The sequence below is a fragment of the Salmo salar genome, chromosome ssa09 (assembly GCF_905237065.1).
Source record: "Salmo salar chromosome ssa09, Ssal_v3.1, whole genome shotgun sequence".
NCBI classification, from domain to species: domain Eukaryota; kingdom Metazoa; phylum Chordata; class Actinopteri; order Salmoniformes; family Salmonidae; genus Salmo; species Salmo salar.
Window position 1 is genome coordinate 135816617 of NC_059450.1, and position 68553 is coordinate 135885169.

Below are 68553 nucleotides of genomic sequence, written 5' to 3' on the forward strand. Positions count from 1 at the left end.
TTATTCCATTCCCATGTAGTTTATACAGGGATGAATCCCCTTGTGTTTTACTATTTTGAGTAAGTGTGTAAAGTGAACCGCACCTTGGTTCCCATGTGCAGTAAGGAAGAATGGCAGCCTTCTTTACACTTTTATACTCACACAGAGAAACATAAACACACAGGATAAGTACTATTTGATTACAAGTGGGATACACGTTTAAGGTGTGGTGAGACAATGGTAAGGCATGTAATCACCACACACACACACACACACCCTTTCAGTGATTTTCATTAAAAGCATACCAGAACATATTGTGTATAATGAGAGCATGTATTTTGTCTCGACACCAAAGCATCATAGGTCCTCTCCCAAAGTGCTGTCTGAAGGATAACCCTCTGGGCAGCAGCCAGCGAGGCCTTCATATAAAGGACTTCTCATTCCTCCATGAGGTCAAAGAGGGTGTATTATTGATACTCTCAGAGCGTGATGAGTGGCAACACATCAGGGATGCCATTACCTTCACAAATGTTTGCTTCATGAAAGAACTGCAGAGCTTTAATTTAATACTTCCCCCTGCAAATGATTATGACACAAGCGAGCGTGTCTCTGATTACACAGGGTGAGATTGATGGGGGCATTTTCCTCTCGTCGTCTATGAATTTATATTACATACCATGAATCTGGAGCATTGTTCTTCTAGACATTCATCTGTAACAGTCTTTTATGAAAAGAGGATTGATGAGACTTATATAGGCGTTGTAGTCTTCTCTACTCATAGTCTATAGGTTCCCCTCCACCCACTCCCTCCTTACCCCCCTCCTAGGACCAGAACTCTCTTCCCCAGAAGTCACGGTTTTAAAGTTTGGATCTTTGGGTTTAACTACGCTGCATCTGGGCTTGACGGGGGCTAGCGTGAAAAGATGTCAAATTCCGCCCTGCCTTGCCGTGCCTGGTGCCACACTCCAATTTTCTCTGCCCCTGAGGAGTTAGCTCCCATTGCAGCCCTGTTTCTATCTCAATATCCAGATGATCTCTCCTGGTAGCTCCTCCAACTAAATAAATAACGAATTACAGTTCAGAGTCAGTAAGGGGCTTCATTTACTCCAGTCGATGTAATCAGAGATGTCTGTACGACGTTGCTGCCACAAAGTCCGAAATACAACTGTTTTGGTGGAATCCCAGGAGAGGGTGTGGAACTCTGGAACAACCCATGATGTTAACACCAGTCAGAGGGCCTGCCAGTGGAATGGAGATGTGGCACAGACCTGAATGCATACATGTTTTTTATAGAGCAAGACAGAGAGAATGGCTAGAGCCAAGAGATACAAAGAGAAAGCTAAAGTCTAGCTACTGTAACAATTACAAATATGCAGATCATGTAACTGTAACACCAAAACTAGCTTACAAGTGAAAATCTAATCAATGGTACCTGTGATTTTTATTTTTTTTTTTAATTTTTTTTACTTTCTGAAGTTAGATTTGAAGGCAGATTGGATGGCATCTCTCTGATTCAGAATCAGATGAGCATACCTATAGGTCTTCTTTTTTGAGAACCATTGTTTTTACTGTGTCACAAAGGCAATGCAATCAATCCAAAACAACACAAATGTTCCCCCTTCTTTCACAACCCCATCCCAAACATACCCTTTGCGGCCCCACCCCATCCCCAACCTCGGTGTCACGTCTTGACCAGTAAAGGGGTTATTTGTTATATTAGTTTGTTATATTAGTATGTTCTAGTCTAGTCTTTCTAGTTCTATGTTTAGTTTATTGATTTGGCCTTCAATTGGAGGCAGCTGTTCCTCGTTGCCTCTGATTGAAGATCCTATGTATAGGGGTGTTTTGGTAATGGGAATTGTGGGTAGTTATTTCCTGGTTAGTGTATGTAGCACCTGACGGGACTGTTAAGTGTCGTTCGTTTTTGTATACGTGTTTCTTTTGACTACGGACAAGCACCAGAAGGCTACTGCGAGGAGCAGGAGCAGGACGAACAGGACTGGGCTGACGCACTGGAGGCCTGGTGCGTGGGGCTGGTAGTGGAGGTACCAGACTGGTGACACGCACCCCAAGGCTAGTGCGAGGAGCGGGAACAGGACATCCTGGACTGGGCTGACGCACTGGAGGCCTGGTGCGTGGTGCTGGCTTTAGAGGCGCCAGCCTAGAGACACGCACCTCAGGGCTAGTACGAGGAGCAGGAACTGGATACACCGGGCCATGGGTAAACACTGGAGGTCTGGAGCGGACCTCCTGCACAACCCGTCCTGGCTGGATGGTAATAGCAGCCCTGCACGAGCGGAGTGCTGGCACAGGGCGAACTGGGCTGTGCAGAGGCCTGATGGTTACCGTGCGTAGAGCAGGCGTAGGGTAGCCTGGGCCTAGGAGGTGCACCGGTGGCCAGATGCGCTGCGCAGGCATCCTCCTTCCAGGCTGGATGCCCACTCTAGCACGGCACTTGCGAGGGGCTGGGATCCCTCGCACCGGACTGTGCGTGCGCATGGGCGAGATCGTGCGCACTTCCGCATACTCCGGCGCTCTCCACTCCATATGCTCCCCATAATAAGCACGGGGAGTTGGCTTAGGGCTCACCCTTGGCCCGGCCAAACTACCCGTGTGCCCCCCCAAAAATAATTATTGGGGGTGCCTCTCGTGCTTCCCAATCGGCGTGTATAAAGCTTCATACCGGCGCCGCTGCACCTTGGCTGCCTCTATCTCCTCCGGTGGGCGATGGTATTCACCAGCCTGGTGCCATGGTCCAGCCCCATCCAGAATCTCCTCCCATGTCCACTATTCCCTGTAGTCCACATAATTCCTCTCCAGCTCCTTACCCCGCTGCTTGGTCCATTTGTGGTGGGTAGTTCTGTAACGGCCGTCGTATTGAGTAGACCAAGGTGCAGCGGGAAAATGTATACTCATCTTCTTATTTATTGTAAAAGAAGGAAAAACCAAAAGAAACACGTATACAAAAACGAACGAACGACACTAAACAGGAAATAACTACCCACAATTCCCGTTAACAAAACACCCCTATACATAGGACCTTCAATCAGAGGCAATGAGGAACAGCTGCCTCCAATTGAAGGCCAAATCAATAAACTAAACATAGAACTAGAAAGACTAGACTAGAACATAGAAATATACTAACATAGAACATAAACCAAAACCCCGGAACACTCTAAACAAACACCCCTCTAGATAACACATATCCCAACAAACCCCGAAACACTCTAAACAAATACCCCCTGCCACGTCCTGACCAAACTAATATAACAAATAACCCCTTTACTGGTCAGGACGTGACACTCGGTCAACACATGAACTCAGCAAAAAAAGAAACGTCCCTTTTTCAAGACCCTGTCTTTAAAAGATAATTCGTAAAAATCCAAATAACTTCAAGATCTTCATTGTAAAGGGTTTAAACACTGTTTCGCATGCTTGTTCAATGATTCATAAACAATTAATGAACATGCACTGGTGGAACGGACACTAACAGCTTACAGACGGTAGGCAATTCAGGTCACAGTTATGAAAAATTTGAACAATAAAGAGGCCTTTCTACTGACTCTGAAAAACACCATAAGAAAGATGCCCAGGGTCCCTGCTCATCTGAATGAACTTGCCTTAGGTATGCTGCAAGGAGGCATGAGGACTGCAGATATGGTCAGGGAAATAAATTGCAATGTCCGTACTGTGAGATGCCTAAGACAGCGCTACAGGGAGACAGGACGGACAGCTGATTGTCCTCACAGTGGCAGACCACGTGTAACAACACCTGCACAGGATTGGTACATCTGGACATCACACCTGCGGGACAGGTACAGGATGGCAACAACAACTGCTCGAATTACACCAGGAACGCACAATCCCTTCATCAGTGCTCAGACTGTCCGCAATAGGCTGAGAAAGGCTGGACTGAGGGCTTATAGGCCTGTTGTAATGCAGGTCCTCACCAGACATCACCGGCAACAACGTCGCCTATGGGTACAAACCCACCGTCGCTGGATCAGACAGGATTGGCAAAAAGTGCTCTTCACTGACGGGTCACGGTTTTGTCTCACCAGGGGTGATGGTCGGATTCGTGTTTATTGTCAAAGAAATGAGCGTTACACCGAGGCCTGTGCTCTGGAGCGGGATCGATTTGGAAGTGGAGGGTCCGTTATGGTCTGGGGCGGTGTGTCACAGCATCATCAGACTGAGCCTGTTGTCATTGCAGACAATCTCAACGCTGTGCGTTACAGGGAAGACATCCTCCTCCCTCATGTGGTACACTTCCTGCAGGCTCATCCTAACATGACCCTTCTGCATGACAATGCCACCAGCCATACTGCTCGTTCTGTGCGTGATTTCCTGCAAGACAGGAATGTCAGTGTTCTACCATGGCCAGCGAAGAGCCCAGATCTCAATCCCATTGAGCATGTCTGGGACCTGTTGGATCGGAGGGGAAGGGCTAGGGCCATTCCCCCCAGAAATGTCCGGGAACTTGCAGATGCTTTGGTGGAAGAGTGGGGTAACATCTCACAGCAAGAACTGGGAAATCTGGCGCAGTCCATGAGGAGGAGATGTACTGCAGTACTTAATGCAGCTGGTGGCCACACCAGATACTGACTGTTACATTTGATTTTGACCCCCCCTTTGTTCAGGGACACATTATTCCATTTCTGTTAGTCACATGTCTGTGGAACTTGTTCAGTTTATGTCTCAGTTGTTTGACACCTATGTTCATACAAATATTTACACATGTTAAGTTTGCTGAAAATAAACACAGTTGACAGTGAGAGGACATTTCTTTTTTTGCTGAGTTTAATATAGAAAACACACACAGAAGAAAATGAATTAAAAAAAAATAACAAACCAACACTACAATTAAATAAAAAGTACACACAGTAAGATTTATGACCAGTATAACAACATCAAGAAAGCAATTTTATCCCACACCTGCACCATCAAGGAATTCAGAGATTTCTGAAGCAGATACTTTCCACGTTTCCAGAGTAGTATGTTTGGCTTTACGCACGCGGGCAGTGGATAACTCCAACATAACCACGTCCTGAAAGTTTACAAACCATTTCCTTATATGAAGGTCATGTGGTGGCAACCAGCGCTGAACAACAGGTCTTTTGACAGCAATCAACCCAGCCAGGCAAACTTTCCATTGTTTCTCATTCAGATTCATACCTGAAACTACATCTCCAGCACCACCCCAACATTGTCACGTCCTGACCAGTATAAGGGTTATTTGTTATTGTAGTTTGGTCAGGACGTGGCAGAGGGTATTTTGTTTATGTGGTTCGGGGTGGTGTTTTATGTAGTAGGGTGTTTGATTTATTATTTCCGGGTTTTGGGGTTATGTTCTAGTTTTGTATTTCTATGTGGTCTCTAGTCTTTTGTATTTCTATGTCTAGTTTATTGGGGTTGGACTCTCAATTGGAGGCAGGTGTTTTCTAGTTGCCTCTGATTGAGAGTCCTATATATGGGTATGTGTTTGGTTAAGTGTTTGTGGGAGATTGTTTCTTGTTTTGCCTGTATGAGCCTGACAAGACTGTTTTGTTGTTCGTGAGTTCTTCGTTTTTGTTATTTTGGTGTTCTCTTTATTTAAAAAGAAATATCAAGATGAGCATCCACATTCCTACTGCGTTTTGGTCCTCTATTCCCGACGACAGCCGTTACAGAATCTCCCACCACAATAGGACCAAGCAGCGGAGAAGGGAGCGATGGGAATATGATATGGACTGTCGGGAAAAGGAGACATGGGCAGAGTTGAGGAGAGGCAATTCCAGGGCTGTGGAGGATTTAAGGGAACCCGAGAGGCAGCCCCAAGATTTTTTTTGGGGGGGGCACACGGGTAGTTTGGCTGGGCGAGGAGTGAGCCCCATGCCAAATCCCCATACCTTTTTTGGGCAACCAGTGACTGGACAGGTCCCGTGCTTCGGGGTAATGGGTACTGTGGCGAGGCCAAGTATTTTTAGGCCAGTACGCGCAGTACCAGCGCCCCGCATTTGCGAGGAGGAAGTGGGCATCCAGCCAGTAAGAGCGATACCAGTTCTGCGCTCGAGACGACCAGTACGCCTCTACGGTCCAGTGCGTCAGCCCAGTCCGACTCGTCCTGTTCCCGCTCCCCGCACTAGCTCTGAGGTGCGTGTTCCCAGGCTGATACCTCCAGTACCAGCACCACGCATCAGGCTTCCAGTGCGTCAACCCAGTCCGACTCGGCCTGTTCCCGCTCCCCGCACTAGCCCTGAGGTGCGTGTTCCCAGGCTGATACCTCCAGTACCAGCACCACGCATCAGGCTTCTAGTGCATCAACCCAGTCCGACTCGGCCTGTTTTACTGGATGTTCCCAGACTGGCACATCCAGTACCAGTACCACGCATCAGGCTTCCAGTGCGTCAGCCCAGCCTCGAGAGTTCGGCACCAGTGTGCAGTCCAGAGTATCCGGCACCAGTGTGCAGTCCAGAGTATCCGGCACCAGTGTGCAGTCCAGAGTATCCGGCACCAGTGTGCAGTCCAGAGTATCCGGCAACAGTGTCTAGTCCGGAACCGACGGGGTCTGCCTGCGACCCGGGACCGAGGGGGTCTGCCTGGGACCGGGGCCAAAGGGGTCTGCCTGCGACCCGGGACCGAAGGGGTCTGCCTGTGACCCGGAACCGGGTGAGTCGATCAGGAACCCGGAACTGAGTAAGTCTGTTGACGATCCGGAACTAAATATGATTAACTGTGTATCAAATGAGTCTGCCTACAGTGTGGAACGGAAGTGGTCTGCCTACGATCCGGAACGATGGGAGTCTGCCTACGGCCCGAAACTGAGCAAGTCTGTCTGCATTCTGGAGGACAGTAGGCCGGAGCCAGAACCACCTCCTGTATAGGTGGGTTGGGGGGGGTGTAGGCGCAAGTGCCGTCAGTGACGGCAGCCACCCTCCCTTCCCTCCCTTTAGTTTAGGGGGATTTTTGTTGTTGTTTTTTTTGTTTTTTGTTTTATTTATGAGGTGTATCCGGGGTCTGCACCTTTAGGGGGGGGTACTGTCACATCCTGACCAGTATAATGGTTATTTGTTATTGTAGTTTGGTCAGGACGTGGCAGAGGGTATTTTGTTTATGTGGTTCGGGGTGGTGTTTTATGTAGTAGGGTGTTTGATTGATTATTTCTGGGGTTTTGGGATTATGTTCTAGTTTTGTATTTCTATGTGGTCTCTAGTCTTTTGTATTTCTATGTCTAGTTTATTGGGGTTGGACTCTCAATTGGAGGCAGGTGTTTTCTAGTTGCCTCTGATTGTGAGTCCTATATATGGGTATGTGTTTGGTTAAGTGTTTGTGGGAGATTGTTTCTTGTTTTGCCTGTATGAGCCTGACAAGACTGTTTTGTTGTTTGTGAGTTCTTCGTTTTTGTTATTTTGGTGTTCTCTTTATTTGAAAAGAAATATCAAGATGAGCATCCACATTCCTGCTGCGTTTTGGTCCTCTATTCCCGACGACAGCCGTTACAAACATCAACATACACTGAGTATAACAAACATTACAAACACCTTCCTAATATTGAGTTGCAGGCTCAATTATTTGGGCCATGGACTCTACAAGGTGTCGAAAGCGTTCCACAGGGAAGCTTGCCCATGTTGACTCCAATGCCTCCCACAGTTGTATCAAGTTGGCTAGATGTCCTTTGGATGGTGGACAATTCTTGATACACACGGGAAACTGAGTATGAAAATCCTAGCAGCATTGCATTTCTTGACAGAAAATGGTGCACCTGGCACCTACTACCATACCCATTCAAAGGCACTTAAATATTTTGTTTTGCCCATTTACCTTCTGAATGCCACACATACGCAATCCATGTCTCAATATTCTCAGGGCATTAAAATCCTTATTTTACCTGTCTCCTCCCTTTCATCTACACTGATTGAAGTGAATTTAACAAGTGACATCAATAAGGGACCATCACTTTCACCTGGATTCACCTGGTCAGTCTATGTCATGGAAGAACAGGTGTTTTTGTATACTCAGTGTATGTGAAAATGTCGCGTTTCTATGTTTTGCAGTAAAAAAAAGAGAAGATAAGTGTTTCCAGTGACATCATCAACCAATTAGTTGGCAATGCCTACTAGTAACTGGTTAAAATCACATGATGCACACCGATGATGTCATTGGAAACACTTATCTTCCTCTATCTTTTTTACTACAAAACATAGAAACGCACAATTTTCACATATGTTGATGTTGGGGTGGTGCTGGACATGATGAATATGAAGTTGAAAATGTTTGAATTGTCCTTTAAAGTAACAGAGGAATTTTTCAAGGGTTTCTAATCCCAGAGGTGTAACATTGTGAGATTTCGGGGAACGCTTGTGAAACAGACCTTTGAGAAGTCAATGAGAGAAATTAAAATGTATTTCTTAGTTGTTAATTTTCTCTCCATCTAAAGGCAGAAACTACATTCGAGCCAGTGTCTTAAGTAGTTGAGCATGTTATTACTCCAACCTCGTGAAAGAGACAAACTGACACGTTTTCATTTTAGTCAAAAACAACTTTATATCGAAGTAGTACCTTCGATTTGACGGCCTGCCCATGTGCAGTCAGGCACGAAACGACCGTTACACCCGACGACGTGTTTCTATGCATGAGCTTAGCTAGCAAACTTTGCCATTACATCGCCCAGAAGTGTGACCTGGGATTTCTATAGACTAAAACTACTTCTCCAATCTTCATACTGTACTGACTTTGTTCATACTGTACTGTCTTTGGTTACAATTGTATCAATCATATCAGAGAGAATAGATAAACTTTTCCTCCAAAACTCATAAACCTCAGGACCATCCCAAATCATATGTTTATATGTGCCAAGTGTCCTATTGAGGGAACATAGGTCACAATTTGAGCTTGGAGCCTGTTTTGCATTAAATCTTACTGGTGGTGTCCATTACGACTTATGACAGAGCTTAAAATAAATTAATTGATGATTTGAGTTCTTTGATAAGTGAAATGTATTCTTCCAGACATTCTCTCAATCAATAGCCTCTTTATCAATAGCCAAATCCTTTACCCATGTTTTAACCATTGAAATATCTTTCTGCATTAGTAAATGAAGATGAGAGTAAATAACTGACACAAAACCTGTGGATGGAAATGTAAAAATCCACTCTATCACAGGGTACCCATTGGTCTTCTAAAAAGGAAAATAAAGTTACCCTATTGGCTATAAACTGTCCCGTTATAACAGTAGCATCTGTCATGAATGCCATTACCCATTTCTGGGATTAGGTTGATTTATATTGCAGATTTCAAAATGTCAAAGTTCCTCACCATTTTAACTGGAACTCCTGTAGGAAGACTAGTCAGTCCACTGTTTTCTTTTCCTGGTGTCCCGGTAGGAGGCTCTTGGATGTGCATGCGTCACAAACTTTACAATGTTGAAGTCATGTGTATGTTTTGTGGGCTTTGTTTTTTAATGATCCCCCACCTGTATCGTTCAACACTTCAGTTATCTGTTACAAAATCAACAGATGCTCAACAGATTGTCTTAAAAGAAGGCTACTGGAATATGACTGTAGGCTGTCATGGAACAGAAGGAAACAGTATTGAGAAGTTGAGAACATTGTCAGTTAACGGATGTTAGAATTTCCGGTCATTGTTCTGTAGAAGCACAATCATGTAGCAACTGATGTTATTTTTAATAGGAACACCTTGACCACATCAGTGCACACCAGCCATGGTAATACAATAATCTACCAGCTTTGACCCATAGGCCTAGGCTACAACATTTATCCATTACAGAGTATTGATGCATGGGTTAGGTTTTGTGCAAAGTGCCTATACCTAAGACTTAAGTAGATAACTGAAAGCTTCTCAATTTCACTTTGGTTGTCCTGCGTTAAATGATGACCTTAATGAGGCTGTAAAATCCTATGCTTGGGCAACTTTTCTCACTGTGAATTGCCCAACATCCTTTGAGGGACTCTTGGTTGGAGGATAAGGGCACTGTGTAGGAAATGAAGTTACTGAACTGAGTGGGGTCAACTGAACAGGAAAAACAAACTCACTGGAGACACGTGTCTCTGTCAGGAGGCCACGAAGCGCGGATCCTGCTATGGCTGCAATTATTCATGCGGGAATTATCACAAGAATATCTGCATTGTTGGAGACATTTCAAAGTAAAATAAGAGAAATTGTTATTGACATTTAATTCAATCGGACTGTACTGTTGTAAATACGTAAAGGGAAATATAACTTATTCCATCAGACATTATGTTATCACTTTCTGTGTTTGAAAAGAACACATTATGTTTAACAACAGAAACTGTTTCATATAGTTGATATCAATAAGATCTCATTTGTGGTTTCAAGGTTGGCATGATATTTCTTTTGATAAAGCATTTTCTTTAAGTTCTTTACAAAAGTTCACTCGATTGCCTGTTGTATTCATAACGTAAACATAGCCTACATGGACAGGTGTGTAGAAATGCCCATTTATTTTGTCCTAAAAACACTTGGTGGCCGTCAATATCCCACGAAAGGGCGGCGGAAGGACATTAGGCCCTATTATTTTTCCAATTTAAAAGTACCTCTCACTATTTGCCTTTTTTATGGTGCTGTTCCTATTTCCTATAAGATTTCCCTTATTTCATGGTTCATTTGACTTGCAACTCCGGCTCCCTCTCACACTAAACCCAAGGGGAGGTTTTTCACTCACTTCCCATTGGTTGCCGGCTGGCGGCTCTCTCATCACAGTAACATTCCCATTCATACACCCTGCGCTCCATACACCTTCTCAAAATAACTTACTGTCATCCATGGTAACGACTTTGAATAGACGGGACAAATTATTTAAATTGGGGAATAATTAAACTGAAATAATAGACGACTGACAACATAACGACAGGTGAGTGAGGAAATTACATTTGTAAGATTGCGACTCGTAGGCTATTCTAACCAGCCACAAACCTCTGTTTATGCTGTGTGTTTAGGGACCATAAATCAATTCCACTGTTTTGTTACTAATTCTGGATTAATGTAGCTTGCCTTTTCATAAAACTATCTAATTTATCAAGATTCAATGCCAGTCTGGTTTCCATTTAGATTAAACAAATGTTTCATGTGATAAAAATTACAAGTAGTTTATTTTTCGTTTACAAGTCATGTTTGTTTTCGAAATGTGTTTTAGTTTGTCCTAATTTAACTCGCTTTCATGGTTGCTTGATGAGTGAAAACTGTGGTTAGAAAAAAGTGCAAAGATTAGGGGAAATCAGTTCGTTCTCATGTATGATGGATAACAGCAAGCTCTCGTGCAAGGTAATATGCTTAAAATGTAACACTAGAGGCTTCCAGTCCACGGGCTGTCTCAGAGGAAAGTCACTGCAGTTATTCAACAATCCTCCTGAGCCGCGAGTCGGCTAATTGTCTACATATGCGGAATTCTATGCTCTTTTACCATTTAGAAATTGGATGCATTTGGGAAACTTTATGAGGCGAGCCTAACGTTTGCCTACAGGAGCTGAAAAGACGAAACATATTGGTCCCCTACAATTATAAATCGTGCCATGATCATAAGCCCCTTGGATAATGTTTCAGTAGCCGGTGCTGAGGCAGAAATTCAATAACCAAAACATTTCAGCCAAACGTGAAAGGATTCCATAAAATATGTGAATGTGGGCCTATAAAATATCTGATCAGACACTAGTCAGTCCGTGTGTTTTATATTTATTTATTTGTTTGGAGATTGCTATAACATGATTTCTGGATGTAAGAGTGGTCCATTTGTTTTCATCGTATTTCGAAAATGTGATTATTTTTAACATAATGCCGCTGTGGATTTGGGGGCCCTGCACAATGTATTGTAGGCCTATAGTGACAAGTGCTACTTTACCTTTCGGTATTCCCCGTTTTCACAATGACAGTGAATGTCTCCTGTCAGTGGATGTGAGTCGAAATTAATGAGTCTTTGGCCGCAGTCTTTGCACTGACAATAAAAAGTTAGTTTTCATTATCCACTCGTTCTGGAGACCAGTGTTTGTCTCAGTGTAATTTGCTTGATGTTAGGAATGTTAAATGCTGCATGTGCCAGCCTTCTTGGTAATTGCACACTGAAGGAACCGCTAAAGACACCGTCCTCGAGCTGCCCTTTCACCCAAGACTTTGTAAACTGCACTTATTAAAGCGAAAAGTGTTTCAATATGTGGTAAGCTTTAGGGAGAAACGTGATGGGGGTTGGGGTTGGGGCTCTGCTGCCCTGCTTTCTCCACATGAGTTGTCTATCGAGAAAGTTAAAGTCATTCAACCATGGTAGTGGTTCTGGTCATCATGAACAGTGGTATCATGCATGACAATATGTGATTGGTTGTTAGATTATCATTGCGCCAACAAATATGTGACGAAGGAAACAACACGGCAAGGACGGTCACATGTCTGAATGAATCAAGTCTGTGTTCGATAACTTACAGTGGGCCTATGAACCAAATCTGACCCTATTCCTTATTTCAGTGGAAGTGGTTGCACGGAATGGAACGCAATTCACAAAACCGCAAGGTGCTCGTGCGCGCTCCTGAGATCTCTCTCTAGCTGTGGTGGTTATTGATAATTTTTTCAATAATTTACCCTGATATCACAACAGCATGAACAATAGCAAAAGGCTTCCGAAAGTAAAAAGGTTTTCAAATTGTTTATTTAATTGAAACCACAATATGTGGTCTGAGGCTTGGAGACTTGGCTAAAAGTCTGTATATATAAAGAATTTTACTTGAGGGCGAATTGAAAAAATATCTAAACAAAACTCATTTGATAACAACTAGAGTGCAGAAAACTGGACTGTTAGCCTGAAGGGAATATTTTCAGGAGATCACAGCCATTGAAAATGCACAAAGTTTGCATATTTAATTTATCATTAAAAAATGAACTAACAAAAGAGTCAAAGAAGTATGAGTTAATGGATGAATGACGCTTGAATGCTGGCTGTGTGGATGCTAGTCCATTATGAAGAGAGGTTGTTGATGGTCGAATGCATTACTGAACGAGTGGGCAGGAAAGTTTGTTATCCCAGTGTTATGTCTAGCCTACTGTAGCTCTTTTACCAATAGGAAGCGGAGTCGTTCTTCCACCAATCAGACATAGCTATCATAGCTATTTAGATGTGACATATTGGCATGACATAACATGTATTATTCCCCACGCTATAGGCTTTATTTGTCATTACATTGTTATTACATAATGAATTATTTTCATATGCATTGAACCACAATTGATGATCAATATGCACATTATTATAAGTATTATTATACACAATATTAGCATATTATGAATATGTTTTACTAATCTATTTATTTGTGTTGTTATAATTCTTTTATTGCATTGTTATTTTAGAATATATTTCACTTTTTCAGTTTTTCCCTTTTTTTTGTGCTAATATTCCTCTACTTTCTCTAGGGCCCGTTGAACACTGCTGAACACCTCTCGGCCCTCTCGGTTCTATGAACATGTTTCAGACGGTGCCTGACACTTCGTCTTACGTCAAGGTAAGACAACATCGTCTCTTCGAGAAGGTAATTTTGGTGGACGTTCTGGGTCGTCCCTAATTTTATATTCATGGCGATACTTTGCTAATAATTTGCATCTGCTTGTCATTTTTACAATCTCTATCGGTTTGCCTACCCTACGCCTAATATGAGCGGTATATTGAATAGGTATCCTATCAATTAAATCTTGGCACAATTGCCTCTCTCTATTCCATTGTTGTTATCATGTTATAACCGTTCTGCAGAATAGTCCTGTATTCAAACATTGTATTGGTAGTCTACTGTATAAAGTGATTCTGTTCATCTGTCTGGACATCAAGATTGATTTAATTTCTTTGCCTTCAGTGCGGGACCGGTATAGCACATTATTATATTCGACATCATGCGGTTTTTGTTCTCTCTCCGCCACAGTCTCAAAGAATGTAAACAAAGCAAATAGTGGACATCTGGTTTTCACGTTTAAAACTCTGCATTGAATCACATGGTACAGCGCGTATTTCTTGCAAGCGGACAATGTATAGGCCTTGGGACGATTTGTTTGAAACGAAATATGCATTCCCATTGTTAATCTTATATCCTACATTAAACTGCACAATCCAGGACATGCCATAATCTGACTTTAGGAAACTATCAGTGTACGTTCAGTCGTCATGTGTTGTGTGAGTGAATATGCCTTGTCATTGTTCTGCCTGTTGAGTGCTCATCATAACACATGAACATTTCGGCAGGCTATTATGTGAGTCAGGCTGTTTTAAAATAATATTGGAAATGTGATGCCATATCTTTCATAGATCATTGGTTGAAGACCAATTGCATATAGGCGGAGCATGTATGCTTATGAAAATGAACAATTGTGCTTAGTCAAGCCATTCATAATATCTTTAGAATCAAAATATTCAAAGAGTGACTTGTTATGTTTTGGCGACTTATTTCCCTTTGCATATAAGGGCTCTTTTCATACAGTCATAACGTTTGTAGCGCTCTGCAGAAAGACTTAATTTTCACTGGCCACATTGCTTGAGTCCTCTGAACAATTCCCGATTTGTTTTGGGAGACTTGAACAGCAAGGAATGTTTGAGGAGAAAATGTGTTTTGAAGTTACCCTTTTTGCTCCCTAAATAAGACAAAAAGGCAATAACTAGGAAACCAATCCAAGAACCTGTGCAAAGTACTCTTTGGTTAACCACTGAATGCTTAAGATTCCTTAAGCAACGCACATTTCAGATAAAGTAGGTCAGGTCAATGAATATCGCATTGTCCTCGTTTTAATCGAAACCTTCATTTAATTATTTTGCATTTTGGGGCAAGATATTGGTTAGAATGTGAACCAGGCACGCCTCAAGGCAAATTTTAAATAAATATGCTGCTTCATTCAAGCGAATCCATGGCCTAGCATTTGTTTTGTTTGGTTAAGGCCAGGCGAGACTGAAGCTCTCCAATAAAAATAAATCTCAAATTAATTATGGCCCCGAGCAAGGGACCAGACAGTTAGGTCTTGTATGCTGCAGTCTCCGCTTTTTGCCCTGAGTATTTTTACTTGTTTTTTCTTTTTGCCGAGAGAGGGAAGGGGCTTACCAGAACTCTGAAGTCTAATGAACATTCTTAAATGGCCGATCCATATCTATGGCTATGTAGGCCTAGTGGTTAAAATAATAGGCCAAAAAGGTTTGTCACATAAACAAATTTATAGAAGTGGGTTTTAGTAGGCCTAAGGTTAGTTTGTTTGGTCTTTTACTAATTAATATTTGTTCACGAATAATATAAACATAGGCCTCTTTCAGTAGGCTAATAATCTTGACTAATAATTATGACGAAACCTTTAATAATACTGGCATAATCATCGCCGTTATAATTTACCATTAGATCATTTGGTTACATTATGGATATGTTTAGGCCCATATGGGCTATTCTTGCGCACTTGTAAGCAAGTGAAGTTGTGAAGTGCTGTAAATTCACGATGAGCAAAAGGGCAACAACTTAAAAACTGAAACTAACCTAAGTGGTATCCACCCACTTCTTGTATTGTCCAATGGAGGAGTTATGGCTTCCCACAGCTCGTGGTAAGAAATGTCTGGCTGTCAAGTTTCAGCGTCAAGCCAGATGTTCTGTGGTTCGCTGTATAAACCAACTTGCATCTGTTTATTGGCCTCCGAAAATGCTTGTTACCACTGTATTCATTATGGCCTTGGCGGATCCCGGGATAGCTTTTCTCTCTTTGCATAAACCTGCATGTTTCGTGCGTAATGGCGTGAGTAATTTGATAAGCGATAGACTAGCTCTTACTTAGTCTTTAGTTTTTTTAGTGATTTGCCTCGGTTACTGTGCTTCTATGGCCAACTCAATCAATATTGCCTGGTGATTTCAGAGTTTGGTCACATTATTCCTCAAGTAACCTCAGGTGTCAACAAATCACACAAGATTGTGTTAGCGTTCTACGGGTTATTATGAATATTTGAAATAGGCCTACTTATATGGCCCATAAAATGACAGTCGTTCACTATTAGGCATACTAGTCAATAGGCTATTTAAAATAATAAACATCTATTCTTTTCTAGAAGTTAAGCCACACCAATGCCCTCTGCTATTGCAAACGGGTCTTAAATGGATGGAATCTATAATGAATATTATACCATGACATCATTCGCCCTACTTTTATTTTGAACGAAAATGAACGAAATCCAATACATAACCAAAACAGTGGAATGTTGAATTAGAAAAAGTTACGGCCACTAAATAGTTAAACAAGGTGTCTCCCTTAATTACACGAAGCTAAACTGGCCTCAGGCAGGAGAAGCCTTGACCCCAAGCAGGATCCAGATGTGGTGGTCTCGAGGGGGCCTCTCCCGCAACAGACCCCCGAGTCGAGAGCAGACAGGCCGGCCGTCTGTCAGTCGCAGCGGCGCAGGATCGGTTTGGCCGCTCTGTGGCCTTGCCGCTCCCTCAGGCAGAGCCCTATTGGTCTGGTCACGTTCAGAGCTGGCTCCATGTCTAGCATCTGCGCTGAAATTGTGTCTGAATTGATGAGGGCAATTTCCAAAGGTAGAGGAAAAATGTTTGGGGGTGGGGACAGGAGATGTTTGTCCAAGGCTCCAGTAGCCTAAGGAAGAAAGTAGTTCAACTATAGCCTAGGCCTAATAATACAATTGTAATAATAATAATAGAAGCCTATAATAATGTAATAACATGTAATAGCAATGTAATAACATCTCACGGGAGTAGGTATACTTCATCATTACATTAATTAATAACACATTTATTCATGAACTAAACTCCAAACATATTAATATTAAGAGAGGGGGTTCCCCTTTGCAATATTTGGAAATATAGGCCTACAATCCATCATAATTCCCTACTGTGTTGGATTGCAGACGCACACGTGTAGAGCAGACCTTGATCTGGGGCGCTGCGTGCTTGGATTTTATTAATGGTGTTTCAGGAAAACGTCACTGAGGCTTGGAAGGCTATAACAAAGAGCATCAACCCTTGCCACAGGTAGTTCAAGTTCGTATTCCTCTTGGTTTGATTTACAGTTAATTTAATCAGCACTCTCGAGGAAAACATCTGTCTGCTTTGAAAGTGCAACTATTTTATATCTCCATCTTGCAGTGGAAACGCGAATATAAGATGTTAAAAGAGTAGGGGATGAAATAGGCTAAAGTAAAATCAAAATTGTGAAGAAAAAAAATGGACGCATTGCATTAAAAGCAATAAGGAGATTTTAAAACAATATGAAATCACATAACATTCTATACCAGTTTAAATTATTGCTTTTTCATTGGCAAATGAATTTAACATAATACATGTATATTGATGGAATTGATGAAACAAACTCGTTCGCCAGTGTCTGTGACGTTTGGATAAAAAAATGACACAAATGTAGCCTACAACAACATATGCATAACGCTGGCAACCATTCTGTAAATATTTCAGAGTAAAAACATTAACAGCGGGGGGAACACGCAATTGTTTTCCCTGCTTATCTCTTTGGGACAAGTATCCTGCTTTTTGGAGCTCCAATGAAGGCAGGGCTTGCAGTGACACACATAGCTTCCTTCTCAAAAGCGGTGACTTCACTTCCCAAATGTAGAGAAAAAAACTCCCGGTTAACTGTCTCTTTCTCTCTGCGACATATCGGGGGCTGGAATTAATTCAGGAGCGTGTCATGTTTGGAATATTGTTGGGGTTCGCTGAAAATTGCGCAAAATGGACGGAACTATTAAGGTAAGGGTGGAGGACTGTGTGTACGAATTTGTGAGAGCTTTGCTTTTCGGAGTTGCGCCTCCTTTTAGCATGAGTTGCTATGTTTCTGAGCAGTAGCCTACAATGTTGGGCAATGAACGGATTTTTATTTTGCTTTAACCAGATGTCCTTCTTTTTCCTCTTTATCCCGAAGTTTCCTTTTCCTTTAGGAAACTTTGAAAGGGAAAATAAGCTTTGGTTGGATAAGAAACGTTTAGACTCGATATATGCTTTCAATGTTGGAACGAGCGCGTAGATGCACATCTGCAACTAAACAAAGTGCTAATTTTATTCAGTGAAAAGTATGAATTATATAACAAAATGGAGAACAATTATTTGTCTCCAGTTGAAATAGTGTTGGCTAGGGATTAAGCAAAATGTAGGCGATATATGGCTGTGTGGTTATATGAACGTGCGTTTCTTTGTAAGGTATTGGTGTGTCAAAGATGTGGCTGCGCAATTGTGGTGGCACGGTGCCCGGGGATCCTCTCACAGTTCATGGTTCAAAACGTTACTGATGGTGTTTTGGTGGCGTTTATTATTCAGGCTGTACAAGGAAGTAGAATCCATGAGTAAAACCATAGCTTTTTAACGCATATTTTCGGTTGTAAAACGAGTGTTGAACACTTGCCATTTTTAGTAGCCTTATCAATAGCCAAAATGTCATTTGGAAATATCACGGAGTGATTTAGAAGCGAAAACTGCGCATCCCCTTCTTGTAATTCATGAATAACAAAAGACTCACAGTCTTACCTGGGTAGTTATACTTAAATTGAACACAAAAGGTCATTCATAATAGGGAGCGCGCATATCTTAGTCTTGAGGGACGGATATTCAAGCGCGGTCCTCCATGTATTGAAATTCCAGATGCAGATGTTTGATGGTTAGGTCACTGCATTTCGCACCACGGTATTGTGTCTTGACTTTGAGTAGACATAGCCGATAGTCAAATAAAATTAGTCTGCTCTTATTTCTAATTAACTGGACTTTTATAATACCCATGGAAACGTATTGTTCTGCCAATGTGTTTTCTTTTGATGTTGAAAGAAGCGGGTTTGTGTGGTTGAAGTGGCGGCTGGGTATGGTGTAAGTTTTGGAACAGTATAAGCGTTGACTGCACAGAAAACTTGAATTTATATTAAATCATTCTCACCCGACTGGTTTGTGATTGTTTAATACACAAACATGCACAATAGAAATATTTAGGCCTTGTGAAATGATTGTTAATATTCTGCTAAATTGTGATGATGACTATATAACAATAATTTAACAACAATAATGACTATATTATTATGAATGTATCAGGACTGTGCATGTATCCGTGTGTATATTTGATTGACTACAAACTGTATTCAGACTTTACTCATCAAAGGAGGGGAGGGGGGGGGGGGGGTTATCGAGCCATGAGAGCTTCCTGTTCTGCACAATCTGGTTTCCTGACAGGTTTCCCTTTCCTCCTCAAACAAAGGGCTGGAATGCCTCCTGAATCGCATGCTGATGGGTGTGTGTGGAGGACACAATAGACGTGTGCAGTCTGGATGGAAGTGGTGTACTGGGTACTGGCACTTGGTACTGGCACGCATCGTGAGGCATTTGTGAGCCAGGCCGTTTGGCTGTAAGGAATCTGTGGTGGCCCGGGCACGTGGCAACTTCCACTGTCACAGTTTCCCAAGAAGAGTTTAGAAAGACCTGTTAGTTTATGAATGAGGGTTGTGAACAACATTAACCTATGTTGAGTTGATAATGGCATCATATGGTACCATATAATTATTGATAAGTACTGTAAATCATTTAGCGAAAGCAAAACTTGGAGTGCCTTGCTTTTTGTTCCCAGTGAATGTTATTTTGTAGGCTACTTGAATAGCCTACACGGGAAGGGATGTTAGCACAAGATGCTCAGAAGAGAAGAATGTAGATCAATGAGTGTAGATAAATGAACTTTATCTCTGTTGCACCCTTACCATTGGCAGTGTGTGTGTTCCACATTGATACAGAATCAACATTTCAAATAGACTCAGACTGGTGTGTTAGATTGCCTGTTTGGAAGTGCATACACTCACATTATTTTTAAAACCTGTAATCTTGATAGGCACATGCTGATATGTCAGTGTAAATGTAACGTGCAACAGCCATAACAGCAGAGCTGCCCTTATCAGGAGACATTGAGACATTCCCTCACTGCTCTCAACATATCATCCACAGACCAGGCTAGCTTCTGTGTAGAGTATTCTGATAGGGCATATGTCTGCCAGACTGCTAGTGTGCAGCTATGATTGTTTGACTGATGAAATCACTGGCACGTCTGTCCAACTCTGAGGGCATTATCAGATGCTGCCACAAAGTATCATCCATCCAGCCCTCCCAATGAATGGCCTCAAAAGATGTCACCTTGGTCAGTTTGGAACCGTTGGCACATCACAGACACATACAGTCAGTGTTAGTGAATTTGTACATTGAAGCATTAGTTTGCTGGAATGCACTGTACTGTATGTGAATATGCTGTATTATTCTGATTAGCAGTGAAGATAGAAATCCCCATCCCAAGATTAGACATCTCAGGAGATGAGTACACGGGCTGTAAACAGCAGACTGGCCACTGCATGTATCACTGCAACTCCAGTCCACAGGGAAAACTCTGCTTCACTTTTTCACTTGTTAGGACTCATTGGCTCTGGTTAAGGGCTTGTAAGTGAGCATTTCACTGTAAGGTTTCACCTGTTGTGTTCAACAAATACAATTTGATTAGATTTTTGAAATCTAGCCCTTGTAGCCTTTTTGATCCATGTTTGCTATTTCGTGAACAGTCAGACATGTTTTGATGCGTACATACAGAACTTTGTTCTTCGACGGGGGAAGAACTGTGCTAATGGCACATCTTTGTCTTGATATAGGATGTTATCTTTGAAAATATCTGTAATCCCTCAGGATTACAGATATCTGTCTAATCGGTGACATCAGATGCTACCAGATCAGATGTGGTCAGACATGAGCCTAATCCTTGAAACAGCTTAACTGTAATGACTCTAGATCCGTTTGTCTCTGTTGCTGCTGCTTTGTTTCACTAAAATGTGTCATTGACAGAGCTGAGGCAAGGCAGGCCTCACCAGCTCATTCATTCATCGTAAACAGAGGTTTTAAAACTGATTTAGCTAAAAGGCTGCCACAGTCTATACATACCTGTATATCTCATAAATACTGTACATCTCTTTGGCTCTGTGTATAGGTTGTTGTATGTCAGATCATTGGAATAGCAAGTATTGTATTCCCATTAGCCCATATACATCTCTGGAAATGATAGATCTGATATGTATTCCATGCATCAGTTACCAGACATGAGACAGAACACGTGGACACAGACAGAGGAGAGTTCCAGTGGAGCCACTGCACTGGGGTCAATGTAGAACTGACCCCCTTGCTGTTCCTGTTGATTCTTCAGCTGCTGTTCCTTCTCTGTGGAAGGAAAACGCAGACTAGATCTTGTTGTGCGTAGTAGTCATCAGGATTTTAGTCATGTTTGAAGTCATGGTAACATCAACAGGAAGCTGTAGTTGCTACATAGGCCCAATCACTATATACACAAACCACTTAGGATGCCAGATTGCGATATGACACATAACTGCACATAATTACTGTAAACAAAATGTATCTACAACAAGTGAGAGATTGAAGTTGTGAGATCACAGGTTCTCTCTGTTGTTCTAGAGGTGCCCCCTCTATAATCTGTTCCTCCTCTGGCCTGCAGGAGGCACTGTCAGTGGTGAGTGAAGACCAGTCCTTGTTTGAGCCTCCTTACACTGCTGCTGCCCCTCTACCCAAGACAGACATGACTGCATCTGGCACACAGGACTACGTCCAGCCCCACAAAATCAACCCATTACCCCCTCAGCAAGAGTGGATTAACCAGCCAGTCCGAGTGAACGTCAAGAGAGAGTATGACCACATCAATGGATCCAGGTACGTTTGTCAGTATGCACAATCCATCTCACTAGACTCCAGCTCTTATGTCTTCGTCTCTGCTGATTTGAGTTGATGTTCCCTAGATTAGTCTATATTCAAAAGGATAGTTGTTCATAACAGTTGCTTGTGCACAGTTAAATATGATTTTTGTCCACCTTCTGCAGAAAGTGAGCTGTTCATCTACCATTCACTCACTCACCTGACACTTATATTTCATTGGGCTATCTCAAGCTCTGCTCCATTGGCCCTGTGGTTGGTCTATATTGCAAACGATTTTCATCTCACTTTAATACATGCTTAGAGCCAATATAAACATGTCTTGTCTCTCTCTGACACTGACACTGTGTGTCTGTGCAGCAGGGAGTCCCCAGTGGACTGCAGTGTGGGGGGTAAATGCAATAAGCTGGTGGTGGGCAATGACACATCTCAGATGAGTTACGGAAGCTACATGGACGAGAAGAACGCTCCGCCCCCCAACATGACCACCAATGAGAGGAGAGTCATCGTCCCCGCAGGTAACAATGACCTCTATAATATAAACCACATGGTATTTCTTTATAATGAATGAAAATCACATATTGTTTTTTCTTAATTTCCGATGTTATTAATTGCTCAATACCTAGACCTATTAGTACTATGACTCCACATTCCAGGCTGTGAGAAAGGTTTATTTATTTGTCATTTTTCTTCCTAGTCAAATAGAGGGCCTATAAACATGCTATTAATTGGCATACATTTTCTGATGTTGTAGAAATGTTTTTGTTAGCCCCGGATGTATTTAGCTGGGTCACGGGTGAAGGCTCTTTGATGCTTTTGTTAGTCATGTTTTAGTTTACTCATGGGAGTATGACTAAACACGTACAGGCAACAGAGGTCTGTTCAGTCAAAGAGCTCTTTACATTGGCTAATTGATTCACATATTACAGAGTATTATTTATGAGGGATAAATGCTTTGGGAAACACTCTCTGTCAGTCTTGGAAGAGATTGATGGTACATCAGATATACTGTAGAATAGATGCAGGTGTATGATTTCACTCCATCAAAGTATTACATAGGCTACACAATCTGGGAAAGGATGGGTCAGATACATTCATTGAAAGATGGATGAATGAATAGCTAGATAAATAAACAAGTGAAAATAACGAATGGATACATTAGCCATAATTTGAAAATAATTATGAGACCGAAACTTGAAATTCATTCTCAATCAATGTGAAAAGAGTGGATCGTCCCGTGCTGTGTACACTACCTCTGTCTTCTTGTATTTCTCCAGATCCGTCGCTGTGGTCTCAGGATCATGTCCGCCAGTGGCTAGAGTGGGCCATCAAGGAGTACGGCCTGCTGGAGATGGACACGGCCATGTTCCAGAACACAGATGGCAAGGAGCTGTGTAAGATGAGCAAGGACGACTTCCTCCGATTGACCACCATGTACAACGCTGAAGTCCTACTCTCTCATCTCAATTACCTCAGGGAAAGTAAGTTCTGGCAGCCATTTCAATTTATCTATACTGAACAAAAATATAAACACATCATGTGGAGTGTTGGTCCCATGTTTCAGGAGCTGAAATAAAAGATCAGAGAAATGTTCCATAAGCACAAAAAACTTATTTCTCAAAAATGTTGTGCACAAATTTGCTAACATCCCTGTTAGCGAGCATTTTTCCTTTGCCAAGATAATCCATCCACCTGACAGGTGTGGCATATCAAGAAGTTGATTAAACAGCATGGTCATTACACAGGTGCACCTTTTGCTGGGGACAATAACAGGTCACTCTAAAATGTGCAGTATTGTCACACAACACGATGCTAGAGATGTCACAAGTTTTGAGGGAACGTGCAATTGGCATGCTGACTGCAGAAATGTCCATCAGAGCTGTTGCCAGAGAATTGAATGTTCATTTCTCTACCATAAGCTGTCTCGTTTTAGAGAATTTAGCAGTATGTCCAATCGCCCTCACATTCGCAGACGTCGTGTGGGCGAGCGTTTTGCTGATGTCAACGTAATGAACAACGTCTTCTCCCGAGTGGCTCAGCGGTCTAAGGCACTGCATCTCAGTGCTAGAGGCGTCACTACAGACCCTGGTTCGATCCCGGGCTGTATCACAACTGGCCGTGATTGGGGGGGGTTTGGCTGGGGTAGGCTGATTATTAAAAAAATAATTTGTTCTTAACTGACTTGCCTAGTTAAATAAAGGTTATATGTATATATATGAACAGAGTGCCCCATGGTTGCGTTGGGGGTATGGGCAGGCATAAGCTACGGACAATTTACATTTTAGTCATTTAGCAGACGCTCTTATCCAGAGCGACTTACAGTAGTGAATACATACATTTCATATATATATATATTTTTTTGTACTGGCCCCCGTGGGAATCGAACCCACAACCCTGGCGTTGCACACACCATGCTGGCGTTGCAAACACCATGCTCTACCTACTGAGCCACAGGGAAGGCCAATGAACACAATTGTTTTTTATCAATGGCAATTTGCACGGCCCCCTGTATGTAATTCCTGAAAGCTTAAAATGTCCCAGTTCTTCCATGGCCTGCATACACACCAGACATGTCACCCATTGAGCATGTTTTGGATGTTCTGGATTGACGTGTACGACAGCATGTTCCATTTCCCGCCAATATCCAGCAACTTCGCACAGCCATTGAAGAGGAGTGGGATAACATTCCACAGGCCACAATCAACAGCCTGATCAACTCTATTCGAAGGAGATGTGTCGCGCTGCATGAGGCAAATGGTGGTCACACGAGATACTGACTGGTTTTCTGATCCACGCCCCTACCTTTTTTTAAGGTATTTACAGTATTTACATATGCATATCTGTATTCCCAGTCATGTGAAATCCATAGGTTACATTGACTGATTTCCTTATAGGAACTGTAACTTAGTAAAATCTTCGAAATTGTTGCATGTTGCGTTCATATATTTTTTCAGTATATGTCAGTGATCAATCATGGAGGTGTAGGACTCTAGTTTCTCAATGATATTTATTCTCAGTGTGGTAACAAACAATGACAGAACAGAAGTTCTCTGTCTCTTCCATTTGCCAGTTTGTACTGCATTCTGACATTGACATACGTCCAATCTCGTTCACCCGGCCATGTGAGAATGCCAGAAAACATGGTTTACCCGTTTTGAATGTTTTACATTGGTCTTTTGCCTGGATTGGTTTTTCATAAAGAGTAGAGGAGGCTTAAATAGCACAGACATTTCAGTCTCTGTTTCTCAGCGCATCGCCCCTGCTTTTGGATGTGAACAGAGTATGCCGAACCAAGGGGAATTTAATGACTCACTGTGTTTTGTCACCATAGTCATCATGTTACAGTCGCCAGACAATGATACAGCCTTACTGGAAAACTGGACCCCATTTCTCCAAAATGGCCACCCTGCGGGCCTTGGCACATACAGCTATTGCAGCCATGAGGACTTAAGAGTTTTTTCCCCTGTAGATAACCATCATCTCTGGACTGTAACCCGCTCTCCCTCCACTTAGGATTGCCTTATTCCACATAAGATGAAGCCCAGGTGCATTGCCTCAGGAATCACACGAGCGAGTGAGGCCTATGTGTTCAGCAGAACACAGGAAGTTTATCTGTAATATACAATGGAAGCTGCTTTGCTGATTAATTGGAAGGCCTTTTGTACATTACGGCCTAGCATGTTTTGGCAGCGAGACACGACTATAAAGAAACAAGGTTTCGCTGCACCAATAAGCAAATGCAATCTATAAGCAAGATACCAGGAGGACAGGCAGCATCTGGCATCTCGTACAGATTATCTGGACTGTGTACCGTTCTGTGCTGTAGAGTTCAGGTTCTATAGACATCAACTGCATTTAATGGAGTTGGTGGATGGCCATCACAAAACATACTAAGCCATAATATTGGAGGCCATCCATAACATCAGTTATTTCAGTAAACCAGTAAATATTTCCATGGATATCCCACCCTCTATGTATGACAGTTATTCTCTGCTGTTTGCACTGTGCTGTACAGCAAGAATAGCAGCTGCAAAATGTCATGACATGGAGCAGGGTGGAGCCATAATGGTTGACTAATTTTAAAGTTTCTCTTAAAAATCGTGATGGGTCTTGCTGTGATGTAATGGGAACTTTATTCTGTGGGTGTCAACAGTTTTCTCTGTGCTGTGCGTGGCGACTGGGCCCAGGGAATAGGGATGGCTGCTGTGAGTATAACAGCCCCATTGTGTTACAATGCAGCATGGACTGGAGGCTCTGTGTGTCTGACTGACCGCCGCTGGGCCCTCTTACTCTCCGCAGAGCAGTTTTCATTAGGAATGGTTGCCGCGGGACTTAGCCTGGCTTAGGCGTCCTGCACTGCGGCTCTACCCCCGCCACCATTCTTTTGATTTAGTTGTTGTGTGTTTTGGAAACAGAAGAGATGCTTCGGAATCCTCCGCTCGGGTATTGAAATTGCTTTGGACTCCTTCCCAAGCCAGGAGACAAATGCTCTCTCTTCGTCCCGTGCCTGGCTGACCAGTGGCAGGCCTTTTGAGAAATGAGCAGCATTAGGGCGTATATTGACGCGGGGCGGTGAGCTCGCGTTGAGGTGGGAGGAACTGTGTGAGTAAAGGCACGACGTCGGAAGAGGGTGGGGAGTTTCCAGGGTTTATCCTGACCTCAGGGCCTCAGATTTGAAACTGAAGCCGATCTCTTCCCCCTGCAGCACAAACAAACATAATCACAGACACGGAGCTAGCCCGTCCAGAACGCAGACCTCTGGCTTCACTCACGAGGAGAGGTGGAGCGGGGCTAAGCTCTCGGTTCCGACTCAGACACACATACACAAGGAGAGGGAGAAGCAGGCCCTGGAAGTTTTTAGTGATTACAGGCCGTCTGATGCCTCACCCTCTCCCGTCCTCCGCCTCTCCACTCTCCTCCCAACCCGACGACGGTCTGTCCTCGACGAGCTGGAATAATTTCATACACATCTGTGTACATCATGTGTGTTACTTTGGGGTCTGTTTATTGAAACTCTGATTAACATTCTTCAGTGTCATTAAGCTTATTCACTGTAGGCCCGAGCAGGGTAGGGACATTTCCCCTCCCTGCGGCTATACGCTAAAAGTAACAACACACGCCTGTCTGTTTTGTCTTAGTCATACACAGGGAGGAATATCATATAAATGCTCATGCCAGCAAGGCATTCTGCACATATCTGAATATCTGTCTCCAGCTGCGAACAGTAATAAGGGTGGTTGCCTGTGCATTATTTTGGCCCCATTGTTGGTCACTTATCCAGATTTTCTATGCGATGGCCTCCCATTCTCCAATGTGCTTTCAATTTAGGGCGCAATTTGAGAATTTGTTCAAATTAGTCTGTCAGGGAGGGACTGCTGACTGTTTGCTTTATTGCACCCATGTAGGTCGGTTTGATACCACATGTGCTGGAACGAACCAAGCACAGCGAAACCTCCAACAAGGAGAGACTGTATCCTCAGACACAGAGACAGGAGAAAGGTTGAGAGAGAGAAAAAGAGAGAATGAAAGAGTGGGAGTTTTTATTGAAGTGCGTGGAAATAGCCTGAAGTGGCTCTGATTAAGTGCCATAGGAGAATAGCTGCATTGCTTTCTTTCCCAGCTGTCCCGGCTCTGGTCTGGTCTGCTCTGTGTGGCTGACTGTGGCTGGAAGGATTTACAGAGTGATAAGTCTGGGCTCCCAGCCTCCCGGGCTGCCTCTGCTCCTGATCCTACTGCTGCTGATGGTGCAGCCCACTCGAGTGTGGGGACATTCTCAAGCCCTCAATAGTTTATGCAGACCATAAACATCTGGGCTGAAGGCTGCAGAGGAAAAGGAGATCTGGAGTTCTCTCCTTCGCAGCAAGTTACTCCCAATCTCTCTCTCTCTCTCTCTCTCTCTCTCTCTCTCTCTCTCTCTCTCTCTCTCTCGCTCTCTCTCTCCCCTTCTCTTTTTAGGTTTTTATGGAGCTCCTCCTGCATTAGTTATTTCTATTGGCAGATTAGCACTGCAGTGGAGGGGCTCAGAGGCCTGGCTAACTCTGTTGTTAGCTGTTAGGTACCATTACACAGCACCTCTGGTTGGTTTGGGTTGGTCAGGGAACTGGGCTAATGTAGCCTAATTACTGGGGTCTCCTAGGCCTCCTTTAAGGGGCAGTGGCCTCACCGCCTGGGTGGGTGCCCTTCAGATTGTTGATAGAGAGAAGGGTATGTACATGTTTGAGGGGGTGTGGGACTTGAGAGGGGTTTGTTGATGGAGAAAAGGGTATACATGTGTGAGGGGGTAGTATAGATTTTAGCTTGGTAGGATCAACATCAGGCCAGGGCTCAGCAAAGGTCAATGACGTCTAACCATCTCAGAAGGATGTCTGTCAATATTATGGTGTGTCAAGATGGAGGATGGAGGGTCAGGAAGCATTTTAGACTCATCATTTATAGAAAAGAAAGAAAACAAAACACTGCTATTGGAGGTATTATGTAATAGAAGTACAGACTTTGGCAGATGTGGCTCGGTTGGAGGAGGCTGAACATCAGCCAGTCATTCCACTGCGCAGTCAGATTACTGGGATGTGTTTTCGAGGGGGAAGAGCACGTCCAAATAAATAGGCGGTTTAGCCAAGCCTCCCTCGCCCAAAGTGTCAGTGTTGGCGCTCGCCATTTTCTCTTTCTCCCTCTCTCCCTCGCTCCCTCTCTCTCTCCCGTCCTTATAATAGCGGTCTCAGTGTTCTCTTTTGAATCTGTTTTCTCAGCAGCTCTGTCTGTCTGGGGTGGCCCCCATGTGGAACCCAGTAGGGCAGTAGTTAACCCTAACCCCGTCTCTCTCTCCCTACTACTTTTTACTATTCTCTCTCTCACCCTGGAGATGGGTCGGTGCCGTGCCTGCCCCGTGCGCTTACACTGAGAGTGTGGAATAATTTTTGTATGGGGAGCTGCGTTTGATTGCTGTGCAGGGACCCTGCCTCACACAATGCTTCCCCTGTTCACCAGCCCCAGGTCCAAACCAGGGCCAGAGTCTTGGGGGTGGCGTGGGCTGGGGTGGAGCGGGAGGGGTGGGGGTTAGAATATGTGTGTAGAGCCCCCCCCCCCCCCGCCTCCCTCCGCCAACCCGCTAAAAAACAGACCCCAGGTCTGCATTGCCATTCCCCTCACCCTCCAAAATGAGCAAAGGCATCCTGCATTCCCAAGCTGTAGCCTATACTGTTATTCATCTCTCCGTCTCCTGCCCATTCAGAAAAGCTCCTAGAGTTCCTTTCTAACCAGCAACTCCCAATAGTAGTAGTCTTTGTCTTAAATTTTACACTCCCCATAGTAGTACTAGTACTGGTATTTTCCCAGTGCATTTCTGGTCTGTTTCTCCACTCTGATTTATGCGTCGGGGCAGCTAAAGTTAAGAGAGCATTTTGGTGCCGCCCAGGGTGCCTGTGTAAGCAGAGGAATGCAGAGCACAGTTCTGCTCCATAAGGTAAAATGAAAAGCTAGCCATTATGCTATTATAAATAGTCTTGGTTTCTGGACTTTAATAGTCAGGAGGTTTGTGGTGGAATTGTTGACTCAGCACAGCATTCCGAGTTTAAAGGACTACATATAAAAATATTGCTGGGACGATTCTTTATTGGATAGAATCGATTGATTGTTTACAATGTACCATGGGCAGTTTTTAAGTATACTTTTAAGAGGCATCTCAAATTAAAGGAAATTGAGATCTACTTACACTAATCAAGGATCTTCTTACTGCCACCTACTGGGTATTGGCCAGTGTTACTACTCACAGCTAATATCATTGTACACTGTATACCAAACATTAGAAACACCTTCCTATTATTGAGTTGACTCCAATGCTTCCCATAGTCGTGTAAAGTTGGCTGGATATCCTTTGCGTGGTGGGCCATTCTTGATATACCTTTATTGGAAATTATTGAGCGTGAAAAGCCCTGCAGTGTTGCAGTTCTTGATGCACTCAAACCGGTGCGCCTGGCACCTACTGCCATACCCTGTCAGAAGGCACTTAAATCTTTTGTCTTGCCCATTCACCCTCTGAATGGCACATATACAATCCATGTCTCAATTGTCTCAAGGCTTAAAACCTTTCTTTAACCTGTCTCATCTACACTGATTGAAGTGGATTTAACAGGTGACATCAATAAGGGATCATAGCTTTTCACATGGATTCACCTGGTCAATCTATGTCAGGGAAACGTTTTGTACACTCGGTGTATAATGAATCATTAAAATTCATGACTTGAATTTCTATACTATATAACCTATTAGCCAGTATATTTTATTAATCTTGCCGTATGCACAGTTAACTGTAAACTTTGAGATCATACAGCTCTGACGTTGTGCCCATCTGGCGTGTTGCAGGTAGCTCATCATTATCCTACAACACTCCATCTCACACGGACCAGTCTCCACGCCTGGCTGCCAAAGAAGGTAGGACAGCATTATTTTTCAAAACCTTATTGCTAATGTTAAATATGGGCAACAGTTTTCTATTTCAGAGGTGTTTTTATAGGGGACTATGTTTCCTTTATTTAAGAGAGCCAGGTATATGCTGAAAGAGTGAGAGAGAGAGAGCGAAAGAGAGTGAATGTGAGAGAGGACAATAAAGTGTTCTCATTTAGCACGATCATTTAGCCAAAACAATAGAGCTGTAGCACGCTCCGCTCTGTCTGCCAGCCGCTCAGCGCACGGTGGTCTCAGTGTGAGTGCCAGTTCCCTCTCTGCTGCCACAGAGGAGAACAGGCCCAGGTCCTGGCAGCACCAAGCAGAGACACAGCTATTGACAGGTGTATCTTTTGTACAGGGGAATAATATCAGGCAGCGCTACCCCAGTCTGTGCTATTCATGGCCTACCTGTACATGGAGGAAAGTGAGGGCCACCTTACAATGGAAGGGAATTAGCAAAACAAAAGGCATGCTGTGGCTAACCTCCCCATCCACAGGGGGAGATAAAGGAGGATAGGGTGGGGGGTTCAACGAGATAGCACGTCTAAATAAGGTCATTTTTGTGGAGCGGTGTGCTTAAAGGACAGGTGGTTCAGCCACAATGTAAACAGAGAGAAGGAGACAGAAAGGGAGATGAGTTGTTTTTGTTGTCACAACTTTGACTCAATCTAAGAGGGAACACGTGGTAGGGAGGAAAGTTGTTTTGGCGGTTGATGTGTGTATTTGTGCAGGTTTTGGAGGGCAACTGTTACACTGAGCATTGTAGGGCTCTGTTCATTGTTTTAACATGTAGATTAGCATTCTGTGTTGCTTGGTGTTGATGAGACATGTTCATTCTCTCCGATCAGATACACTGATCAGTCTGGAAGACAGGGTTTTTTGCAGACAGCTAAAATGTGACTTTATGGTCCATAAATAACTCTGAATGTTTTTTATTTAACTAGGCAAGTCAGTTACGATCAAATTCTTATTTACAATGACGACCTACCCCGGCCAAACCCTAACCCAGACGACGCTGGGCCAATTGTGCACCGCCCTATGCGACTCCCAATCACAGCCGGTTGGGATACAGCTTGGAATCAAACCAGAGTCTGTAGTGACGCCTCTAGCACTGAGATGCAGTGCCTTAGACCGCTGTGCCACTCTGAGGAGACACTTTGTCAAATGAGCATTTGCACTGACATTTATCAAATCACATTTTATTTGTCACATGCTTCGTAAATGACAGATGTGGACTAACAGTGAAATGCTTACTTACAGCCCTTCCCAACAATGCAGAGGGAAAGAAAATTGAGAAATAATAGAAAAGTAAAACACATAATAATAATAAAAGTAATAATAGACACACAATGAGTAATCATAACATGGCTATATACAAGGGGTACCATTACCAAGTCAATGTGCAGGGTTATGAGGTAAGTGAGATAGATATGTACATGTACAGTGCATTTGGAAAGTATTCAGACCCCTTGATTTTTCAACATTTTGTTATGTTACAGCCTTATTATAAAATGTATTAAATAAAAACATGTCCTAATCAATCTACACACAATAGCCCATAATGACAAAGCGAAAACAGGTTTTTAGAAACTTTAGCAAATTTATTACAAATAAAAAACAGAAATACCTTATTTACATAAGTATTCAGACCCTTTGCTATGAGACTTGAAATTGAGCTCAGGTGCATCCAGTTTCAATTGATCATCCTTGAGATGTTTCTACAACTTGATTGGAGTCCACCTGTGGTAAATTAAATTGATTGGGCATGATTTGGAAAGGCACACACCTGTCTATATAAGATCCCACAGTTGACAGTGCATGTCCTTTCAAAAACCAAGCCATGAGGTCTTAAATGAAAGAAGTTTGTAACCACCAATACTCTTCCTAGAGCTGTCTGTCTGGCCAAACTAAGCAATCGGGTAAGAAGGGCCTTGGTCAGGGAGATGACGAAGAACTCAATGGTCCCTCTGTCAGAGCTCCAGAATTCCTCTGTGGAGATGGGAGAACCTTCCAGAAGGACAACCATCTCTGCAGCTCTACACCAATCAGGTCTTTATGGTAGAGTGGCCAGACGGAAGCCACTCCTCAGTAAAAGGCACATGACAGCTTGGAGTTTGCCAAAAGGCACCTAAAGAACTCTTTGGCCTGAATGCCAAGCTTCACATTTGGAGGAAACCTGGCACCATTCCTACGATGAAGCATGGTGGTGACAGCATCATGCTGTGGGGATGTTTTTCAGCGGCAGGGACTGGGAGACTAGTCAGGATTGAGGGAAAGATGAATGGAGAAAAGTACAGAGAGATCCTTGAAAACCTGCACCAGAGTGCTCAGAGACTGGGGCAAAGGTTCACCTTTCAACAGGACATTGACCCTACGCACACAGCCAAGACAACGCAGGAGTGGCTTCGGGAAAAGTCTCAGAATGTTCTTGAGTGGCCCAGCCAGAGCCCAGACATGAGCCCGATCAAACATCTCTGGAGAGGCCTGAAAATAGCTGTGCGGAGGTGCTCCCCATCCAACCTGACAGAGCTTGAGAGGATCTGCAGAGAAGAATGGGAGAAACTCAAATACAGTTGTGCCATGCTTGTAGCATCATACCCAAAAAGACTTGAAGCTGTAATCGCTGCCAACGGTGCTTCAACAAAGTACTGAGTAAAAGGTTGAATACTTAAGTAAATGTTATATTTCAGTTTTTTATTTTTAATACATTTGCAAAAATGTCTAAAAACCTGTTTTTGCTTTGTCATTTTAGGGGTAGATTGATGAAGAGAAATAAAAAATGATTTAATCACTTTTAGAATAAGGCTGTAACATAACAAAATGTGGAAGAAGTCAAGGGGTCTGAATACTTTCCTAATGCACTGCAACAAGGAATAAAGTGACAGATAGTGAACAGTAGCAGCAGCGTATGTTATGAGTCAAAAAAGTAATTGCAAAAAGGGCCAATGCAGAGGTTGCTATTTGGTTAACTATTTAACTACATTTTTTTGCAGTCTTATGGCCTGGGGTAGAAGCTGTTCAGGATCCTGTTGGTTCCAGACTTGGTGTGTCAGACCTGCCTAAGCCTGTATTAGTGTCTGTGAGATGAAGTACATATCCTTTACATGTGGACTGTGAAGTCACCACCATATACAGTACATGAGTTCAGGTTGCAATAACACTGATAGCCTGGCTCACAGGAAAAGGGCATATCTAGCTGGGAAGAGAGGAAGAGACTAGGCTGAGTTACACTGTTCTCACCCTGGTTCATATCATCAGGCCAATGGGCGTGCTTGATAAGATACTTTAAGTTTCTGCACGATTCTATTTAGGTTTTTTTAGACAATAGACAGACAAAATACATGATCAATAAGATTCTGCAGTGTCACCTCTGACCCCTTCTTCCTGGTTCTCAGTGGCAGGTATTTGGACTGGCAGATCAAGCAGGTCAACTCCCCTCAACACCATTTCCCCAACACTGAGAAGTGATTTCTATTATAGCTACCATAATAACAGTGCTCCTGCTTCTCCTAATACAAACTCAGTCATAGCCCAAATTCCATAAAAGACTTTTGCTTCAAGAAATGGCAGTATTGAGACTTTTATCAACTTTCTATCGCCAGATGTTCACAGTCATATTGCCTGTAGAAAAGGGTCACATACCATCTCAGCTCTCTCAGGGTATAGTAAGCACCGTTATTCAGCAGGAGACCTCCAAATCTTTTCCAGACTGTCTGATGTAAAAAGCAATGTTATGAATAAAAGTGAGCATATAAAACATGGAATGCAGCAGCCATGAAAAGTGTGTGTGTGTGCGAGCGTGTGCGTGTGTTCATGTGCTTGCTTGCATGTGTGTTGAGCTAAAGGGTACAGGGAGATAGTTTGGAGATTTAGTGATTTACCACATGGCTCCTCAGTGGTCACAGAGAGGGAAGCTTTAGCGATTGATGGGCTATTCTTTGTCTTTTATCTTTCCCTCTATGGCCTCCCAAGTGGAGGACTGCTCATTTACATTGGTTGAATAGCCAAGCATACATACAGTACTCTATCCATTGTATGTACATTGTGTCTGCTAAAGCTTGGCAGCTGCCTCTTCCTCATATAGTCAGCTCTTTTCCTTTCTCACACAGATGGCTTTTAAAGCACCTGCATACAGTATAAAAAGCCCTGCTCTGTCTGAGTCTGTCTTTGGCTAAGACTGTGGGTTAAAAGCGGTCCATGACTATGCTTCTCTCTCGTTGGTGCTCAGCCCTTGTTTTGAATAGCTGGTCTGCAGTCAGGTCTCCCAGGAGGAGCAAGCATTGCACCACACCCCAGCCTAGAGTGGAAACTGGCTCTACTCAGAGAGGGCCTGGAAAAAGAGGGAGAGAGGCTCCGATGTGCCATACTTCTGGGGTGTCTGTTGAGTTTGCATGGCTGACTGTATTCCTGACCTGGTGTGCTCATCTGGACTCTGGTCGTCCTTCCCAGTCTGTCTGCCTGGCTTCCCCCTTTCCTATCATCTCTTCTCGTTTCCTCTCTTCTCCTTTCGTACCCTCTCCTCCCCTCTCGTCTCCTCTTCTGCCCTTGAGCAAGGCATTTAACCCCCACAACAACTGCTTCCCGGTCGCCGATGAAGTGGATGTCGATTAAAGCAGCCCCCCGCAACTCTCTTATTCAGAGGGGTTGGGTTAAATGTGGAAGACACATTTAGTTTGAAATCATCCAGTTGACTAAGTATTCCCCTTTCCCTTCCCTTCCCTCTCATCTCCTCACCTCTCGTCTCCTCTCGTCTACTTTGCTGAATGGTGCCCTACTTAGGTCTCATGTCCACCCCTGCCCTTCTGGTCTGACTCAGACCTTAATCGAATCAGGAATAGGAACTTCCACACTGTCTATAGTGGTGAACCCTTAATATGAGGATATTGCAGGGATGTGACCCTCTCTCATGTCGAAAGGCTACGTAGTGGAGCCGAGTGTAGTCTATCCAACCACCTCCTCCGCTCTTTATCAGACAGTAGCGGGATACAATGCCATTGTTTTCTTTTCACATTCCAACGTTGTGTTTCGTCTGTCTGGGTCTCTTGAGTTTCTCTCTCTCTCTCTCTCTCTCTCTCTCTCTCTCTCTCTCTCTCTCTCTCTCTCTCTCTCTCTCTCTCTCTCTCTCTCTCTCTGTATCTGTCTCTCTGTATCTGTCTCTCGCACTCTCTCTCTCTCTCTCTCTCTCTCTCTCTCTCTCTCTGTATCTGTCTCTCGCACTCTCTCTCTCCCCCTTCTGTTTGTGACCCTTCTCTTGGAAGGAGGTAGCCCCTGTGTGTTTTTTCTCAGAGGAGGGGGGACGGGAGAGGGGAAAAAAGGGCTAGTAAAACAAAGAGAGGTTGTCTGCAGGCAAGGCAAGCAGGAAACGCAACTCTCCGAGGACTCTCCCCCAGTCGTTGCTACTTGGCTATCCCACCAGCCCACTGCAGATTGGACCTGACAGCCTCTGCTGAGCGACGGCCGCCCAAATGCTTATTCCTCTCTCACTCTCTCTCACTCTGTCTGTCTCTCTCACTCTCTTCTATCACTCTCTCTCTGTCTTCTCTCTTCTCCCTCCCCCTCTTTCTCTACCACTCCACCCAGCTCCCTCCATCCTACCCCAGGCCCATCCGACAGAGAGAGAAAAGAGAGACCCACTCTTTGTTTAGTTCTTCCAGGTTCAGGCCCATTGAGCCAACTCTGGGGTTAATAGTTTAAAAAGCAGAAAGAGTGAGATGTTCATAAAGATCTCTTTTTAGGGAAATGTTTCTGCTGAAGGACGGTTTTATAAAGCACAAACACACATGAGCAAAAGGAAATAAGTTGAAATAACATCCTGTGAAAGTGTGATTAAATACACCGTCTGTAATTATTTTTATTGTAGATATGTAATTTATGTTAGACAATAAAACATGTTCTAGTGACATTGCTTCTTAGAAAGCCTGATTTTTTTCTATTACAGCTTTAAATCAAGTTTGTGGTTGAGAAGTACTCAACACTAAAGTAGATGTGCATTTTGATTTATTCAATGTTAGTTGAAGTAAACCAGTGGAAGGTCTGCATTTTCAAATGTTTGTTTTATAAGAAATGACATGTTTCTGACCACAAGAGGGCAGTGTTGGATAATGTTTTGAGAAGCCATGACATGGCTGTAGATGCTGAGGTCACTGATGAGTCAGAGGGAGCTAGTTGTGTCAATACCTCTTGTAATAGGTGTGTGTCTGCATCACCACGGTGAAGCATGTTAAGTTCTAGCTGTCCCATTGGCTGTATATGTAGCGTGACACACACACACAATGATTTAGAGCCTTAAGTCTTCACGTTAGACACCTGCTGTGTCTCTTAACTGCATGTTGAGCTCAGCAGGGGCTTATATGAGCACCACTTATGTGACCAAACATAAAAACAGTGATGACATCATGAGAATTGAAACATTAAAAATATTAATGTAGTCATTATAACACGATGGAAGACTAGTAGGACATTACATCAGCTATATGTAATATTAGTAAGACATTACATCAGCTGTATGTAATATTAGTAGGACATTACATCAGCTATATGTAATATTAGTAAGACATTATATCAGCAATATGTAATATTAGTAGGACATTACATCAGCTATATGTTATATTAGTAAGACATTATATCAGCAATATGTAATATTAGTAAGACATTACATCAGCTATATGTAATATTAGTAAGACATTACATCAGCTATATGTAATATTAGTAGGACATTATATCAGCTATATGTTATATTAGTAAGACATTATATCAGCAATATGTAATATTAGTAAGACATATCAGTCATATGTAATATTAGTAAGACATTATATCAGCTATATGTAATATTAGTTGGACATTATATCAGTGATATGTAATATTAGTAAGACATTATATCAGCAATATGTAATATTAGTAGGACATTATATCAGCTATATGTTATATTAGTAGGACATTATATCAGCAATATGTAATATTAGTAAGACATATCAGCTATATGTAATATTAGTAAGACATTATATCAGTGATATGTAATATTAGTAAGACATATCAGCTATATGTAATATTAGTAAGACATTATATCAGCTATATGTAATATTAGTAGGACATTATATCAGCAATATGTTATATTAGTAAGAAATTATATCAGCTATATGTAATATTAGTAGGACATTATATCAGCAATATGTAATATTAGTAAGACATTATATCAGTGATATGTAATATTAGTAAGACATATCAGCTATATGTAATATTAGTAAGACATATCAGCTATATGTTAAATTAGTAAGACATTATATCAGCGATATGTAATATTAGTTGGACATTATATCAGCGATATGTAATATTAGTTGGACCTTATATCAGCGATTTGTAATATTAGTAAGACATATCAGCTATATGTTATATTAGTAAGACATAATATCAGCAATATGTAATATTAGTAAGATATTATATCAGCTATATGTAATATTAGTAAGACATTATATCAGCTATATGTAATATTAGTAAGACATTATATCAGCGATATGTAATATTAGTAAGACATATCAGCTATATGTAATATTCGTAAGACATTATATCAGCTATATGTAATATTAGTTGGACATTACATCAGCTATATGTAATATTAGTAAGACATTATATCAGCGATATGTAATATTAGTAAGACATATCAGCTATATGTAATATTCGTAAGACATTATATCAGCTATATGTAATATTAGTAGGACATTACATCAGCTATATGTAATATTAGTAAGACATTATATCAGCGATATGTAATATTAGTAAGACATATCAGCTATATGTAATATTCGTAAGACATTATATCAGCTATATGTAATATTTGTTGGACATTATATCAGTGATATGTAATATTAGTAAGACATTATATCAGTGATATGTAATATTAGTAAGACATTATATCAGTGATATGTAATATTAGTAAGACATTATATCAGTGATATGTAATATTAGTAAGACATTATATCAGTGATATGTAATATTGGTAAGACATATCAGCTATATGTAATATTAGTAAGACATTATATCAGCTATATGTAATATTAGTAAGACATTATGTCAGTGATATGTAATATTAGTAAGACATTATATCAGCTATCTGTAATATTAGTAAGACATTATGTCAGCTATATGTAATATTAGTAGGACATTATATCAGCTATATGTTATATTAGTAGGAAATTACATCTGTTAGATGTGTGTCTTGCTTCACTGGCAGTTATATGTCCTCCTGTCTAGTGACTGTCTGCATGTGGTACAGTCTTAGCCGGTAACAAAGCTAAATGTCAGGGGTGCTATAGTCGTTGCCAGCCAAATGAAGGTAAAATTGCATCTACTTTCAATTTAGACGGGAATGTGCAGTACTGTTTTTGATGCATTGATGGAGAAAATATGCATCCTGTTTTATCTGCACGTCAAGGAGATTGATTACAACTGGTAGCAATCCAGGTACCCAGACCGCATTCAATCAGTTGGGAACCTCACAAACGTAAGGCAATTCTTTCCAGTTGCAGCATCTAACAATCATTAACTACTAGAATGTCTATCTGTCTGTTTGTATGTCAGTTTGTGTGTATTTTCCCCTCCCGTTTGTGGTCACCATGGTGCAACCTGCTCATGAAACTGTCATTTTATCAAAGACATCTTGTTGGTTCCTCTAGTTTTGAGACATAGTTGTATGTCAGATAAACCCACATCACCTTGGCCAGATATCCTGCTGCACAGGGTTTCTTGGACAGGGTATGGATAGGCAGGCAAACATTTTTATAGCCAGCTCTTGGCATCACTCCTCTGGCTTATTTCCGTGACAATCTCATTGCTTGTTTAAAGCCAAGTTGTGTTCCTGAGATGGGTTTGCTTGCAGGTGGGGAGGTAGAGAGCACAGCCTAGAACATACACAGCCACATACCAAAAAGAGACAGTACCATATTTTAAGTCAGGACTAGTGTTTATTATGAGATGAAGTGGAGGGTTCATCTTCTCGAGCTAGAATCAGTTTATTTCCCACTCGTGTATAGGCTGCTTGGTTGTTTAGCAACAAAACCGACTTGTGCGCAACCATGGGGCAAAAAAGATTGGGTTGGCCTAGATTGTTGACAATATGTAAACTATATTTAGTCTGCAAGGTTTGGGGGTGGGGGATGTTGAGGGAGAGGTTGTTGTTTTATTCGAGGGAGGGTTCGAAAGGTTGAGGGGCAGCTCTCAGGGAACTGTAGGGGGATCTTGGATGGTTGATGGCCTGGTGGTTGGGAGCTTGGGCCGGTGACCCCACAGCCTTCTGCCTCATCGATGCGTGAGCATCATTTTCGTATACGATGTCAGCCAACCCGTTTATAGGATAAATAAATGCAATACTCCGATATTAAATGTTAAGAAGTGCAGTAGAGTGTTTAATGTTGACAAATCTCTCTTTGACGCTCTCTACTTCTCAGACCCCTCATATGATGCTGTACGGCGGACTGGATGGTCGAACAACATGCACAGTGGAAAAGGTAAGCATGTGCTTTGCTTTACTGAGTCGCAGAAAGACTTGTAGCCTAACCACACAAGGAATTAGGATATGGTCCAACCCATCATGCATCATCACATACAGTGCCTTCGGAAAGTATTCAGACCCCTTGACTTTTTCCACATTTTGTTACGTTACAGCCTAATTGGATTAAATAAAACCATTTCCTCAGCAATCTACACACAGTACCCCATTATGACAAAGGGAAAATAGGTTTTTAGAAACTTTTCCAAATGCATTAAAAACAGAAAAACTTTATTAACATAAGTATTCAGACCCTTTGCTATGTGACTCGAAATTGAGCTCAGGTACACCCTGTTTCCATTGATCATCCTTGAGATGTTTCTACAACTTGATTGGAGTCCACCTGTAGTAAATTCAATGGATTGGACATGATTTGGAAAGGCACAACCCTGTCTATAAGTTTACATCACATGTCAGAGCAAAAGTCAAGCCATGAGATCGAAGGAATTGTCCGTAGAGCTCCAAGACAGGATTATGTTGAGGCACAGATCTGGGGAAGGGTACCATTTCTGCAGTATTGAAAGTCCCCAAGAACACAGTGGGCTCCATCATTTTTAAATGGAAGACGTTTGGAACCACCAAGACTTCCTAGAGCTGGCCACCCGGCCAAACTGAGCAATCGGGGGAGAAGGGCTTTGGTCAGGGAGGTGACCAAGAACCCGATGGTCACTCTGACAGAGCTCTAGAGTTCCTCTGTGGAGATGGGAGAACCTTCCAGAAGGACAACCATCTCTGCAGCACTACACCAATTAGGCCTTTATGGTAGAGTGGCCAGACAGAAGCCACTTCTCAGTAAAAAGCACATGACAGCCTGCATGGAGTTTGCCAAAAGGCACCTAAAGACTCTCAGACCATGAGCAACAAGATTCTCTGGTCTGATGAAACCAAGATTGAACTCTTTGGCCTGAATGCCAAGCATCAGGTCTGGAGGAGACTTGGCACCATCCCTATGGTGAAGCATCGTGGTGGCAGCATCATGCTGTGGGGATGGTTTCTTTAGTGACAGGGACTGGGAGACTAGTCAGGATTGAGACAAAGATGAATGGAATAAAGTACAGAGAGATCCTTGACAAAAACCTGCTCCAGAGCGCTCAGGACCTCAGACTGGGCAAAGGTTCACCTTCCAACAGGACAATGACCCTAAGCACACAGCCAATTCAACACAGGAGTGGCTTCGGGAAAAGTCTCTGAATGTCCTTGAGTGGTCCAGCCAAAGCCCGGACTTGAACCCGATCAAACATCTCTGGAGAGAACTGAAAATAGCTGTGCAGCAACGCTCCCCATCAAACCTGACAGAGCTTTAGAGGACCTGCAGAGAAGAATGGGAGAAACTCCCCAAATACAGTTGTGCCAAGCTTGTATTTTATAAATTAGCAAACATTTCTAAAAACTCGTTTTTGCTTTGTCTTTATGGGGTATTGTGTGTAGATTGATGAGGAATAAAACAATTTAATCTATTTTAGAATAAGGCTGTGACCTAACAGAATGTGGAAAAAGTCAAGGGGTCTGAATACTTTCCGAAGGCACTTTACATTCTTCCCTAGCTCATAGAGAGACATGTGAGAGCCCACTCAACCCAAGCACGCAAGGCAAACCACCAATGATTAAATCCTCAGTCGTCAACCCTGAAATCTGTGAACTTTAAGCACTTACCCTAGCCACCAGTTACTGGCCTGTTTTCTTTGGAAGGTGGCTGACTTGCCATTAAGATGTGTACTGTGGTTTATCCATGACCGCCCAACTGGCTTTCTTCCCTCCTGTTTCTTTCCCCTCCTAAACTCTCCCTCTTCAGGCTCGCCGGTGGTCACACAGAACGTGTCCAAGTCCACTGAACAGCCCAGACCTCAGCCAGGTAATGTATTTCACCCTGCTCATTCCTTCCATCATGTGTGTGTGCTCCACTTAAGACAGCCGCAGTTGGTTACACCCATCTCACAAGGATGAGGATCAGCCTAATGTATAGTGATAGATACAGACTAACAGACCTCTCTCACCACAGATCCTTATCAGATCCTGGGGCCCACCAGCAGTCGACTGGCCAACCCAGGTAGGTACAGGAGGATGTATGAGCCTAATCATATATTAGATGTAAACTAAATTTCCCAACATACATTGTTTCATTATGGCCTTGGTGGATTTCTCTGAAAAAAAAAAAAATTCTGCTGAGAATTGTGCACATTTGCATTCTACTTTACTGCAGTATTCAGTAAGTACAGTCGTGGCCAAAAGTTTTGAGAATGACACAAATATACATTTTCACAAAGTCTGCTGCCTCAGTTTGAATGATGGCAATTTGCATATACTCCAGAATGTTACAAAGAGTGATCAGATGAATTGCAATTAATTGCAAAGACCCTCTTTGCCATGCAAATGAACTGAATCCCCCCAAAACATTTCCACTGCATTTCAGCCCTGCCACAAAAGGACCAGCTGACATCATGTTAGTGATTCTCTCGTTAACACAGATGTGAGTGTTGACAAGGACAAGGCTGGAGATCACTGTCATGCTGATTGAGTTCGAATAACAGACTGGAAGCTTCAAAAGGAGGGTGGTGCTTGGAATCATTGTTCTTCCTCTGTCAGCCATGGTTACCTGCAAGGAAACACGTGCCGTCATCATTGCTTTGCACAAAAATGGCTTCACATGCAAGGATATTGCTGCCAGTAAGATTGCACCTAAATCAACCATTTATCGGATCATCAAGAACTTCAAGGAGAGCAGTTCAATTGTTGTGAAGAAGGCTTCAGGGCACCCAAGAAAGTCCAACAAGCGCCAGGACCGTCTCCTAAAGTTGATTCAGCTGCGGGATTGGGTGACCACCAGCACAGAGCTTGCTCAGGAATGGCCGCAGGCAAGTGTGAGTGCATCTGCACGCACGGTGAGGCGAAGACTTTTGGAGGATGGCCTGGTGTCAAGAAGGGCAGCAAAGAAGCCAATGCTCTCCAGGAAAAACATCAGGGACAGACTGATATTCTGCAAAAGGTACAGGGATTGGACTGCTGAGGACTGGGGTAAAGTCATTTTCTCTGATGAATCCCCTTTCCGATCGGTTGGGGCATCCGGAAAAAAGCTTGTCCGGAGAAGACAAGGTGAGCGCTACCATCAGTCCTGTGTCATGCCAAGAGTAAAGCATCCTGAGACCATTCATGTGTGGGGTTGCTTCTCAGCCAAGGGAGTGGGCTCACTCACAATTTTGCCTAAGAACACAGCCATGAATAAAGAATGGTACCAACACATCCCCCAAGAGCAACTTCTCCCAACCAACCAGGAACAGTTTGGTGACGAACAATGCCTTTTCCAGCATGATGAAGCACCTTGCCATAAGGCAAAAGTGATTACTAAGTGTCTCGGGGAACAAAACATCGATATTTTGGGTCCATGGCCAGGACACTCCCCAGACCTTAATCCCATTGAGAACTTGTGATCAATCCTCAAGAGGCGGGTGGACAAACAAAAACCCACAAACCCCAAGCATTGATTATGCAGGAATGGGCTGCCATCATTTAGGATGTGGCCCAGAAGTTAATTGACAGCATGCCAGGGCGGATTGCAGAGGTCTTGAAAAAGATGGGTCAACACTGCAAATATTTACTTTTTGCATCAACTTCATGTAATTGTCAATAAAAGCCTTTGACACTTATGAAATGCTTGTAATTATGCTTCAGTATTCCATAGTAACATCTGACAAAAATATCTAAAGACACTGAAGCAGCAAACTTTGTGAAAATTAATATTTGTGTCATTCTCAAAACTTTTGGCCACAACTGTACATAATGAGTTATGGATCTTTGATCAATCGGCTGTTAGGTGTTCAGGGATAGAACAGCTGTTGATTTGACCTATGTGTGCGTGTGTTTCCTGGTCAGGTTCAGGACAGATCCAGCTGTGGCAGTTCCTGCTGGAGCTCCTGTCAGACAGCACCAATGCCGGCTGCATTACCTGGGAGGGCACCAATGGAGAGTTCAAGATGACTGACCCGGACGAGGTGGCGCGGCGCTGGGGCGAGAGGAAGAGCAAGCCCAACATGAACTACGACAAGCTGAGCCGCGCCCTGCGCTACTACTATGACAAGAACATCATGACCAAGGTGCACGGCAAGCGCTACGCCTACAAGTTTGACTTCCACGGTATCGCTCAGGCCCTTCAGCCCCACCCCACCGAGTCCTCCATGTACAAGTACCCCTCAGACCTGGCATACGTGCCCTCCTACCATGCCCACCAGCAGAAGGTCAACTTCGTGTCCCCACATCCCCCCTCCATGCCCGTCACCTCTTCTAACTTCTTTGGACCCACTGCTCCATACTGGAGCTCCCCTACAGGGGGCATCTACCCCAACCACAGCGTCCCCCGCCACCCCAACTCCCACGTGCCCTCCCACCTAGGCAGTTACTACTAAACCCCACTGCACCGTGACGTCTTCCCCAACATTCTCTCCCCCCCAACCAAACCCACCAGTGCTGACCTGAAACCCCAAATGAAACCAAACCAACTAAGACCGAGAGAAAGGGGGATTCTCTGCCTGGACCCATAGTCTGCTCTTAACTGGCAAAATGAAGAAAGCTAACTGAAGAAAGCTAACTGAAGGAATGTTTGAAGGATAAAAATAACTGGATGATCCAAATGGAGTACTACTTATTTACAAGACAAGAGACTGTTTCCATGTTTGTTTTGTTCAGTTTTTCAGTTCGTCTGTGTTTTTTGTGCCATGTGTCCCTTGAAAGCAGCACCCATGGGCCAGTTTAGAGTGCCCCCAAAATCTAGACACGTTACCCACACAGACGCAGACTTATCAAGAGACCATAGAGGCTCTCATATCTACTTTGTGCCTGATCACAGACATGGACCCATTCTCTATGTGTCTCAATCTACATTTCCCTCATATGGTAAAGCTCCTGCCTTGTTCCTCATTCCAGTCCTGTATGGGGTCTCAGATCAACATCATGTTCGACTGTCTCATGTTCTGTTATCAGTCCGTCCGTCTGCATCCGGTGTAGGTAGGGCTGTAGGTAGGGCTTCAAAGAAAAGGACTTCTCAGCACTGAATGAAAATGAAATGTTGGCAACTGGAATACACCATTGATTCACACTTAACTTATCCTCCAAACTGGAAGTAGGCGAGTTGGAGACCAGAGTTGGAAGTGAAGCGCTGTAGCTATGTTTTCAGGGGGCCACACACCAGTTGGCTGTTGTTATAGGAACTATGCTGTTTGTCCTCTTCAGCCGTTGGTTCGTTCCATTTCCAGATGTTTTGTTGGACCAAGTCATTATTAATGTGAATGCCCTCTGGTCCATGGAACACATCCTCAATTTGACAATCACAGTTGTTTGTCTGTCCAGGCCAGTCAAGTGTCTCTGTGCATTCATACTGCACTGCCATTTCAAAATGTGCATTTTCAGATGTTTAAAGTTTGTTGTATGAAAGAAATAATTGTATTTAAACAGCTGAATATGGACTTGTTTCACTACTTCTTGAAAATAAATGGTTTACTAAATAAAGAACAAAGCCAACAAAGTAAGAAAGGATGAAAACAGAGAAATCCTCAGATTCGCGAATGCTGTGCGTTCGTCAGACCTATTTTCTATTATTTTGTAAAACATTGGTCAACTAGGCATTAAAGCAACTTACTGTATAAATTATGCAGAGTTATTTTCATATGTGACACAGTTTTAAAAAGTCAAGAGAATTAATACGAGTTGACCTCGGTCAAAAATGCAAACATTGTTAAGTCCGTTACTGATATATAGTATGTTCAACATTTTTAAACGTTTTATATCTGTACATTTGGGCAGTCCATTTTTACATGATTTTTATTTTATTTTATGAAATTCAATTTGTAATGTCCTCAGTGCCTTGGAGTGAACACAAGATTTGTTCTAGCTAGTTATTACCAAAAACCACAAATGCCTGCTTGAATCATAATCCTATACTTATAGTCAATCTGTTATTCTGTATATACCATGATTATGGTTGCTTTCAATTCTAAAATAGGCCAACAATACTTGTCATGTCTCATATCATTAAGCCAACCACCCAGAAATTGCCAGCTTTTGTCTGTGCCTTTAAATTGGCCAGGTATATTATGCAAAAGAGCACAGACACCCCTTATATTCACAGCAAGCATCTCTTTTAAGCTACATTGCTTTAGATGTGTGAATTAAAGGGAATTTGTTAGATGTAGCATGAAGGTAATAATCTAAAATGTACCCTTTACATCCACCTCTCATAAACAGTAATGTTCAATGAAAGGGGAGCTGTGCTACTTCGTATATGCAATGTATTTTGGATATTAAATATATAAATGTAATTTTGCAATTAACCATTTTATTATTATTGTAATTCCTGCCATGTATTAAGTACTAACTTTTGAAAAAGGGCTTTTGTATAGGAAAGAAATTTGACAAAATAAAAGTTTTTACTTCTGAACATATTTACTTCTGTTGGTCCATTGTCTGCCAGAAAGTAGGATACTGATCTTTAGCAACTAGGCAAAGTTACAACATCATGAAATCCATCATTTTTATATTTTTCCTTTTATCTGCATCACTATAAGAAATCTAGTTAATCTGTAGCCCTGTTTCAATCAATACTTAATCATCGTTACTAGCCATTTTATCCAGACTATAACCCAATTTCATTCATTTTTATAATTTCAGTGTTATACAAAATTATTTGATGAGAAAATACATTTCCTGTGGAGAAGAGATTGTAACAGGAAATACTTTATTGGTTTCTCTGATGTTTCTTATATACTGTATAATGACAACACACATCGACCCAAGTCCCAGTACCTGTGCTAACAATATCAGATGACTACTGGGGTTGTTGGGGTGTTATGTAAGAGCCTCAGAAGAGTATGTTGTGATTTCTTCTCAACTTGAGAGGTACATGGATGGGAGGAGAGACCTTTGTCCTCTTGTTATCATAGTGGATGTCAAGTGTGTGTTTATGACAACTGGGTTATTTACAGTAATGTATTCAGTGTACCCTATCAGCCTACGTACAATTGAGTCGTACAAAATGATAAAGCATGCATGTGTGTGAGAGAGAGAGAAAGGAGAGAAACACTTTCCTATCCTATACTGTCATACTCATTTATCGATGTATCATGTCAGTCGGTCAAGCAACGCAGGTCTCATCAGGCTATAAGTTCCCATATAATTTTTTTATGTGATGTCCATTGAAAGCCTTCATTATTTGCATGGATTTCAAACAGCTGTGAAATATTCTGGGAATGATAAAACATTTATTGTATGCCATTAAACAGAGAAGGCCACATCCATCACATCCATCCCATACCACCTTTAAAATCGACAATTGCAGTCATGCACATCACCACGAGCAAAAACACTTCACTGTCGCCACCATGTGGCTAGTACTGGCCAATGCAATTGACGACTTCACTGTGTAAATCAGCCTGGAACAGGAGTCTTTCTTTTCACGTCTTGTCTTATCACCAAGTGAATGATAATGTCAGGGAGAAGTAATTAACATTTTAAAGTGAATAGATTTGGTCGATAGTTTTCTATTATTTCCAAGACCCGTACTCGCGGGTGCTTTTTCAAAGCCTATGTCAGAGACTCCAGTGAGTGTAATGTGCTCAATATTAGGAGTTGAGAAATAAAGTTAACATCATTAGAAAGAAGATGTTCCCCTCTTAACTACTGTAGGTAATTACACATAAACATACACAAAAATCACTTTTATATATATATATATATATATACAGTACCAGTCAAAGGTTTGGACACACCTACTAATTCCATGGTTTTTCTTTATTTTTACTATTTTCTACATTGAAGAATAATAGTGAAGACATCAAAACTATGAAATAACACATATGGAATCATGTAGTAACCAAAAAAAGTGTTAAACAAATCAAAATAAATTGTATATTTAGCCACACTTTGCCTTGATAACAGCTTTGCACAATCTTGGAATTCTCTCAACCAGCTTCATGAGGTAGTCACTTGGAATGCATTTCAATTAACAGGTGTGCCTTGTTAAAAGTTAAGTCCAATTTATTTTCTTCTTATTGCTTTTGAATTGTGTTGTGACAAGGTAAGGGTGGTATATAGGACATAGCCCTATTTGGTAAAATACCAAGTCCATATTGTATCAAGAAGAGTTCAAATAAGCAAAAAGAAACAACAGTCCATCATTACTTTAAGACATGAAGGTCAGTCAATCTGGAAAATTTCAAGAACTTTCAACGTTTCTTCAAGCGCAGTCGCAAAAACCATCAAGCGCTATGATGAAACTGGCTCTCATGAGGACCGCCACAGGAAAGGAAGACCCAGAGTTACCTCAGTTGCAGAGGATAAGTTCATTAGAGTGAACTGCACCTCAAATTGCAGCCAAAATAAATGCTTCACGGAGTTCAAGTAACAGACACATCTCAACATGAACTGTTCAGAGGAGACTGCTTGAATCAGGATTTCATGGTCGAATTGCTGCAAAGAGACCACTACTAAAGGACACAAATAAGAAGAAGAGACTTACTTGGGCCAAGAAACACGAGCACTGGACATTAGACCGGTGGAAATCTGTCCTTTTGTCTGATGAGTCCAAATTTGCGATTTTTGGTTCCAAACACTGTGTCTTTGTGAGACGCAGAGTAGGTGAACGGATGATCTCCGCATGTGTAGTTCCCACCGTGAAGCATGGATGAGGCTGGGTGATAGTGTGGGGGTGCCTTGCTGGTGACACTGTCTGTGATTTCTTTAGAATTCAAGACACTTAACCAGCATGGCTACCACAGATTTCTGCAGCAATACGCCATCCCATCTGGTTGCGCTAAGTGGGACTATCATTTGTTTTTCAACAGGACAATGACCCAAAACACACCTCCAGGCTGTGTAAGGGTTTTTGACCAAGGAGAGTGATGGAGTGCTGCATCAGATGACCTGGCCTCCACTATCACCCAACCTCAACCAAATTGAGAGGGTTTGGGATGAGATGGACCGCAGAGTGAAGGAAAAGCAGCCAGCATATGTGGGAACTCCTTCAATACTGTTGGAAAAGCATTCCAAGATGGCGTAGCAGTGCAGACGTGTTTTGTTCGTCCTCTCGTCTACTTTTGTATTTTTTGTCCTTTTTTTGTTTTTATTTCAATTTTATTTTCAATCTCTTTTCCATTTTAAATCAATTATACCTTCCGGTAACCTGCCTCACCCAATGTGATATGGAACCGCTATTTAAAAAATAAAAATAGTTGTAAATTTTTTTTAAGACCTTATAGCCAGAACCACCTAGCCATCAAAGCTAACCAGCTAATTAGCTACTAGCTATTTAGTCATTGTTAGCCACTGCAAGCGGCCTTTACCTTCTGCATAGATACCAGCCCTTTCTTTTTTAGCCTGGATAATACTTGCCAGCCTACCAGTATCGTAATGTTTCTCCACTACAACGCCGGATTCCTGCCGTAAACCCTGGACCATTACTCCTGCCACCGAGTGACCCAGTACCGAAGCTAGCCCTGAGCCAGGCCAGGCCTACCTCCCGGCCTACTCAGTTGTTCACCCGGACTCCACCCAAAAATGGCTAGAATCCACTACTCCACCAGATCCTTGTCGTAAGTTCTGGACCTTGGCACCGGATCACCGCTGCTATCGAGTGGCTATAGTGACTAATGCCCCTGCCCCGAAGCTAGCACCAGTTAGCCGTGAGCCAGGAGCATCTCCTGGCTAGCAAACTAAATTACTACAACTACAATAACTCTTTCGCCATCTGGCTTGGATCCTTTGTTGACACGACGCTGCACCACCACGACTGGTCTGCCAACGAATACTCCATCCGCAGTGCTTTCAACCTGCCTCTGTCGGATGTCGGAGCAGACGCTTCTACTAGCCCCGGGCTACTAACTTTAAATGCCGTGTCACCCGCCTGCTAGCGTAGTTGCGACTACTCCGCGGCTTCCCTGTTCCATCTATTGCTGTCCCCTGGACCCTATGATCACTTGGCTACATAGCCGATCACTGCTGGACTGTACATCAATCACGGTACTCCATTCTGTTTATTTTTGTTTATCTGTCGGCCCCAGCCCTGAACTCAGGCCCTATGTGTAGATAACCGACCCTCTCTGCCCATTCATTGCCATTTTACCTGTTGTTGTTGTCTTAGCTGATTAGCTGTTGTTGTCTTACCCATTGTTGTCTTAGCTAGCTCCCCCAATCAACACCTGTGATTGCTTTATGCCTCGCTTTATGTCTCTCTCAAATGTCAATATGCCTTGTATACTGTTGTTTAGGTTAGGTATCATTGTTTTAGTTTACAATGGAACCCCTACTTCCACTCATCATACCTCTGATATCTCCTTTGTCCCACCTTTCAGCAAGTCTAAAACAGTACATATAGGCATACAATGACACATTTTAAAACATGGTTAAACAAAGACAACATTTCTGTATAGTGTAACGACCCTGGGTTTATAAGCGCGGAAATCGACTCTGATAGCGAGCCGGACCTCGGGCTAGAAGGTCGAGGGTTCGAGACCTGCTCCCTGCCTGTTTCATTACAATATTCATAACGATGAATTAGCCATTAAGAACAAAAATAAAATATAAACTATCGCGTTTTTGCAAAGACTTGTGTGTAGCCTACTGGTTAAATTTGTGTCTTTTTGCATGAATTAAGAAGCACATAAAATGTGTCTTTTCTCACGAATTAAGCCACACCAAAACGCACAAAAATGCACAAAATTTGCTAAAATGCATTATGTGCATATATGCACGAAATGATTGTGAGACTGCGTTGAACTGGGATATGCACCCCGGCAGTCCTACAATCTAAGCTAGATGCCCTCAATCTCACACAAATCATCAAGTAACCCACCAGGTACAACCCTAAAAACGTAAACATGGGCACCCTCATAGACATTATCCCCACTAACTTGCCCTCCAAATACACCTCTGCTATTTTCAATCAGGATCTCAGCGATCACTGCCTCATTGCCTGTATCCGCTATAGGTCCGCGGTCAAAGGACCACCCCTCATCACTGTCAAACGCTCTCTAAAACACTTCTGCGAGCAGGCCTTTCTAATCGACCTGGCCCGGGTATCCTGGAAGGATATTGATCTCATCCCGTCAGTCGAGGATGCCTGGTCGTTCTTTAAAAGTAATTTCCTCACCATCTTAGATAAGCATGCCCCTTCAAAAAAAATGCAGAACTAAGAAGAGATATAGCCCTTGGTTCACTCCAGACTTGACTGCCCTTGACCAGCACAAAAACATCCTGTGGCGGACTGCAATAGCATCGAACAGTCCCCATGATATGCAACTGTTCAGGGAAGTCAGAAACCAATACACGCAGTCAGTCAGGAAAGCAAAGGCTAACTTTTTCAAGTAGAAATTTGCATCCTGTAGCTCTGACTCCAAAACGTTTTGGGACACTGTAAAGTCCATGGAGAACAAGAGCACCTCCTCCCAGCTGCCCACTGCACTGAGGCTAGGTAACACGGTCACCACCGATAAATCCATGATAATCGAAAATTTCAATTAGCATTTCTCTATGGCTGGCCATGCCTTCCTCCTGGCTACTCCAACCCCGGCCAACAGCTCCGTCCCCCCCGCAGCTACTCGCCCGAGCCCCAGCTTCTCCTTCACCTAAATCCAGATAGAAGCGGTTCTGAAAAAGCTGCAAAACCTGGACCCGTACAAATCAGCTGGTCGAGACAATCTGGACCCTCTCTTTCTAAAACTATCCGCTGCCATTGTTGCAACCCTTATTACCAGCCTGTTCAACCTCTCTTTCGTATCATCCGAGATCCCTAAAGATTGGAAAGCTGCAGCGGTCATCCCCCTCTTCAAATGGGGTGACACTCTAGACCCAAACTGCTGTAGACCTATATCTATCCTGCCCTGACTCTCTAAAGTCTTCAAAAGCCAAGTTAATAAACAGATCACTGACCATTTCGAATCCCACCGTACCTTCTCTGCTGTGCAATCCGGTTTTCGAGCCGGTCACGGGTGCACCTCAGCCACGCTCAAGGTACTAAACGATATCATAACCGCCATCGATAAAAGACAGTACTGTGCAGCCATCTTCATCAACCTGGCCAAGGCTTTCGACTCTGTCAATCACCGTATTCTTATCGGCAGACTCAATAGCCTTGGTTTTTCTAATGACTGCCTCGGCTGGTTCACCAACTACTTTGCAGACAGAGTTCAGTGTGTCAAATTGGAGGGCCTATTGTCCAGACCTCTGGCAGTCTCTAGGGGGTACCACAGGGTTCAAATCTCGGGCCGACTCTTTTCTCTGTATATATCAATGATGTCGCTCTTGCTGCGGGTAATTCCCTGATCCACCTCTACGTAGACGACACCATTCTGTATACTTCTGGCCCTTCTTTGGACACTGTGCTAACTAACCTCCAAACGAGCTTCAATGCCATACAACACTCCTCCTGTGGCCTCCAACTGCTCTTAAACGCTAGTAAAATGAAATGCATGCTTTTCAACCGTTCACTGCCCGCACCCGCCCGCCCGACTAGCATCACCACCCTGGACGGTTCTGACCTAGAATATGTGGACAACTATCAATACCTAGGTGTCTGGCTAGACCGTAAACTCTTCTTCCAGACTCATATTAAACATCTCTAATCAAAAAATCAAATCTAGAATCGGCTTTCTATTTCACAACAAAGCCTCCTTCACTCACGCTGCCAAACTTACCCTAGTAAAACTGACTATTCTACCGATCCTCAACTTCGGCGATGTCATCTACAAAATAGCTTCCAATACTCTACTCAGCAAACTGGATGCAGTCTATGACAGTGCCAGCCGTTTTGCTACCAAATCACCTTATACCACCCACCACTGCGACCTGTATGCTCTAGTCGGCTGGCCCTCACTACATATTCATCGCAAGACCCACTGGCTCCAGGTCATCTATAAGTCTAAGCTACGTAAAGCTCCACTTTATCTCAGCTCACTGGTCACGATAACAACACCCACCCATAGCACACGTTCCAGCAGGTATATCTCACTGATCATCCCCAAAGCCAGCACCTAATTTGGCCACCTTTCCTTCCAGTTCTCTGCTGCCAGTGACTGGAACGAAATGCAAAAATCGCTGAAGCTGGAGACTTATATTTCCCTCACCAACTTTAAACATCAGCTATCTGAGCAGCTAACTGATCGCTGCAGCTGTACATAGTCCATCTGTAAATAGCCCACCCAATCTACCTACCTCATCCCCATACTGTTTTTATTTACTTTTCAGCTCTTTTGCACACATACTAGTATCTCTTCTTGCATATCATCATCTGCTCATTTATCACTCCAGTGTTAACCTGCTAAATTGTAATTCTTCGCTACTATGGCCTATTTATTGCCTACCTCCTCATGCCTTTTGCACACACTGTATGTAGACTTTCTTATTTCTACTGTGTCATTGACTTGTTTATTGTCTTATTGGCTTGTTTATTGTTTATTCCATGTTATTCCATGTTTAACTCTGTGTTGTTGTCTGTGTCACACTGCTTTGTTTGATCTTGGCCAGGTTGCAGTTGTAAATGAGAACTTGTTCTCAACTAGCCTACCTGGTTAAATAAAGGTGAAATGAAAAAAATATAAAAAACATTCCCCATTAAGCTTTTTGAGAGAATGCCAAAAGCATGCAAAGCGTTGACAATTCAAGTTGGTTGAAACAGTATTTTGTTGTTTTAAAATGAAAGCACAGTTTGCTATTCCGTAGCCAATACAACGGCGTGATATTGTTTAGAGAGAGATGTTCTTCAACTGGTTTCCATCATAATGTAAAGATAATGCTAATGCTAGCTGACTAAACTCCATTCAATATTGAAGTAAGTTTATGATGAACTCCACCAACGAAGTGGAGCTGAGACCATGCTTTGTGTAATTCAGCTCCGACTACATCGATTCGCCCAAGGTCAATTCTTCAAAAAATAAAAATTATGAAATGCTTACCTTGTACCTATGATTGTCCTCTGTAGGTGCCTTTCTTTGTTTGCTGAAATCATTACTTTTTCAATAAACGTTAATCAAATACAACCACCAACTGATGCTGTCATTTGTCCTATAGACTATCAAAAAACCTTCCAATGAAAATAGGATATTTAGAAAATGCAGTTTCAGTGAGGGTGGACATTCTGGGCCCACACTCTCCACAATTATATGATGTTTATTGCAAGAGAGATATTTAAAAACCCACATACAGTAGGATCATGTGCATGTATCGGCCTTCACTCAGTATCCAGCTAGCACATAATGTTCTGAGGACCATATGTTTCTTAGAGCTTGGTGAGAGCGTGGTTCTGCATACAACCTTCCCATAACATTTCCTACAGGTTTCCTTCATGGTTCTATTTAAAGTAATGTTCGGCGTCATCTTGCAGCTCAAGATGGCGCCGATAGACATGGTCGCCGTGTTCATAGCTGCTAAGCAACTCTGCAGTATTTTTTGGGTGTGTGAGTTATTTCTCACCTTATTAGCTCAGAATGTCCTTATTCCAGCTGGAAATAACTTTTGGATATTAATATGTCGGGTAACTCACCAGCATTTTGACCAGAAATACGACTTTCCTGAATTGGATCCTTTGTTCGTAGACATCAGGGACTGTAACATACTCTGTTTCATGGAATCATGTCTCTCTTCGGATATACTGTCCCCATCCATACAGCCAGCTGGGTTCTCAGTAAATCTCGCAAACAGAAATAAAAAACTCTCTGGGAAAAAGAAAGGCGGTGGTGTATGATTCATGACTAACTACTCAAATAAAATCAAATTGTGTTTGTCACATGCGTCAAATACAACCTTACAGTAAAATAATTACTTCCATCCCTTAACCAACAATGCAGTTTTAAGAAAAATGATAATAATAACAAATAGTTAAAAAGCAGCAGTAAAATAATAGTAGCGAGGGGGTACCGGTACAGAGTCAATGTGCGGGGGCTGTAATGGTTTGCGTGAAGGGCTGTAGGAAGTCAGGCGCAGGAGAGCAGATAGTTGGTAGCAAAACGGAGCCTTTTATTTGGCGACCCAAAAGCACACGGCACAAACTAACACGAAATACAAATAAGGGTTTAACATAACCCAGCGTAACCAACCTAACGTGCACATTCATGAACAGATAAACAATCACTCACAAACAAACATGGGGGAACAGAGGGTTAAATAATGAACAAGTAATTGGGGAATTGAAACCAGGTGTGTAAGATAAGGACAAAACAAATGGAAAATGAAAAGTGGATCGGCGATGGCTAGAAGGCCGGTGACGTTGACCGCCGAACGCCGCCCGAACAAGGAGAGGGACCGACTTCGTCGGAAGTTGTGACAGGGGCACAGGTTAGTTGAGGTAATTGAGGTAATATGGACATGTAGGTAGGGTATGCATAGATAATAAACAGAGAGTAGCAGCAGCGTAAAAAAAACGGGGGGGACGGACAATGCAAATAGTCTGGGTAGCCAGGTGTTCAGCCACCCTTTTGTACATAGACGTGGTGCTCCGGTACCGCTTGCCATGTGGTAGCAGAGAGAACAGTCTATGACTAGGGTGGCTGGAGTCTTTGACAACCGCCTCGTATAGAGTTCCTGGACGGCAGGAAGCTTGGCCCCAGTGATGTACTGGGCCGTATGCGTTATCATCTGTAGTGCCTTGCGGTCGGAGGGCGAGCAATTGCCATACAAGGCAGTGATGCAACCAGCCAGGGTACTCTCGATGGTGCAGCTGTAGAACCTTTTGAGGATCTGAGGACCCATGCCAAATCTTTTCAGTCTCCTGAGGGGAATAGGCTTTGTCGTGCACTCTTCACAACTGTCTTGGAGTGTTTGGACAATGATAGTTTCTTAGTGATGGGGACACCAAAGAACTTGAAGTTCTCAACCTGCTCCGCTACAGCCCTGTCAATGAGAATGGGAGCGTGCTCGGAACTCCTTTTCCTGTAGTCCACGATCATCTCCTTTGTCTTGATCACGTTGTGGGAGAGGTTGTTGTCCTACAATCGTGGTTGTTCTGTGTCTGTGTTTAATCTAGGCCTCTCATCATTATGCCTGCTCCCGCTTACCACCAGAACCGTCTGTGGTGGCCAGGGGGGCCCACCAGTTAGTGTCAGCAAACCACGTTATTCTACACATGTTTACTGTTTTGTGTTTGTGAACATACCGGTAACTGCCAAAATAAAGGAAACACAAACAGAAAGTGTCTTAATAGGGCTTTGAGCCATTGAGAATGGGGGCGTGCTCAGTCCTTCTTTTCCTCTAGTCCACAATCATCTCCTTTGACGTGATCACGTTGAGGGAGAGATTGTTATCCTGGCACCACACAGACAGATCTCTGCCCTCCTCCCTATAGGCTGTCTCATCATTGTCGGTGATCAGTCCTACCACTGTTGTGTCGTCAGCAAACTTAATGATGGTGTTGGAGTCGTGCCAGACCATGAAGTCATGGGTGAACAGGGAATACAGGAGGAGACTGAGCACATACCCCTGTGAGGCCCCCATGTTGAGGATAAGAGTGGCAGATGTGTTGTTACCTACCCTTACCACCTGGGGACGGCCCGTCAGGAAGTCCAGGATCCATTTGAGAGGGAGGTGTTTAGTCCCAGGGTCCTTAGCTTAGTGATGAGCTTTGAGGGCACTATGGTGTTGAACGCTGAGCTGTAGCCAATGAATAGCATTCATTCCTATTGTCCAGGTGGGAAAGGGCAGTGTGGAGTGCAATATAGATTGCATCATCTGTGGATCTGTTGGGGCGGTATGCACATTGGAGTGGGTCTAGGGTTTCTGGGATAATGGTGTTGATGTGAGCCATGACCAGCCTTTCAAAGCACTTCATAGCAGCAGACGTGAGTGATATGGGACAGTAGTCATTTAGGCAGGTTACCTTAGTGTTCTTGGGCACAGGGACTATGATGGTCTGCTTGAAACATGTTGGTATTACAAACTCAGTCAGGGACGGGTTGAAAACGTCAGTGAAGACACTGCCAGTTGGTCAGAGCATGCTCGGAGTACACATCTTGGTAATCTGTCTGGCACCACGGCTTTGTGAATGTTGACCTATTTAAAGGTCTTACTCACATCGGCTACGGAGAGCGTGATCATACACTCATCTGGAACAGCTGATGCTCTCATGCAGGCTTCAGTGTTGCTTGCCTCGAAGCGAGCATAGAAGTTATTTAGCACTTCCGGTAGGCTGGGCAGCTCGCAGCTGTGCTTCCCTTTGTAGTCTGTAATAGTTTGCAAGCCCTGCCACATCTGACGAGCGTTGGAGCCGGTGTAGTACTCATGGTGTGATTGTGGTAATGTACACGAACTCAAGTCCTTTTTTTCACCTGACCTAGAACACCTCACAATCAAATGCCAACCACATTACATCCCGAGAGAATTCTCTTCGGTCATCTTCACAGCCGTGTATATTCCCCCTCAAACCGATACCACAACCTCTCTCAAAGAACTACACTATAATTTGTGCAAACTGGAAACCGCATATCCTGAGGCCGCATATATTGTATCTGGGGACTTTAATAAAGTAAATTTGAGGAAAACGCTACTGAAGTTGTATCAACAGATCGCCTGCGCCACTTGCGTTTCAAAAACTCTCGACCATTGCTACTTTCGCCCTCCCTTCGGAAAATCAGATCATGCCTCCATCCTGCTCCTCCCTTACTATAGGCAGAACAGGAAGTATCTGCGGTCTGTTCAACGCTGGTCTGACCAATCGGAATACATGTTTAAGGGCTTGTAAGCAAGCATTTCACAGTAATGTCTACACTTGTTGTATTCAGTGCATGTGACAAATAAAGTTTGATTTGATTCGATTTTTTTATTTGATTTAAGATGGTTTTGATCACGCGGACTGGGATATTTTCCGGGTTGCCTCTGAGAGTAACATTGATGTATACATTGACACCGTGACTGTGTTAATCGAGAAGTGTATAGGGGATGTGTCACGCCCTGGCCATTGAGAGGGTTTTATTCTCTATTTTGGTTCGTCCAGGGTGTGACTAGGGTGGGCATTCTATGTCCTTTTTCTATGTTTTGTGTATTTCTTTGTTTTGGCCGGGTATGGTTCTCAATCAGGGACAGCTGTATATCATTGTCTCTGATTGGGAGCCATACTTAGGCAGTCTGTTTTCTTTTTTTTGTGGTTGGTTACTTTCTGTTTAGTTGATGTTCCTGACAGAACTGTTTAGCTGTCGTTTGTTTTCTTGTTTTGTATAATAAAGTGTTCTATTAAAATTATATGATGAGCACTCAACACGCTGCGCCTTGGTCTACTCCCTTCGACGGCCGTTACAGGATGTTATTCCCACTGTGATGATTAAAATCTATCCAAACCAATAACCGTTGATAGAGGGCAGCATTCACGCAAAACTAAAAGCCACTGAACCATCGCATTTAACCACAACAAGCTGACTGGGAATATGGTTGAATACAAACAGTCCAGTTATGCCCTCCGTAAGGCAATCAAACATGCAAAACGTCAGTACAGAGATAAAGTGGAGTCGCAATTCAACAGCTCAGACACAAGACATACTGTATGTGGCAGGGACTCCAGACAATCACGGATTATAAACAGAAAACCAGCCACGTCGGGGATGCTGATGTCTTGCTCCCGGACAAGTTAAACACCTTCTTTATCCGCTTCGAGTGAAACACAGTGCTGCTGATGTGGGTCACCACCACTCCAGTAGACTGTGAGCTCTTGTTCTCAATGGCTGATGCAAGACATTTAAGTGTGTTAACCCTCGCAAGGCTGCCGGCCCAGACGGCATCCCTAACCACGCCCTCAGAGCATGCACAGACCAGCTGGCTGGAGTGTTTACAGACATATTCAATCTCTCTCTGTCCCTGTCTGTTGTCCCCAATTGCTTCAAGATGTCCACCATTGTTCTTGTACCCAAGAAAGGGAAGGTAACTGAACTAAATGACTAACGCCCTGTAACACTAATTTCTGTCATCATGAAGTGCTTTGAGAGGCTAGTTAAGGATCATATCACCTCCACCTTACGCGACACCCCAGACCCACTGCAATTTGCATACCGCCCTAATAGATCCACCGATGACTCAATCACCATCGCACTGCACACTGCCCTCTCCCATCTGCACAAGAGGAATACCTATGTAAGGATGCTGTTCATTGACTACAGCTCAGCATTCAACAGCATAGTACTCTCCAAGCTCATCATTAAGCTCGGGTCCTGGGCCTAAGCCCCTCCCTCTGTAACTGGGTCCTGGACTTCCTGACGGGCCGCCCTCATGTGGCGAAGGTAGGTAACAACACCTCCACTATGCTGATCCTCAACACTGGTTCCGTACAAGGGTGCGTACTCAGCCCCCTCCTGTACTACCTGTTCACCCATGACTGCGTGGCCACGCACGTCTCCAGCTCAAACATCAAGTTTGCAGACAACACAACAGTGGTAGGCCTGATTACTAACAATGACGAGACAGCCTACAAGAAGGAGATAAGGGCCCTGGTGGAGTGGTGCCAGGAAAATAACTGCTCCCTCACCATCAGCAAAACAAAGGAGCTGACTGTTGACTTCAGGGGATACCAGGTTGAGCATCCTCATCAACAGGGCCACCGTCAAGAAAGTAAAAAATGTCAAGTTCCTTGGCGTACACATCTCCGATGAGCTGAAATGTTCAAATCACACAGACACTGTGGTGAAGAAGGCATGGCAGCGACTCTTCAACCTTGGAGGCTGTCCCTGAGGGCCCTCACAGTGTTCTACAGGAGCACAATCGAGAGCATACTGTCGGGATGCATCATGGCATCGTACGGCAACTCCCCCACCGCTGACCACAAGGCTCTACAGAGGGTGGTATGCTCAGCCGAACAAACCATTGTGTGCTCACTGCCTGCCCTCCAGGACACCTACAACCAGGTGTTGCTGGAAGGCCAAGAAGATCATCAAGTGACCTCAGCCACCTGAGCCATGGCCTGTTCTCCCTGTTTCCATCACTCCATCAACCCCCGTCCCCCCTGCCCCCAACAGACACTAACCCTGCCGCCACGCCCCAATGGACATTTATCATTGCTACAGTTGTAAATGTGTGTGTGTATATATATATATGCATTGCTCAAAAAAATAAAGGGAACACTAAAATAACACCTCCTAGATCTGAATGAATGATATAATCTTATTAAATACTTTTTTCTTTACATAGTTGAATGTGCTGACAACAAAATCACACAAAAATAATCAATGGAAATCCAATTTATCAACCCATGGAGGTCTGGATTTGGAGTCACACTAAAAATTAAAGTGGAAAACCACACTACAGGCTGATCCAACTTTGATGTGATGTCCTTAAAACAAGTCAAAATGAGGCTCAATAGTGTGTGTGGCCTCCACGTGCCTGTATGACCTCCCTACAATGCCTGGGCATGCTCCTGATGAGGTGGCGGATGGTCTCCTGAGGGATCTCCTCCCAGACCTGGACTAAAGCATCCGCCAACTCCTGGACAGTCTGGTGCAATGTGGCGTTGGTGGATAGAGCGAGACATGATGTCCCAGATGTGCTCAATTGGATTCAGGTCTGGGGAACGGGCAGGCCAGTCCATAGCATCAATGCCTTCCTCTTGCAGGAACTGCTGACACACTCCAGCCACATGAGGTCTAGCATTGTCTTGCATTAGGAGGAACCCAGGGCCAACCGCACCAGCATATGGTCTCACAAGGGGTCTGAGGATCTCATCCCGGTGCCTAATGGCAGTCAGGCTACCTCTGGCGAGCACATGGAGGGCTGTGCAGCCCCCCAAAGAAATGCCACCCCACACCATGACTGACCCACCGCCAAACCGGTCATGCTGGAGGATGTTGCAGGCAGTAGAACGTTCTCCACGGCGTCTCCAGACTCTGTCACGTCTGTCATGTGCTCAGTGTGAACCTGCTTTCATCTGTGAAGAGCACAGGGCACCAGTGACGAATTTGCCAATCTTGGTGTTCTCTGGCAAATGCCAAACGTCCTGCACGGTGTTGGGCTGTAAGCACAACCCCCACCTGTGGACGTCGGGCCCTCATACCACCCTCATGGAGTCTGTTTCTGACCGTTTGAGCAGAGACATGCACATTTGTGGCCTGCTGGAGGTCATTTTGCAGGGCTCTGGCAGTGCTCCTCCTGCTCCTCCTTGCACAACGGCGGAGGTAGCGGTCCTGCTGCTGGGTTGTTGCCCTCCTACGGCCTCCTCCACGTCTCCTGATGTACTGGCCTGTCTCCTGGTAGCGCCTCCATGCTCTGGACACACACATATATATATATACACTGATCAAAAAAATAAGGGGAACACTTAAACAACACAATGTAACTCCAAGTCAATCACACTTCTGTGAAATCAAACTGTCCACTTAGGAAGCAACACTGATTGACAATAAATTTCACATGCTGTTGTGCAAATGGAATAGACAACAGGTGGAAATTATAGGCAATTAGCAAGACACCCCCAATAAAGCAGTGGTTCTGCAGGTGGGGACCACAGACCACTTCTCAGGTCCTATGCTTCCTGGCTGATGTTTTGGTCACTTTTGAATGCTGGCGGTGCTTTCACTCTAGTGGTAGCATGAGACGGAGTCTACAACCCACACAAGTGGCTCAGGTAGTGCAGCTCATCCAGGATGGCACATCAATGCGAGCTGTGGCAAGAAGGTTTGCTGTGTCATTCAGCGTAGTGTCCAGAGCATGGAGGCGCTACCAGGAGACAGGCCAGTACATCAGGAGATGTGGAGGAGGCCGTAGGAGGGCAACAACCCAGCAGCAGGACCGCTACCTCCGCCTTTGTGCAAGGAGGAGCAGGAGAAGCACTGCCAGAGCCCTGCAAAATGACCTCCAGCAGGCCACAAATGTGCATGTGTCTGCTCAAACGGTCAGAAACAGACTCCATGAGGGTTGTATGAGGGCCCAACGTCCACAGGTGGGGGTTGTGCTTACAGCCCAACACCGTGCAGGAAGTTTGGCATTTGCCAGAGAACACCAAGATTGGCAAATTCGCCACTGGCGCCCTGTGCTCTTCACAGATGAAAGCAGGTTCACACTGAGCACGTGACAGACGTGACAGAGTCTGGAGATGCCGTGGAGAACGTTCTGCTGCCTGCAACATCCTCCAGCATGACCGGTTTGGCGGTGGGTCAGTCATGGTGTGGGGTGGCATTTCTTTGGGGGGCTGCACAGCCCTCCATGTGCTCGCCAGAGGTAGCCTGACTGCCATTAGGTATCGAGATGAGATCCTCAGACCCCTTGTGAGACCATATGCTGGTGCGGTTGGCCCTGGGTTCCTCCTAATGCAAGACAATGCTAGACCTCATGTGGCTGGAGTGTGTCAGCAGTTCCTGCAAGAGGAAGGCATTGATGCTATGGACTGGCCCGCCCGTTCCCCGGACCTGAATCCAATTGAGCACATCTGGGACATCATGTCTCGCTCCATCCACCAATGCCACGTTGCACCACAGACTGTCCAGGAGTTGGCGGATGCTTTAGTCCAGGTCTGGGAGGAGATCCCTCAGGAGACCATCTGCCACCTCATCAGGAGCATGCCCAGGCGTTGTAGGGAGGTCATACAGGCACGCCGAGGCCACACACACTACTGAGCCTCATTTTGACTTGTTTTAAGGACATTACATCAAAGTTGGATCAGCCTGTAGTGTGGTTTTCCACTTTAATTTTGAGTGTGACTCCAAATCCAGACCTCCATGGGTTGATAAATTGGATTTCCATTGATTATTTTTGTGTGATTTTGTTGTCAGCACATTCAACTATGTAAAGAAAAAAGTATTTAATAAGATTATTTCATTCATTCAGATCTAGGATGTGTTGTTTAAGTGTTCCCTTTATTTTTTTGAGCAGTATATTATTATTGTCTCATTCACTTCTTTTTTTGACCTGCTCTGTTGGAGCTTGGAGCATAAGAATTTCACTGTACCTTGCGATTACACCCTTTGTGCATTACTAAAAAACTCATCTAATCTAATTTTATCTGATCTAATCTAGAATCAGAGATATGACTCAGAAAGTAAACAGCATGGAGGGTCAATTTCCGCAACTACTAAGATCTTTGATGTATGAGGCTCAACTTCTCTGCTGTTTTGGTTCTGTGTATACCACGCTGTGAGCAGCGTGACGCGAACCCATGCACATGCGCCACTACAGGATAGTCCAAATGTTCTGTTGACCACTACAACCTGATGTCTTGCATCTCACTCTCAATATCTACTGTGCTGTTCATGGCAACGTAATTTTGCTGTGTCTACGTTTAATTTCAATACAAAAAAAAAGATGATTTGTTTAATATACTGTATTTACCCTGAGAGATAAATACAAAACTATCAATCAATCAAATCTCTTTATAAGGCCCTTTCTACGTACAGCAGTTCTTGTCACAAAGTGCTTGTGGGGCGGCAGGTAGCCTAGTGTTTAAAGCGTTGGGCCTGTAACCGAAAGGTTGCTAGATGGATTCCCCGAGCTGACATGGTAAAAATCTGTCGTTCTGCCCCTGAACAAGGTAGTTAACCCACTGTTCCTAGGCCGTCATTGTAAATAAGAATTTGTTCTTAACTGACTTGTCTAGTTAAATAAAGGTTAAGTAAAAAATAAATAAATACAAACCGAGCCTAAAACCCCAAAGAGCAAACAATGCAGATGTTGAATCATGGTGGCTAGGAAAAACTCCCTAGAAAGGCAGGAACCTAGGAAGAAACCTAGAGAAGAAGAACCAGGCTCTGAGGGGATGCCAGTCCTCTTCTGGCCATTAAGGCTAGATCGTTCTTCAAGATGTTCAAACGTTCATAGATGACCAGCAGGGTCAAATAATAATTGCATTGGTTATAGAGGGAGCAACAGGTCAACACCTCAGGAGTAAATTTCATAGCCGACACCTCAGTTGGCTTTTCATAGTCGAGTATTTAGAGGTACCAAGACAGCAGGTGTGGTAGAGAGAGGGAGAGTGAGAGAGAGGGTCAAAACAGCAGGTCCTGAACAAGGTAGCACAGGGTCGGGTCAGGGTTACATAGCTGTAGGCAAACAGCAGAAACTGGATCAGCACCACGACAAGGTGGACTGGGGACAGCCAGGAGACTGGGGACAGCCAGGAGGGAGGGGGGGGTTATAACACCACCCACTTTGCCAAAGCACAGCACCCACACCACCAAAGGGATATCAACAGACCACTAGCTTATTACTCTGAGACAAAGCCAAGTATAGCCTATTTAGCACTAGCTGAACTACTGACAAAGAGTACTGATTATGATGGTATTATTACATTTTGAGTCATTGCTGCATCCAGCCATAGTTGTTTTAATCAGAGGTATAATGCCCATAGGGGGAACAGGTGTGTGACTTGAAGTGTGACGTGAAAGTAATAAGACTGATCAATTAGCCTATTCAAATATTTATCTGACTCCATAAAGATAATTAGCAATATGTGCAATCAAGTCTTATGCATTTGGCTGCCTAAGATCAATGAATGGTCATGAGAAGCGAATATCAAAGCAATTATTATTTAATAACTTTGTAAAAGTAATGGGTTCACATACCAGGATAAAGCTTAAGTTACAAGGCAATACTGACATTAGTAAAGCATTATTCTAGGCATATAGATTCTAAGGTTAACTTACAAGGCAAAGCATGGACAAAGAGATGCTTACTAGACCAGAGAACTAGAAGCCAAGGAAATTAGAATCGATCATACAGTACAACTTTCCTCCACGGACTGGATACAGGATAAGAGAGAGAACAAAGGCATGTAATTCCTTTTATAACACCTGAAGGTGTAACCTTTCAACCCAAGACCAACCACATTTAACTAATCAAATGATACCAAGTTTACAGTGTAACCTGACCCCCAAGGCCCAATCTCCACAGAGTGTCACAGCATTTAAGACAGAATGGACCGTAAAGGATGGTGGTGGCGACTTAGGTATGAGTTACATGTGTGCCATTTGGAGGATGAACTATAAAGCTATCTGAAGAAGAAAATGAAGAGACGCCAGAAGAATGAGAGCCGGGGAGGGACGGGGGAGTCAACTGTGCCCATAATGGTTTAGGCTTCTTCAAAATTGGTCATTTGGGGTATCAGGTTGATTGTGGGGGTCTGCACACTGTGAAATTGATGGTAATTTAGATTTAAAATGCATTGCGATACCGATCTGTCATTAAAATGCAACTCACAAAAGCGTAGGATGTGGATCAACGGGGGGCTGTCCTGAGAAAAGTTTATGCTGGGAACAAGATTAATATACTGTATGTCAATGTTAGTAGTACATGCTGTATATTTATCTCCCGTATGTAAGTTAACATTCTGCCAGTGTCGGTGTGTGTTAAGTTGACGGTCTTAAATTAGAATGATATACTCACCGTGAAGCACTAGGGACTGTAATTCTAAATTTGGGTTGGATAATTTACCAATCGGTCTAATTATGATTTGGAAAGGCGAGAAGGAGAGACAGCTGCCCCTAAACTGTGAGGAGAGCACAAAGTGAAGGGAGGGTGCACTGCTTATCCTGCAGGTGGTTTTTGAAACTAATTAAGTATTTGTAGGAATCCAATGAGTCTAGGGAGGTTATCAGAAAATACACTAGATTGTAGCGTGGGCTTTTCATAATTGGGATGATGAAAGTAGGGGCTTTGTGGTCCTTGCCCCAATCTCATTCTCAACAAGGTTGGTGTGAAACTGTTATAACATGTGTTCTCTCTCTTCCCTGTGAAAGTCAATAAGGTTTGTAGGTCGTGTGAAATGTGAGTGATCATTGTTTCAAATTAGGGAAATGGAAACTGACTAATTGACTTGAGCACTATTTTAGTATGTTTTTAACTATGTAAGTGGCCAAGCAGTAGTAATTATTGGGTTAGAGGAAATGATTTATGTGCAAATGTATTGTGGCCGGCGGCAAAGTACAAAGGGGGGCCTGTCTTTGAATCTAATTGACTGCGGCCACCTTCTACCTGACAGGGAAGACTGGGGGAAAGAATGAGGATGTTTTTTAGGGCATTCATTTTTCTGGACCCCAGCAGAACAGTGTCCCGAAGGATAAGGAAGGTGGGAATCGTCATGTTATCAAACTTCGGTTCTTGCCATATATGAATATGCATAGCTTAATGCATTACTACCTGTCATATTTTGTGTTTCCTTTTGCTTTTCAAGTCTTTTGCTATCACTCTCTTAGGAACCTGAAGGGGGAAGAGAAAGTCACAAGCTCCAGCTGAAATGTCAGAGGGGTGTTTATTACGGATGAGAACTCTCTTGGTAGATAAAAGTGTCTGCAGCTTACTATGAGGTATTCTATATCAGGTGAGCAAAAGCTTGAGATTTCCTTCACACTGGAAGCAACGTTCATGAAGAGACACACCCCTCCTCCTTTGGACTTACTCGAGGCCACCTTTGTCCGATTGTGCCGCTGCATGGAGAAACCATGGAGTGCATGGAGTTCTATGTACAGAGAGTCATCCAACCATGTCTCTGCAAGGCATATAATATTGCAGCATTTTAAGTCTCTCGAACGAAGGAGAGGGTCAGAGGGTCAAAGATGGTAATGGTGAGAGGTTAGCATGTCTTGGGGGTATGATCTTTGATCCTCTGTAAAGTTCTCACTCCTCATTAATCACGATTCATTCAGGATTATCCATAATCATGGTAGCATCCACATTAATGTACAGTAGAAGTGTTTGTAAACATAATCTATTGTTACTTACAATTAACATCACTCCAAAATGACATAAGACATAATTTACTATTAATTTTGATTGTGCTCAAAATATTCACTAACACACCAAAACAAACTGCAAATGCATCCAACAAGTCTGTAGAGTCACAAGCTTCATGTAGTCATTGCATGCTAGGAATTGGGACCAAATAACAATCTTATTGGTAACTTATTGAGAAAAAATATATTACTTGTTAAACTGAATCTCTTTCTCTGAGCAGTTGTATTGGAAATGTATTTATTTATAGGGGACAATGCACATTAATCAACATCAATATTACAATAATGAAACATCCATGTAAATGTGCCGGGTTTAGTCAAAAGCTAATTTGCACCCGTAGTCCCTGGACATGTGAGGGTCTTTACAAAGCCACTATACAAATACTCACTAAAGCAATACAAAATACAAATACATTACATCCAATAATATATCATTCTAACAACAACAACACTATCATCAATTGTCGTCTTACGTACGAGGAACCACAGATAACTCACGTGTACAGGTTTGGATAGATTTGAGCCATGTTTTAAATAACACATTTAAAATACAATAATCAGTGCAGCTTCTTAAGTCCATGGGCATTGCCTTCCAGTATACTGTAGCTATAACAGAGAAGGCCGATTGACCGATTTTATTGTGTTGAAAAGAGACAATGGAATCCCTCTAGTTACTGCCCTTGTTATCTCGAGGTGCTTTCCTTGAGCATGATATGCAGGCATAGGTTTTTTTTCCCCCCAAATAGTTGGATGCAATATAGCACAGTTTATTTTGTTATTTTATACAGTCATTATTGCTCATCTTTATCAACGGTATCTTTAATTTCGGATCCTACTGTACGTATATATATACAGTTGAAGTCGGACGTTTACATACACCTTAGCCAAATACATTTAAACTCAGTTTTTCACAATTCCTGACATTTAATCCTAGTAAAAATTCCCTGTCTTAGGTCAGTTAGGATCACCACTTTATTTTAAGATTGTGAAATGTCAGAATAATAGTAGAGAGAATGATTTATTTCAGCTTTTATTTCTTTCATCACATTCCCAGTGGGTCAGAAGTTTACATAATGTACACTCAATTAGTATTTGGTAGCATTGTCTTTAAATCGTTTAACTTAGGTCAAACGTTTCGGGTAGCCTTCCAGAAGCTTCCCACAATAAGTTGGGTGAATTTTGGCCCATTCCTCCTGACAGAGCTGGTGTAACTGAGTCAGCCTTGTAGACCTCGCTCGCACACGCTTTTGCAGGTCTGCCCACACATTTTCTATAGGATTGTGGTCAAGGCTTTGTGATGGCCACTCCAATACCTTGACTTTGTTGACCTTAAGCCATTTTGCCACAACTTTGGAAGTATGCTTGGGGTCATTGTCCATTTGGAAGACCCATTTGCGACCGAGTTTTAACTTCCTGACTGATGTCTTGAGATGTTGCTTCAATATATCCACATAATTTTCCTCCCTCATGATGCCATCTATTTTGTGAAGTGCACCACTCCCTCCTGCAGCAAAGCACCCCCACAACATGATGCTGCCACCCCTGTGTTTCACGGTTGGGATGTTGTTCTTCGGCTTGCAAGCCTCCCCCTTTTTCCTCCAAACATAACGATGGTCATTATGGCCAAACAGTTCTATTTTTGTTTCATCAGACCAGAGGACATTTCTCCAAAAAGTACGATCTTTGTCCCCGTATGCAGTTGCGAACCGTAGTCTGGCTTTTTCATGGCGGTGTTGGAGCAGTGGCTTCTTCCTTGCTGAGCGACCTTTCAGGTTATGTCGATATAGGACTCGTTTTACTGTGGATATAGATACTTTTGTACCTGTTTCCTCCAGCATCTTCACAAGGTCCTTGCTGTTGTTCTGGGATTGATTTTCTCTTTTCGGACCAAAGTACGTTCATCTCTAGGAGACACAACACGTCTCCTTCCTGAGCGGTATGACAGCTGAGTGGTCCCATGGTGTTTACACTTGTGTACTATTTTTTGTACAGATGAACATGGTACCTTCAGGCGTTTGGAAATTGCTCCCAAGGATCAACCTTGGCTGATTTATTTTGATTTTCCCATGATGTCAAGAAAAGAGGCACTGAGTTTGAATGTTGGCCTTGAAATACATCCACAGGTACACCTCCACTTGACTCAAATTATGTCAATTAGCCTATCAGAAGATTTTAAAGCCATGACATCATTTTCTGGAATTCTCCGAGCTGTCAACTTAGTGTATGTACACTTCTGACCCACTGG

The 68553-nt window shown here is 43.2% G+C and overlaps 1 protein-coding gene across 8 annotated transcripts; it reads left to right on the forward strand.

Annotated features, from left to right (window-relative positions):
- Positions 1-10667: 10667 nt before the first annotated feature.
- LOC106612965 (Friend leukemia integration 1 transcription factor) lies at positions 10668-46079 on the forward strand. 8 transcript variants are annotated; one of them, XM_014214698.2, is made up of 10 exons: positions 10668-10849; positions 13387-13502; positions 21457-21668; positions 22029-22186; positions 22946-23149; positions 30027-30095; positions 39551-39610; positions 41444-41503; positions 41651-41698; positions 43519-46079. In XM_014214698.2, the coding sequence occupies exons 2-10, from the start codon at positions 13431-13433 to the stop codon at positions 44046-44048; spliced, it is 1413 nt and encodes a 470-aa protein (XP_014070173.1). In that variant the 5' UTR covers positions 10668-10849; positions 13387-13430; the 3' UTR covers positions 44049-46079. The 8 variants fall into 8 exon arrangements, with proteins under 8 accessions (XP_014070173.1, XP_014070174.1, XP_014070176.1 ...); XM_014214699.2 differs by having other exon boundaries at positions 22032-22186; XM_014214701.2 differs by having other exon boundaries at positions 13387-13475; positions 22032-22186.
- The last annotated feature ends 22474 nt before the right edge of the window (positions 46080-68553 follow it).

Coding starts and splice junctions, on each gene's coding strand:
- LOC106612965 (XM_014214698.2), top strand. CDS start 13,431: ATGAACATGTTTCAGACGGTGCCTGACACTTCGTCTTACGTCAAGGTA. Junction 22,187..22,945: donor GAGAGTCATCGTCCCCGCAG/GTAACAATGACC, acceptor GTATTTCTCCAG/ATCCGTCGCTGTGGTCTCAG. Junction 41,699..43,518: donor CAGTCGACTGGCCAACCCAG/GTAGGTACAGGA, acceptor TTTCCTGGTCAG/GTTCAGGACAGATCCAGCTG.